The following is a 72,089-nucleotide window of genomic DNA, read 5'->3' as shown; positions in this document are numbered from 1 at the left end:
GTAACCCTCGTGCACTGCTGGTGGGAATGCAGACTGGTGCAGCCACTGTGGAGAACAGTATGGAGTTTCCTCAAAAAACTAAAAATGGAACTCCAATTTGACCCAGTGATCCCACTTCTAGGAATATATCACAAGAAACCAGAAACACCAATCAGAAAGGATAGATGCACCCCTATGTTCATAGCAGCACAATTCACCATAGCTAAGATTTGGAAACAGCCTAAGTGCCCATCAGCAGATGAGTGGATTAAAAAACTGTGGTACATCTACACAATGGATTACTACGCTGCAGTAAAAAAAGAAGGAATTCTTACCATTTGCAACAGCATGGATGGAACTGGAGAGCATTATGCTAAGCGAAATAAGCCAGTCAGAGAAAGATAAATATAACATGATTTCACTCATTTGTGGAATATAATGAACAACATAAACTGATGAACGAAAATATATCCAGAGACAGAGAAGCATCAATCAGACCTTCAAACCTCAGAGGGAAGGTAGAGGAGGGTGGGGGGTAAGGAGGAGAGATCAACCAAAGGACTTGTATGCATGCATATAAGCATAACCAATGGACACAGACAATAGGGGGGTGAGGGCATGAGTGGGGGTGGGGGGGTCAATGGGGAGATAAGGACACATATTTAATACCTTAATCAATAAAGAAAAAAAAGAAGTACAAATTGATAATAACAAAATAGTCATGGGGATGTAAAGCATAATATATGGAATATAGTCAATAATATTGTAATAACTATGTGTGGTTCCAAGTGAGTCCTTAAAATAGCAGGGGGATCACTTTGTAAAGTACATGATTCTTTAACCACTATGCTGTACAACTAAGACTAATCTATATATATAAAAGCCTAATATGCAAAGTATCCCCTCGGGAGTTTGACCAACTGGAGTTCGATCGCTCACTATGACATGTGCTAACCACCAGGGGCGGCACGGAACAAAGGAAGGGCCCGGCCGGCAGCTGGCAGCTGGGGAAGGGAGGCCCTGGCCGGCAGTTGGCAGCCACTAGGGACCCTACCTGTGCAAGAATTTCGTGCACTGGGCCTCTAGTATAAAATAATATTGAATGTAAACTGTAATTGAAAATAATTTTTAAAATATATTTTATTGATTTTTTTACAGAGAGGAAAGGAGAGGGATAGAGAGTTAGAAACATCGATGAGAGAGAAATATCGATCTGCTGCCTCCTGCACACTCCCTACTGGGTATGTGCCAGCAACCAAGGTACATGCCCTTGACCGGAATCGAACCTAGGACCCTTGAGTCTGCAGGCCGACGCTCTATCCACTGAGCCAAACCGGCCAGGGTGAAAAATTTTTTAAATTATATATGGAACTGCCTTTGACCCCATGATGCCACTTCTAGGAATATATCTTAAGAAACCTGAAACACCAATCAGAAAGAATATATTTACCCCTATGTTCGTAGCAGCACAATTTACAATAGCTACGGTAAGATCTGGAAACAACCCAAGTGCCCATCAGTAGATGAGTGGATAAAAAAGCTGTGGTACATTTACATGGAAATCTATGCAGTAGTAAAAAAGAAGCATCTCTTACCCTTTGAGATAGTATGGAGGGACCTGGAGAATATTAGGGTAAATGAAATAAGCCTGTCAGAGAAAGATAAGTATCACGTGGTCTCACTCATATGTGGAATCTAATGAACAAAATAAACCGATGAACTAAATAGATCCAGAGACAAGAAGCATGGAACAGACTGTCGAATATCAGAGGGATGGTTGGGTGGGTGCATAGGGGAGAAGAGATCAACCAAAGAACTTGTATGCCTATTTGCATAACCCATGAACACAGACAACAGTGTGGTGAAGGCCTGGGCAGGGGCGGGGTGGGCTAGAAGCGGTCAGTGGGGGAAGGGGGGCATGTATAATTCTTTCAATAATAAAGATTTAAAATAATAATAATTTTTTAAAAGAGATTATGCCAATATTCACCTCCCCAAAAAGAAATTCCCTAGTGTACTGGATATAGCACTATTTCAAAGAATGTCATTTTCAAAGTCAGTACAACAGCTCTGAATTATAGTTAATTTTTTCCTTTGCCTCCCAAGAAACAACTTCATTAGCTGACAGCAAAAAATATAGCATCTAAGGCATAACTGAATGTATATATCAAAGAAATGGTTACTGACCTCATGCAGTACAATGTTCCTTCCCCAGAAATGTTAGGCTACACCAATCAGTCAGATTTCACAGATGAACTGTAAGTGATCCAATAATGTATATAATAATATAAGATATGAATATTTACTATGATATGACCTGCACAGAGAGTAATTATTATGATGATGTATTTTATCAAAATACTCTGAAGGGAGCAAAGTGAAAGACAATCCATTAACTCAAGCTTAATTTATGCAAAATGTCATATCAAATGAGCCTAAATAACAGGCTACTTTTACAATTGCAAATTCTAAAAGAAGGGGACTAGGGGAAATTGAAAGGAAAAACATAAGCCTGGGTAAAAATGCTAGTAAGTTGAAGAGTTAATAACAGTTGACAGTTATTAAGTGTTTGCCCTGTTTCAGGCACTTTTTGAAGCACTATATTTATAACATCTTTTCATCATTGAAATAGTCTTATGTGGTTGATACTCTTGGCAGCTTTATTGTATAGATAGGGAAATTAAAGCACTGAGAGAGATTAAGTAACTTGTTCAAGGTCATGCAATAAGTGGTAAAGTCAAACACTGACAGTCTGGCTTCAGAAGACAAGTAGTTAACTGCTGAGCAGTAGTTGGGAACAAGAGAGCTTAGAAGAAGGGATACCAGTTAGGAGACCTGAGTCATGGTGAAAGGAAATGAGATCTTGAAATGATAGATGTTGTAGAAATGGAAATGATTTATCGAAGATGTTGCAGAAAAATTTGGTAGTGATATGAACTAATCTAGTAAAAAAGGAACTGTGGCTGGTTTATGAGAAAAGATGAGTTCAGTTTTAGATGCATAAACTGGGATATCTTGAAGACATATCGTATATAAATAAATGCCCAGAAGGAAAATAAAAAATAGCTCTAAATCTTTTTAAAAATGGCTATTGACACAATTTTGGAAATATATTTGTATATAAAATTGATCTGTGGACTGAATCTTTGAAATGATCCTTAATCAGTAGATAGAAAAAGATGTCAGAAGGGAAATTTTATTAGTGTTTATCAGAGTCATAAGAGGAGAATCACAAGAGCTCAGTGTTCTAGAAACCAAGAAAAAGAAAATTTTCCAACATAATAATATGTTCAAAAGTGTATAATGCTGCAAAAAATTGAGCAGAATGAGAATGGAGATGTCATTGTATTGTCATTATCGTTTGAAAAAGCAGTTTCATTAAAGTGGTCAGGATAGAAGACATCACAATTTCATTGAGAACAGATAAATATTAGTGGAGACACAATACTTTCAAGACATTGAGTCAGGAAATAAATGTGAATGATAAAGAATAGTGTTAGGGGGGAAATTGGGTCAAATAAGGACTTCTTTAAACCACTGATTCTTTAAACACAAGTATATAAAGAGAAAAAGAAACCAGTGAAGAGAGATACTCAAAATAAAAGATGTAAGAAATAATTTATTTCCTCTCCTAAGAAGAGTTGAGGGTAGGACTAAGATCACAAGAATATACAGGCAGGAGATGATGACATCAAGACCAATACTTTCCAAATGCCAGTTCATGAACTGATTTTCTTTCTTTCTTTCTCTTTCTTTTCTTTTTTCTTTTCTTTTCTTTTCTTTTCTTTTCTTTTCTTTTCTTTTCTTTTCTTTTCTTTTCTTTTCTTTTCTTTTCTTTTCTCTTTCTTTCTTTCTTTCTTTCTTTCTTTCTTTCTTTCTTTCTTTCTTTCTTTCTTTATTTCTTCTTTTCTCCTTCCTTCCTTCCTTCCTTCCTTCCTTCCTTCCTTCCTTCCTTCCTTCCTTCCTTCCTTCCTTCCTTCCTTCCTTCCTTTCTTTCTTTCTTTCTTTCTTTCTTTCTTTCTTTCTTTCTTTCTTTCTTTCTTTCTTTCTTTCTTTCTTTCTTTCTTTCTTTCTTTCTTGATTTCAAAGAGGAAGGGAGAGGGAGAGAGAGATAGAAACATCAATGAGAGAGAAAATCGCTGATAGGCTACCTCCTGCACACCCCACACCAGGTGTTAAGCCTGCAACTGGGGCATGTGCCCTTGACCATTCTCAAACCCGGGACCCTTCAGTCTGCAGGCCGACGCTCTAGCCACTGAGCCAAACCAGCTAGGGCCATGAACTGATTTTAAAAAGACAGCATCAGAATCATCCCAGGAGCATATTAAAAGGTTGATTCAGTCAGTGGAAGACAAATATCATATTACTTCACTTATATGTGAAATAAAAAAAAAAAGACGACACAAAATTTAAACAGACTCATACATACAGAGAACAGACTAATGTTTGCCAGAGGGGAGGTGGGTTGGGGGGTAGGGAAGAAAAGGTGAAGGGATTAATAAGTACAAATTGTTAGATACAAAATAGTTATGGGGATGTAAAGTACAGGACAAGGAACAGAGTTAATAATATTGCAACAATTATGTATGGTGCCAGGTGGGTACTGCAAATGCGGGGTGGGGGAGGGCACTTTGTGAAGTGTATGATTTGTGTAACTACTATGATGTACACCTAAAAGTAATAAAAAATAATACTAAATATAAACTGTAATAAAAAATTATTTCTTGGGCTTAGCCCTCACAGGTTCTAATTCAGTCTGTCTTAGTTATGGCCTAAAAACCTGTATACTTGTTACATAGTTATAGAGCAATGAACTTCACCTTTATCAGATGAATGCCTCCTTGTCTTAACATATATTTTGTAATGCCCTCTTTGTATAAACCATCAATACTATAATTGGTCTACACACAAAATTTTAAAATATCATTGTAATGTCTTTACTAAAACATAAAATAGGCCTTAGCCGGTTTGGCTCAGTGGTAGAACAACAGCCTGCGGACTGAAGGGCCCAGGTTTGATTCTGGTCAGGGGCACATGCCACGGTTGTAGGCTTGATCCCCAGTAGAGGGCATGCAGGAGGCAGTTAATCAATGATTCTCTCTCATCATTAATGTTTCAATCTCTTTCTCCCTCTCCCTTCCTCTCTAAAATCAATAAAAATATATTTAAAAAATAAAAAAAATTAATGAGATGGAGTTATTTATTTAAAAAAACACATAAGAAATAAATGATCAGAAAAGAGCTTTATAATATGACTAGAGGCCCAGTGCATGAAATTCATGCACGGGGTTGGGGGTCCCTCAGCACGGCCTGTACCCTCTCCAATCTGGGATCCCTGTGGGATTGGGCCTAAATTGGCAGTCATATATCCCTCTTACAATCCGGGACTGTTGGCTCCTAATCGCTTGCCTCCCTGCCGGCCTGATTGCCCCTAACTGCCTCTGCCTGCTGGCCTGATTGCCCCCTAACTGCTCTCCCCTGCTGTCCTGATCACCCCCTAACTGCTCTCCCCTGCCAGCCTGATTGCCCACCTCCTAACTGCTCTACCCTTCCAGCCTGATTGATGCCTAACTGCTCCCCTGCCAGCCTGTTTGCCCCTAACTGCCTTCCCATGCAGGCCTGGTCACCCCTAACTGCCCTCCCTTGCTGGCTTGATCACCTCCAACTGCCCTCCCTTGCAGTCCTGGTCCCTCCCAACTACCCTCCCCTGCTGGCCATCTTGTGGCAGCCATCTTGTGTCCACATGGGGGCAGCCATCTTTGACCACCTGGGGGCAGCCACCTTGTGTGTTGGAGTGATAGTCAATTTGCATATTATTCTTTTATTAGATAGGATTAAATAGAACAGAGGCCTGGTGCACAGATGGGGGCCAGCTGGTTTGCCCTGCCCGGATCAGGGTGGGGTTCCCTTGGGGTGTGGGGTAGCCAGGATGAGGGGCCTGTGGTGGCTTGCAGGCCAGCCACGCCCCCCGGCGACCCAAGCAGAGGCCCTGGTATCTGGGATTTATTTATCTTCTATACTTGAAACTTTGTAGCCTTGAGTGGAACCAAGCTTCCTGCTCCCTCCATGGCCGCAGCCATTTTTGTTGGGAATTATTTATCTTCTATAATTGAAACTTTTTAGGCTTGAGTGGAGGCCAAGGCAGGCCAGGGCTGCAGAACCTTGGCTTCCTCCATTGCCGGGGGCAACTCAAGCCTCCTGCTCTCTCCAGCTCCGTGGCCATAGCCATTTTTGTTGGGATTTATTTATCTTCTATAGTTGAAACTTTGTAGCCTTGAGTGGAGGCCTGGGCCCACCAGGGGAGGCGGAAAGCTTGGCTTCCTCCTTTGCCGGGGAAACCCAAGCTTCCTGCTCTCTCCGTGGCCGCAGCTATCTTGGTTGGGTTAATTTGCATACTTGCTCCTGATTGGCTGGTGGGCATGGCTTGTGGGTGTGGCAGAGATACAGTCAATTTGCATATTACTCTTTTATTAGATAGGATAATACATAAATATGTCACATAGTTCAATATATAACTATTTGGGCATGGATACACTGAAAACATAATAAAAAGGTCAGGTGCTTGTACCTATTTAAAATGAAGAAGCTTGGATTTAAGAAAATATTGAATTGAATATTTTCACTTCTTTTTATTTATATTTGGCTATAGAAATATATCCTATGGGGACATAAGAAAGTAGGAACACTTTCCTTTTGCGACAGCATGGATGGACCTGGAGGTTATTATGCTAAGTGAAAAAGCTACTAAGAGAAAGACAAATACCATATAATCTCACTTATATATGTAATCTAATGAAAAATAAACTGACAAAATAGAACCAGTGGCATGGATACAAGGAACAGACTTCTTTTTAAGTGCACATGGAACATTTTCTAGGATAGACCATATGTTAGAGCACAAAACAAGTCTCAATAAATTTAAGAAGATTGAACCTGGTTGGTGTGACACATTAGTTAAGTGTCAACCTATGAACCAGGAGGTCACAGTTCAATTCCGGTAAGGGCACATGCCGGGTTGTGGGCTAGATCCCTGGTGGGGAGTGTGTAGGAGGCAGACAATCAATGATTCTCTCTCATCATTGATGTTTCTATCTCTCTCTCTGCCCCTCTCTTCCTCTCTGAAATCAATAAAATATATTTTTAAAACATTTAAGAAGACTGAAATAATATCAAGCATCTTTTCTGACCACATGGTATGAAACTGTAAATCAATTACAAGAAAAAAAACTAAAAATAAAAAAAACCACAAACACATACAGACTAAATAACACATTACTAAACAATGAATAGGTCAATGAGGAGATCAAGGCATAATTCAAAATATATCTTGAGACCAATGAAAATGAATACCAACAACCCAAAACCTATGGGACACAATGAAACCAGTCCTAAGGGGGAAATTAATAGCATTACAGGCCTACCTCAAGAAACAAATTTTTAAAACCTCAAATAAACAATCTACTTTTACATCTAAAAGAACTAGAAAAAGAACAACAAAGCCAAAAGTGAGTAGGAAAAAAAATCAGAGTGGAAATAAGTGAAATAGAGTCTAAAAAAACCCAAAACAAAACAATACACAGGATCAATGAAACCAAGAACTGGTTCTTTGAAAAGACAAGCAAGATTGATAAAACTTTAACAAGGCTCATAAAGAAAAAAAAGAGAGGACTCAAATAAATAAAATTGGAAATAAAAGAGAAGTAATAACCAACAACACAGAAATTTAAAAAAAGTTATAAGAAAATATTACGACAACTACATGCCAACAATTTGGACAATGAGGAGGAAATGGATAAATTATTAGAAACATACTAACATCCAAAACTGAAACAAGAAGAAACAAATATCTAAATAGACCAATTACAACTAATAAAATTAAAGCAGTAAAAAACAAAAACACAAACAAACAACAACAACAAAAACCTTCCCAACAAATAATTCCTGGACTGGATGCTGCACAGGTGAATTGTATCAAACATTCAAAAAAGAAATAACACCTATACTTCTCAAACTACTCCAAAAATCAATAGAAGGCAAGACTCCCAAGGTCTTTTTGTGCTAATTCCAAAACCAGATAAAACACTACAATAAAGAAAACAACATGAAAGATAAAAATCATATGATCATATCAATAAATGCAGACAAGCATTTGACAAAACCCAGCACCCATTTTTTATTTAAAAAATAAACTATCAGCAAAGTGAGAATAGAGGGAGCATGTCTCAATAAAATAAGTGCCTTATATGACAAACACACAGCTAACATCATACTCAATAGGGGGAAAAACAAAACTGTTTCCTTAAGATAAGGAGCAAGACAGGGATGTCCACTTTCACCACTCTTATTCAACATAATACTGGAAGTCCTAGACACAGCAATCAGACAAGAAGAAGAACTAAAAGTGATCCAAATTAGAAAGCAAGAACTAAAACAGCCATTTTTTGCATATGGCATGATACTGTATCTGGAAAACCCTAACAAATTCACTAAAAAACTACTAGAACTGATAGTATACAAAAATGAATATTCAGAAACCTGTTATAGTTTTATCTATAATAATAAAAGTGTAATATGCTAATTAGACCAGACAGCCGAACAACCGTCCAGGTGAAGCCATGGCTGCAAGGGCCAAGCCCCGTGCATGAATTTCATGCATCTGGACTCTAGTACAAAAATAATGAATTATTAGAAAAGAAAACTACGAAAAATATTTCATTTATAATTGTATCAAACAATAAAATATCTAGGCCGGCTGGTGTGGCTCAGTAGTTGGACATCGATCAAAACATGAACCAGGAGGTCACAGTATGATTCCCTGTCAGGGCATGTACTTGTGTTGCTGGCTGGATCCTCCATAGGAGGTGTGCAGGAGGCAGCTGATCAATGATTCTCTATCATCATTTCTGTTTCTATCTCTCTCCCCTTCTCCCTTCCTCTCTGAAATCCACAAAAACATATTTAAAAATAAAATAAAATATCTAGGAATAAATTCAACCAAGTATGTAAAAGACCTGTATTCAGAAAATGATAAGACACTGAAGACAGAAATTGAAGAAGATATAAATAAATGAAAGCATATACCATGCTCATAAGTAGACCAAGAATTAACATTATTATAATGTCCATATTACTCAAAGCAATATATAGATTCAATTAAATTCCCATAAAAATACCAAAGGTGTTATTTCACTGAACTAGGACAAATAATCCAAAAATTTATATGAAACCACAAAAGACCCTGAATAGCCACAGCAATCTTGAGAAAAAAGAACAAAGTTGGAGGAATCACACTACCTGTTATCAAATTATACTATAAGGCTATAGCAATCAAAAGAGTATGGGTGTCTTGCTGTTAGAATTACAAATAAAAGTTAATTTACTAAAGTAAAAATTTTCTAGATGTAATTTACTTACAGGATATTTTTCCTTACATAATATTCTTCTACTATCCCCCCTTTTTTGATTTAAATATTAGGAGGCTTTTGGAAATTTTATAATGTAGTCTTGATAGCTTTTAAATTTTAATTTTTTGCACTAAAATATGACTGCTTTAGGTTCATTACATGTTATGCAATTTTACCATGAGATGAACTACCAATAAAAATTTTAGTTAACACTTTAGGAACAGCTTTTTGTCCAGTACTATTAATTTTTCTAGAGTATTCGCTTATTTCAATTAGCCAATTTAAATTAACTTTTGTAATGCTAACAGCAAGACACCCATGTAAAACATACATGGTGTCAAAACAAGCCAAAGGAGCCGAAACCGGTTTGGCTCAGTGGATAGAGCGTTGGCCTGCGGACTCAGGGGTCCCAGGTTCGATTCCGGTCAAGGGCATGTACCTTGGTTGCGGGCACGTCCCCGGTTGGGGGTGTGCAGGAGGCAGCTGATCGATGTTTCTAACTCTCTGTCCCTCTCTCTTCCTCTCTGTAAAAAACCAATAAAATATATTTTTTTAAAAAAGCCAAAGGAAAATCGTTTGGGCAAAAATGAAAAAATGATTGCAAGTCAAATTTATAGAAAAGATTCCTTTATTAACTTTTGGTCGAGAATATGTTTGTATATTTTCAGAAAACAACTCTGAGACCATGTGGATTCCTGCAACAGAGAGGAATTGACAGGACTACTCCAGCCATGAAGACAGAAAAGAAGCAGTCCAGAGATGGAAGATGCTGACGTTGCCTTGCCATACTAGTAGTCAGCAGCTGTGCATCGCTGCAGGTTGCCCAGGACCAAACCAGAGAGGGTCGGACCTGCATTACCACCATTTGTCCACCATCCAGAACTGAAATATCATTGCTGCATGTACACATAAGGAACTGTTTGACATTGAAATTGGCACTCAAAAGAACTGATGGCCAAGAAAAAACTCAGTACAGACTGATTCATTTGCCTCTCAGCATAACCATTATTGCTTGTCTCATTTTCGGTTCTTATAAGTGTATTTCTAGTAGCACATGATCTCACTCATCTAGGGGAAATGATGAACAACATAGACTGATGAACAAGAACAGACCCGGAGACAAGGAAGCATAGATCAGACTGTCGGACCTCAGAGGGAAGGTAGGGGATGGTGGGGATAAGGGGGAGAGATCAACCAAAGGACTTGTGTGCACGCATATGAGCCTAACCAGTGGTCACAGACAACAGGGGGGTGGGGGCATGCTTGGGGGAGGCGTTTGGGATGGGAATGGGGGGGATGAGGACAACTATGTGATACCTTAATCAATAAAGAAATTAAATGAGAAAAAAGAGTATGGTACTCGCATAAAAACAGACACATAGATCAATGGAATAGAATATAGAAAATAAACTCACACTTATAAGGTCAATAAAAATTTGACATAGGTAGAAAGAACATACAATCGGGTAAAGACAGTTTATTCAATAGATGGTACTGGGGAAATTGGATAGATACATGCCAAAAAAATGAAACTAGCCTACCATCTTATACCATATCTATATTAGTAAAAGTGTAATATGCTAATTGACCGGACATCCTTCTGGGCAATATTCCAGATGAAGTCGGGGCTGCAAGGGAATCCTGGGTCCCGGGTGCCAGAGGGAAGCTGGTGCCAGCAGCCGGGGGAAGGAAGGCCTACTCTTGCATAAATTTCATGCATCGGGCCTCTGTATATATAAAAGCCAAGCGATCAGAACTAAGGAATGAATGGAATGACCAGAATGACCAGTCGCTATGATGCTAGCTCCAGCGGACAACTGGCCTGATTGGGGCCCCAATTGGCCCCCCAACCTCCCTCAGCCTCTTCCCCTGGCTGGCCCCACCCCACATCAGCCCCCATTGGGGCGGGCCGGCCAGACCCCACCTGTGCACGAATTCGTGCACCAGGCCTCTAGTATAAGAATAAAATCAAAATGGATTAAAGATTTAACTGTAAGAATCAAAGCTATAAAACTCCTAGAAGAAAACATATGCACTAAAATTTCAGACATTTCTCTCAGCAATATTTTTCTAATATATGTCCTCAAGCAAGGGAAAAGAAAAAATTTAAAAATGGGACTACATCAAACTAAATAGTTCTTGAACAGCAAAGGAAATTGTCAACAAAACAAAGACACCCCACTGAGTAGAACATATTTTTTTACCAGTAATATATCTGATAGGCGGATAATATCCAAAATTTATAAAGAACTCATGCAAAGCAATACTAATAAAACAAAAATTTAATTTAAAAATGGGCAGAGGACCTGAATAGACACTTCTCCAAAGAAGACATACAGATGGCCAATACACATATAAAAAGATGCTCCATGTCACTAATCATCTCAGAAATGCAAATTAAAACCATAATAAGATATCACCTCACACTTGTCAGATGGCTATCATCAATAAATCAACAAACAACAAGTGTTGGCAAAGACATAGAGAAAAGGGAACCCTTGTACACTATTGGTGGGAATGCAAATAATACAGCAACTATGGAAAACAGTATGGAGTGTCCTCAAAAAATTAAAAATGGAACTGCCTTATGACCCAGCTATTCCACTTCTGGGTATTTATCCAAAGAAACCCAAAATACTGATTTGAATATATGCGTCCCATGTTCATTACAGCATTATTTACAATAACCCATATATGGAAGCAAGCCAAGTGCCCATCAATAGACTAGTGTATAAAATTGATTTTGAACATAAGAATGGAATATTATTAATCCATAAAGAAGAATGAAACCTTACCATTCGTGTCACCATGGTTGGACCTGGAGGGTATTATGCTTAGTGAAATAAGTCAATCATGAAAAGACAAATACCATATGATTTCACTTATATGTACAGAACAATATAAACAAATAAATAAAACAGAAACATACTCATAGGTACAGAGATCGGGTTGGTGATTTCCAGATGGAGGAGGGTTGGAAGCCTGGGTGAAAGAGGTGAATGGATTAAGAAGTACAAACTGGCCAAAACCTGTTTGGCTCAGAGGATAGAGCGTCAGTCTGCAGACTGAAAGGTCCCAGGTTCGATTCCGGTCAAGGGCATGTACATTGGTTGCGGGCACATCCCTGGTAGGGGGTGTGCAGGAGGCAGCTGGTTGATGTTTCTCTCTCATCGATATTTCTAGCTCTCTATCCCTCTTCCTTCCTCTCTGTAAAAATCAATAAAATATATTTAAAAAAAAAGAAGTACAAACTGGTAGTTACAGAATATTCACAGGGATGTAAAGTACATCATAGGGAATCCTGTCCAATAAAATGGTAATATGCAAATTAACCATCACTCCGCTACATAAGCCACGCCCACCAGCCAAGCCACGCCCACCAGCCAATCAGGGCGAGTATGCAAATTAACCCCAATCCAAGATGGCTACAGCCACAGAGAGCAAGGTTTCCCAGGTAACAGAGGAAGCCAGCTTTCCATAGCCGTTGCAGGCCTAAGCCTCCACTCAAGCTACAAAGTTTCAATTATAGAAGGTAAACAAATTCAAACAAATGGCAGCAGAATGGAGCTTGAGAGAGCAGGCCAGGGTTGCCGGCGGCAACAGGGAAGCAAAGCTTTCCGCACACCCTGGCTGGGCTCACCCGCTTAAGGCTACAAAGTTTCAATTGTAGAAGGTGAATTAACTGCCACAGAAATGGCTGCCGCCCCAGAAATGGCTGCCGCCCCAGGCTACAAAGTTTCAATTGTAGAAGGAAAATAAATTCCAGATACCAGGACCTCCCCTTGGGTTGCCAGGAGGTGTGGCCGGCCTGCAAACCACCACAGGCCCCTCGCTCAGGCCGCCCCACACCCCAAAGGAAACCCCACCCTTATCTGTGACACCCTTCAGGGCAAACCAGCTGGCCCCCACCCCTGTACCAGGCCTCTATCCTATCTAATAAAAAGGTAATATACAGATTGATCATCACTGCAACACACAATATAGCTGCCCCCATGTGGTCAAAGATCCTGCCCCCATGTGGACACAAGATGGCCACCACAAGATGGCCAGCAGGAGAGGGCAGTTGGGAGGCACCCGGCCTGCAAGGGAGGGCAGTTGTGAGGGACCAGGCCTGCAAGGGAGGGCAGTTGAGAGAGACCAGGCTTGCAAGGGAGGGCAGTTGGAGGTGATCAACCCTGCAGGAGAGGGCAGTTAGGGGTGACCAGGCTGGCAGAGGAGGGAAGTTGGGGGCAAACAGGCTGGCAGGGGAGCAGTTAAGCATCAACCAGGCTGGCAGCGGAGTGGTTAGGGGGTGATCAGGCTGGCAGGCAGAAGCGGTTAGGGGCAATCAGGAAGGCAGGCAGGCAAGCAGTTGGGAGCCAGCAGTCCTGGATTGTGAGAGGGATGTCCGACTGCCCGTTTAGGCCCGATCCCAGGATCGGGCCTAAACGGGCAGTTGGACATCCCTCCAGGAGTCCCAGATTGGAGAGGGTACAGGCTGGGCTGAGGGATAACCCCCCGCCGTGCACGAATTTCGTGCACCGGGCTTCTAGTATATATATATATATATATATATATATATATATATATATATATATCCTATCTAATAATAGAGTAACATGTAAATTACCATCACTCTGCTACGCCCACAATTGGGCGGCGGGAGGCTAGGGGGCAGGACTCGGGGTGGCCTATCTGGCCATTGAGAGGCCAGATCCGCTGCCACTGAGGGGGGATACCCTGCTGTTGAGAGGCACAGGGGGCGGGACTCCCGCCCCCTGCGCCTCTCAACGGCCAGATCCACGGCCGCTGAGGGGGCCTGCTGTGGACACCCAGCTGCGCCTCTCAATGGCAGGGTAGCCAGGTGTCCATGGCAGCCCCCCTCAGTGGCCGTTGAGAGGCGCAGGGGGCGGGAGTCCCGCCCCCTGCACCTCTCAACAGCAGGGTAGCCCCCCTCAGCGGCCGCGGACCATCAAAAGTGGGGGAGCTGGGTGCCTGTCTGCTCCGGCACCAGGCCTTTCAGAAGCCTCTGCCAAGCCGGGGCAGACAGGCACCCAGCTCCACCACAAAAAGCGAAAGCGTGTAGGGGACCCTACACATGCATGATTCAATCATGCACTGGGCCTCTAGTGTGTATATATATATATATATATATATATATATATATATATATGCCTAAGCGACCTTCACAACCGAAACAACTGAACGGATGACCAAACAGGCTGCGTGGGGTGACCAGGTCAGCAGGGGGGTTAGTGAGGGCCGACCAAACGACTGAGCAGCAGGCTGCGTGGGGTGACCAGACCACCAGGGGGGGCAGTTAAGGGTGACCAGGCCGGCATGAGGGGAAGTGAGGGGCAACCAGGACAGCAGAGGGGGGGCAGTGAGGGGCAACCAGGCTGGCAGGGTGGGCAGTTGGGGCGACCAGGCTGGCAGGGGAGGAGAGTTGGGGTGACCAGGCCATCAGTGGGAGCAGTAAGGGGTGATCAGGCAGGCAGGCAGGTGAGCAGTTAGGAGCCAGCAGTCCCGGATTATGATAGGGATGTCCGACTGCCGATTTAGGCCCAATCCCACAGGGGTCCTGGATTGGAGAGGGTGCAGGCTGGGCTGAGGGGACCTCCCCGTGCATGAATTTCATGCTTCGGGCCTTTAGTCCTAATATATAAAAACCCTGGGTGTAACGACCAGTACCGACCGGAGGATGACCAACCGGAAGTCAGTGCTGGCCCTGTCCCTAAGCAAGTGGTAAGGGGCAATCAGGCAGGCAGGCAGAGGTGTCGGGGTGATCAGGTAGGCAGGCAAGTGGTTAGGGGAGATCAGGTAGGAAGACAGCCCCTCTCAGGGCTAGCCCTACCCCCAAGCAAGTGGTTAGGGGCAATCAGGCAGGCAGGCAGAGGGGTTAGGGGTGATTAGGTAAGTAGACCAGCAGTTAGGGTTGATCAGGTAGGCAGGCAAGCAGTTAGGGGAGATCAGGTAGGCAGGCCAGTGGTTAAGGATGATCAGGTAGGCAGACAGCCCCTCGCTGGGCTGATCCCGCCCCCAAGCAAGTGGTTAGGGGCAATAAGGCAGGCAGGAAGAGTGGTTAGGGGTGATCAGGTAGGCAGACCAGCAGTTAGGGGTGATTAGATAGGCAGACCAGCAGTTAGGGGTGATCAGGTAGGTAGACAAGCAGTTAGGGGTGATCAGGTAGGCAGATGGCCCCTCGCAGGGCTGGCCCCACCCCCCAGCAAAGAAAGAGGGAGGCCCAGGCCAGCCAAGCCACTGCACCCCAGCCTGTCACCTGCACAGGGAGGCCACCGGTGGCAGGGAGGGGGGACAGCGCTGCACAGATGGCAAGCAGTGGCAGAGGCAGGGGTGGGGCCAGCAGCCTGCAGCCCAGGGAAGGAAAGCCCCAATAGGCCCTGACCTCAGACCAGGCCTAAGGACCCTACCCGAGGGGTCCCAGATTGTGAGAGGGTGCAGGCCTAGCTGAGGGACCATCCCCCCCTGAGTGCAGAAATTTTCGTATACCGGGCCTCTAGTCTATATATCCTATCTAATAAAAGAGTAATATGCAAATTGACTGTCACTCCAACACACAAGATGGCTGCCCCCATGTGGTCAAAGGCCAGCACGGGAGGGCAGATAGTGGGGACCGGGCCAGCAGAGGAGGGCAGTTGGGGGCTACCAGGCCAGCCAGCAGAGGAGGGCAGTTGGGGGCTACCAGGCCAGCCAGCAGGGGAGGGCAGTTGAGGGGGGGACCAGGACTGCAAGGGAGGACAGTTGGGGGGGACCCAGGCCTACAGGGGAGGGCAGTTGGGGGGAACCAGGCCTGCAGGGGAGGGCAGTTGTGGGGAACCAGGCCTGCAGGGGAGGGCTGTTGGGGGCAACCAGGCCTGCAGGGGAGGGCAGTTGGGGGGAACCAGGCCTGCAGGGGAGGACAGTTAGGGGTGACCAGGCCAGCAGGGGAGGGCAGTTAGGGGCAATTGGGCTGGTAGGGGAGTGGTTAGGGGGTCATCAGGCTGGCAGGCAGAAGTAGTTACGGGCAATCAGGCAGGCAGACAGGCGAGCAGTTGGGAGCCAGAAGTCCTGGATTGTGAGATGGATGTCTGACTGCCCTCAAGGTGTCCCAAATTGGAGAGGGTGCAGGCTTGGCTGAGGGACACACACCCCCGTGCACAAATTTCATGCACCAAGCCTAAACAACAATCGCAACCGAATGGACGACTAAACAGGCTGTGTGGGGTGACTAAGCCAGCAGGGGGGTTACTGAGGGCTGACCAAATGACTGAGCAGCAGGCTGCGTGGGGCAACCAGGCCCTCAAGGGGGTCAGTGAGGGGCAACCAAACAACCAAGCAGCAGGCTACATGGGGCCACCAGGTGGGCAGGGGGGTTAGTGAGGGATGACCAAAGAACTGAACAGCAGGCTGCGTGGGGCGACCAGACTGGCAGGGGGTGCAGTAAGGGGGCGACCAGGCCAGCAGGGGGGGCAGTTAGGGGTGATCAGGCAGACAGGCAGGTGAGCAGTTAGGAGCCAGTGGTCCCAGATTGTGAGAGGGATGTCCTACTGCCCAATCCTGGGGATCAGGCCTAAACCAGCAGTTGGACAGCCCCTGAGGGGTCCCGAATTGGAGAGCGTGCAGCCTGGGCTGAGGGGACTCCCCTATGCATGAATTTCCTGCACCGGACCTCTAGTATATATATAAAAGGCTAATATGCAAAGTGTCCCCGCTGGAGTTCAACCAGGAGACTGGGAGTTCTATTGTTCGCTATGATATGCGCTGACCACCAGGGGGCGGTGTGGGATGAAGGAAAGCCCCAGCCGGCAGCTGGCAGCCAGGGAAGGGAGGCCCCAGCTGGCAGCCAGAAGGCTCCAATTGTCCCTGATCACTAGCCAGGTGTAGGGACCCTACCTGGGCATGAATTTCGTGCACTGGGCCTCTAGTATAGTCAATAATATTGTAATTACTATGTATGGTGCCAGGTGGGTACTGAAAATATTATGGGGAACACTTTGTAAAATATGATTGTCTAATCATTATTCAGTAAACACCTGAAACCAATAAAATATAATACTAAAAGTAAACTGTAATTGTAAAATTGAAAAATAAATTAATTTAAAAATATTTTTAAAACCCATAACTTCCCTATGAAGATTACATGGAACACAAAGTTAACTATTTAGCATTAGCAGATAAAATTTGGCCATTCAAAAGAATAAAACTGTACATTGTCAATTTCTCTCATATAATTAGAACTTAACATCATTGAGATAGAGATCCATAACTCTGATATTGTAAATTATATGCAGCATAGTGATTGGAACATAGAAATTTACTATGCATTCATGATGTCAATGCATTAAAGCTTACATTTTTAGACCCTCTTGTTTTACCTCACCCTCTTTATATCCGAATTCAGTGTCTTACAGCAAGAATTAGCATCTCACAAAATGTACAAAAAAAATAAGTTTGGCCATTTCCTATCCAATCCTGGGCACATGAGGGATTATGGTCCATAATGGTTCACTATCTAGAGAAAGACTTTCAGAAATTGTCTTAAAATGTGAATGAAATCAAACCTGATCAAAAGTTGCTCCTATTTCCCCATTGCCAATGAGTCTACTTGTTCCTTTCAAGGACATCACTCAAAAGCCCCATTGATCATTTGGAATCCCGCCAGTTTTAGACCAAGAAAACCCCTTTCTTCAACTCAGACACATGGGATATCAAAGTACATACTCTAATCCTACAGGTCATATTCAAGAAATTCCAGCCCTAGCCAGTTTGGCTCAATGGATAGAGCATCAGCCTGCGGACTAAATGGTCCTGTGTTCGATTCCCGTCAAGAGCACATACCCAGGTTGTGGGTTTGATCCCTAGTAGGTGTGTGCAGGAGGCAGCCAATCAATGATTCTCATCATTGATGTGCCTCTCCCTTCCTCTCCGATAACAATAAAAATATACTAAAAAAAAGGAGGTTCCAAACCAGTCAGTCCTGTTTGAACTTTAGAGAGCTTGTTTGAGGATAGAAACAAACGGCTAAGCAAACTAATCTTACAAAGCAAATAGAAATATTTTGAAATTGCTGCTTCTAGTAGCTTCTATGGCTCCATAGAATAAAATGGTCTTAAGAATTAAACAAATAAAACAGAAAATAACAAAAGAACAAACACACAAACTCATAGACACAGACAGCAGTATGGTGGTTATCAGAGGGGAATGGGGGTCAGGACAGGATGAAAAGGGTCAAGGGGGTAAAATATATGTTGACAGGAGACTAGACCATTGGGTGGTGAGCACACAATGCAATATACAGATGATGTGTTATAGAATTGTACATCTGAAACATATAATGTCATTAACCAGTGTCACCCAAATAAATTTAATTTTAAAAATGTTTTAACGTTGTACCAGCAAATGTACTTCCTTTTCAAATTCATGAATTTAACTTGCAACACAAGGCTAGCCTTTATGCGGCCTTGTGCTGCATTTGTACTTTAACAAAAAGCAATCTTTAAGAAAAGTTTCCAGAAATGAGCATCACCAGTAATGAGCTTTTCCAAATGAGGGTTCTATATTTAAGAAATTGTGACCGGCAATGTTGCAAGCAAGCTGATTTAAAAAGACAATTATAGCCCTGGCCAAGTGACTCAGTTGGTTGGAGCATCATTCCATATACCAAATGGTTGTGGTTTCGATTCCAAGTCAGGGCACATACCTAGGTGGCGGATTCAATCCCTGGTTGGGGCACATACTGGAGGCAACTGATTGATGTTTCTCTCTCATCTCTCTCTCTCTCTCTCTCTCTCTCTCTCTCTCTCTCTCTCTCTCTCCACCCCTCTCTCTATACATATCCTCAGGTGAGGATTTAAATAAAAGATTATTATAGAACATGGCAAAGTACAATAAAGGTAAGTATTATTGTTTCAAGTGTTTATTTCAGATGTGTGTAAGTATGTGTGGGTGTACAAGCATTTATATTTGACAGGATGAAAACTGTAATATACTGGCATTCTTAGTAAAAACAAGTTTGGAAAACACTGCGGTAGATGGTTAGGTGAAGATCTGGGGTACAAGATGATCTTTCCCAACAGCACTGTAGCCAACGAACATATTGGTCTTTTTTGGCATATTTATTAGGAACAGACTGGAGTCAAAGAGAACATGGCTTGAGTTCCAACTGTACCATTCAGGTATGTAACTATAAGGAAGTTGCTTAAACTCTCTTAGCCTTTGCTTCCTTATCTATAAATTAAATATTTTTTGAATTAAATGAGATGCATGTAAAATGCTTAGCATAAAAGATTTATCAATAAATTAAAAATATAATATTTTTATAATTAAATGAGATGCATGTAATATGCTTAGCATACTCTTTGGCACATAGTAAGTAATAAACAGCAGCTGCTATTATTATTTTGATCATCATTAACATATAAGGTTTGCCTGGTAGACCAGCAAAATCTGAGACATAAATGTCATGTGTTTAAATATGCATCAAATGTCTTCTTCCTTTTCTAAAAAAAAATTATTTGAAATGTCCAAAGCCATCGTTTTTGCATTCTAAATATAACAAATTATTCTAAATATTAGCACTTTAAAACAACAAACATTTATCATCACATGCAGTTCCTGACAATCAGAAATGTGGGATTAGTTCAACTGGGTGGTTCTGGCTCAGGATCTTCCATAAGATGGCAGCTATGACCACAGATATACTCTTTAAAGCTGCTGAAATATCCACCAATTATACACTTACTAGAAGCCCGGTGCACGAAATTCGTGCACGGCGGGGGGTTGTCCCTCAGCCCAGCCTGTACCCTCTCCAATCTGGGACTCCTGGAGGGATGTCCGACTGCCCGTTTAGGCCCAATCCTGGTGGGATCGGGCCTAAACGGGCAGTCGGACATCCATCTCACAATCCAGGACTGCTGGCTCCCAACTGCTCGCCTGCCTGCCTTCCTGATTGCCCCTAACCGCTTCTGCCTGCCAGCCTGATCACCCCCTAACCACTCCGCTGCCAGCCTGGTTGATGCTTACTGCTCCCCTGCCAGCCTGTTTGCCCCCAACTTCCCTCCTCTGCCAGCCCGGTCACCCCTAACTGCCCTCTCCTGCAGGGTTGATCACCTCCAACTGCCTTCCTCTGCCGGCCTGGTCACCCCTAACTGCCCTCTCCTGCAGGGTTGATCACCTCCAACTGCCCTCCCTTGCAAGCCTGGTCCCTCTCAACTGCCCTCCCTTGCAGGCCGGGTGCCTCCCAACTGCCCTCCCCTGCTGGCCATCTTGTAGTGGCCATCTTGTGTCCACATGGGGGCAGGATCTTTGACCACATGGGGGCAGCTATATGGTGTGTTGCAGTGATGGTCAATCTGCATAGTACTCTTTTATTAGATAAGATAGAGGCCTGGTGCACGGGTGGGGGCCAGCTGGTTTGCCCTGAAGGGTGTCCCGGATCAGGGTGGGGTTCCCTTGGGGCGTGGGGCGGCCTGGGCCAGGGGCCTGTGGTGGTTTGCAGGCCGGCCAAGCCCCCTGGCAACCCAAGCAGAGGCCCTGGTATCTGGGATTTATTTTCCTTCTAAAATTGAAACTTTGTAGCCTGGAGCGGAGCCAAGCCTGGGGCTCCGGCAGCCATTTCTGTGGCAGTTAATTCACCTTCTACAATTGAAACTTTGTTGCCTTAAGCGGGTGAGCCCGGCCAGGGTGTGCAGAAAGCTTTGCTTCCCCTGTTGCCGCCGGCAACCTTGGCCTGCTCTCTCAAGCTCCATTCTGCCGCCATTTGTTTAAATTTGTTTACCTTCTATAATTGAAACTTTGTAGCTTGAGTGGAGGCTTAGGCCTGCAACGGCTATGGACAGCTTGGCTTGCTCTGTTACCTGGGAAACCTTGCTCTCTGTGGCTGTAGCCATCTTGGATTGGGGTTAATTTGCATACTCGCCCTGATTGGCTGGTGGGCATGGCTTGGCTGGTGGGCGTGGCTTATGTAGCGGAGTGATGGTTAATTTGCATATTACCATTTTATTAGAGAGGATATGACTGTAGGCAGGAGGCCTCAGTTTCTCACTTTGTGGATTCCTTCATAGCCCTGCTCATGACAAGGCTTCCCCAAGAGCACGTGATCTGAGATAGAGACAGACAGACAGCATGCCAAAAATGGAATCCATAGCCTTGTATAACTTAATATTTGAAGTAACATGAAATCACCTCTGCCATATGCTATTGGTCACAAAGTCTAACCGTGGTACAATATGAGAAGCGACTATAAAAGTGTGTAAATAGCCCTGGCCAGTTTGGCTCAGTGGATGGAGTGTCAGCCTGCAGACTGGGGTGTCCCAGGTTCGATTCCTGTCAAGGGTGCATGCCCAGGTTGCGGTCTTTAATCTCCAGTGAGGGGCACACAGGAGGCAGCCAATCAATGATTCTCATCATTGATGTTTCTCTCCCTTTCTCTCTGAAATCAATAAAATATATTAAAATAAAAAATAAAATAAAAGTGTGTAAATAACTAGAACCAGGGCTCATCACTAGAAGCCATTTTTGAGGCAGGCTATCACAATATGTATTGAATATTCATCCTCTTCAGATAATTTTTTCTAATAAATCTCCCTTTTATTATTTTTAAATATATCTTTATTGTTGAAAGTATTGTAGAATCCCCTTTTTTCCCTCATTGACCCACCCCTTTTAGCCCATTCCCACCCCCTCACACCTTCAACAAACTATTGTATGTGTCCATGGGTTAACAATATTCTAGCTAATAAAGAGGGCATATGCAAATTGACCATCACAAAGATGGTGGCACCATAGCCACAAGATGGTGGTGCCCAGTCCCCTCAGCCCCTCTGGAGTCCCCCTGTCCTTTCAGCTCAGCCGGGGGACAGAGGGGAGGGCAACAGGCACACAGTGGGGCCAGAGTCGCCCAGTCCTTTCATAGAAAATGGGTTGCCTCAAAAGTTGGTTAAGCTTCTTAGGACAAAAAGCATTCAAAATCTTTGAAAAGAGAATTCCAGTATTTATAAAAGTTTGGACTAGACAATTCAAGGTTATTTCTACTACAACCTTCTATTATTTTGTGATATTAACATTCTGAATTCACAAAGTACCAGCTGTATTATATGTAAGCAGAAATTATTTAAATGAATGGCCATTATTATTAAAACAACTCAGAAAACCACACTGTTTGTATGTCAAGGACATGCTGTGTGATTTTCCTAATGGCTGGAGTTAATGCCCCTAAACCAGCAGTCGGACATCCCCCAAAGGGTCCCAGATTGGAGAGGGTACAGGCCAGGCTGAGGGATACCTCCCACCCCACATGAATTCCATGCACCGGGCCTCTAGTATGCATATAAGTCCTTTGGTTAATCTCTTCCCCCACCCCGTTCCCTTTGAGATTCCTCAGTCTCTTCAGGTAAAGTTTTAATGAAAATATGATGTTTCCAAGCATAAGTACTTATTGTTCACCACCTGAGTTAGGATTAAAAGAATTTAAGGAGTCATTGATTTTGTTAATGATGCATGACACCAGCTTACTTAATAAGATATATTTAATAATTAGGAAAATTTTGGATAATCTTAGAGTGTTATCTTTCTTAAAAAAAATCAAATTTCAGTAAAGGAATTTTAAATATACCTCTATGTTTCCCACTACAATATTTTATTCTTTCTATAGAAAAAGTATTTCCTCTAGCTATTACATTCTAAAAATAAATGTTTAAATGTAGGATTTCTTTTCTGGGTATACAACCAGATAGTAATATAGGATGAAGACTTCAAAAATAAAAATCAATGAGGAATTTTTTATTAGCACAAACATTTCAAATATGATGAATGTAGGATGTGAAATGTCAATATTCTTAATGACACATTTTTTATGAAATACAATATATTAAAATAATTGCAAAAGACTTTTAATCATAATATAAAAATGAAGTGTCTTATTCAGATGTTAATGAGAATAAATAATCAACACGGAGCTAGATCAATATTCCTTCCTTATAAGACAAACCAAAAAAAACCACACTTATTTCCAAGGTGTCTTCTAATTTGAACAAATGCTTGTACTTATTTTTTTAATTTGACTTTTATTTTGATGTAAAGTTTATTTTGTGTTCAATATCTATACTAATAAAAGGGTAATATGCTAATTAGACTGGGAGACCTTCTGGACATCCTTCTGGACAAAGCCATGGTGGTGGGGCCGAGACAGAGGCAGTTAGAAGTGATCAGGCCAGCAGGGGAAGGCAGTTGGGGGTGAGCAGGATGGCAGGGGGAGCCAGTTGGGGGCAAGCTGGCTGGTGGGGGATGGCAGTTGAGGGTGAGTAGGCTGGTGGGGGGGCAGTTGGGAGCGAGCAGACCAGCAGGGGGGGCAGTTGGGGGCAAGGAGGCAGGCAGGGGGGGCAGTTGGGGGCAAGCTGGCCAACGGGGTATGGCAGTTGGGGGTGAGCAGGCTGGCAGAGGGGGGACAGTTGCGGTTGATCAGGCCGTCAGGCAGAGTGGTTAGGGGCGATCAGGCAGGCAGGCAGGCAGGTGAGCGGTTAGGAGCCAGCAGTCCCGAATTGCGAGATGGATATCCAACTAAACCAGCAGTTGGACATCCCCCGAGGAGTCCCAGATTGGAAAGGGTGCAGGCCGGGCTTAGGGACACACACACACACCCATGCCTGAATTTTGTGCACCAGGCCACTAGTATATATATATAATCCTCACCCGAGGATATGTTTTTATTGATTTTTACAGAGAGAGGAAGGAAGGGAGAGAGAGAGATTAGTTGCCTCCCATTCAAAACCCCGACCGGGGATCGAACCTGCAACCTAGGTGTGTGCCCTGACCAGGAATTGAAACCACAACATTTTGGTGTATGGAATGATGTTCCAACCAACTGAGTCACTCAGCCAGGGCCCAATGTATATTTCAAATTTGCTCTTGAGTTCACTCATATATATTTTTATTTGCAATGCTCTTTTTATTTAGACAAAAAATTATTTCATTTTTACATTACAATATTTTTTAAATGTTTAAATTTTTAAAAATATTTTTTCATTTATTTGTGCAATCTAAAGAATAAAATAAATGAACAAACAAAGGAGAAAGAGATTCATAGATACAGTGAAAAAAGTGAGGGTTGCCATCTGGGAGGGGGTAGGAAAGATGGTTAAAAAAAGGTTAAGGGAGTAAGGGTTTCACTCATATTTATAAAGTCATAGATTAGTTTAGGTTTTTGACAAAATCATGTAATTGACTTTTCCAATCTGATCCATTCTCCATCCCTCCCCCCATGCCTATGCTCTTAGTCTGTGATCTCTAGTTTCCATACTCATTCCATTAAAATGTTTTCTCTTCAGGCCAGTGTTGCTCAGTGGTTGAGCATTGATCTATGAACCAGAAAGTCATGGTTTTATTCTCAGTTAGGGCACATGCCTGGGTTGTGGGTTCAATCCCCAGTTTGGGCATGCGGGAGGTAGCCGATCAATGATTCTCTCTCATCATGGATGTTTCTATCTCTTTCTCCCTCTCCCTTCTTCTCAGAAATCAAGAAAATATATTAAAAATATTTTCTCACACTGAAGCATAAATGACTGAAAAGAATTTAAAAGTGCAATATACATATATAACCCAAGGGATAGAGTATTCATTAAGATAACACATGTAGACTACCTATTGTAATTTCTGACACAAAGTAGGTAATTAATTGTCAGTTTACCTTTTTTTGCAGCTTTGTCTTTCACTACATTTATAAGTCAAAGCTGCCTAAAATTGACTTAGACTTTTAAAGAATGCTAACTTCTTTCTGGCCAACCTGCTTAAGCGGATTATATATGCATTAACACATTTAACCATTATAACAACCATACAAACTGAGTCTTATTATCATCCTAATTTTACAGATGAGGAACCTGAAACTCAGAGCTTGTCACAGCCAATAACTTGTGAATCCAGAACCAGGATGAAGGCTTTTTGATTCCTGGATCCATTTTCTACTCTATCTTTTATCCTACTAGTCACAGTAAACTTGTCCTGTACCTCTTAAGAGCTTTGCTTATTCTTTGGCTTTTATCCTTCCCCATCAACCCAGATGTACAAATTCAACACACCACCCAAAAGGCAGTATAACTGAAAATATACATAACAAAGAGTGAATATTGTATAAGTATGACAGAGTCTGCTAGTTGTACAGCAAAATCAGTTATCTTATTTTCCAGAGGAATGGAAACAAAAATAGGTAGACATTACATTTCCAAACTTTTGTAGAAGTTAACTGGGGCCATATGGCTAATTTTGATCAATAAGATGTAAAATAATGTGATATGTGTAACTTCTGTGTGATTTCAACAGCAACAACAATCTTAAACCTTCATTTTCCCGTAAATTCAAACCTGAAATGCCAGAGACTAAATTCTGACCATATGATATGAACAATTCTTTTGAGTAAAGATGGTCAAACTTTTTCTGTAAAGGGCCAAACAGTAACTATTATAGGTTTTGTGGGCCATATGGAGTATTGCAACTATTCAACTCTGCCATTGTAGCACTAAAGCAGTAATAAACAACACATAGACAATGAGCATGGCTGTATTCCAATAAAAATATATTTACCAAAAACAGGTGGTAGGCAGGCCAGATTTGACCTACTGGCTCTGATTGAGAATCCTTGCTCTAAGGATGGTAGAGCAATAAGATAAAAGGAATCTCACAGTCATTGAATGTTGACCAATCAGTCTAGACCACTAGAATTTGTTATGCCAGCTTTATCTTTAGCCCAACGAATATCATGAATGATAGGGGTTGATGACATCGAGCTTGAATCTGCAATGAAAACATTTAAGTAAAATTATCCAATGTGTCAATATCTTATTAATAGTTTAATAAATAAATACACACACACACACACACAAAAAAAAAAAAAAAAAAAAAAAACACCCAAAAATAAATAAATAATTGGCACTCGCTTTCCAAACCAGCTACCACAAGTTGGGGAATCCAAAATGGTTGTAAACATTTGGAAAGCAGCTGCTGGATGTGATTAGCTTCACCATAGTTTCTGGAAACCAAAATTATCAGAAAATTGGGGATCATCTGTATTTACACATTTAAGAGAAAACCAAGCCTTTGGTTCCACAGTTGAATTTCAGTTATCAAGCAGTGGGGGAGTAGAAGAGTATTTAGGGGAGACAACAGGGCTCTCCACCCTCAACACCTAAGTCATATGACAAACACTATGGCTTATTTTGCCTGCATGTGTGGCTGTCCCTGTTAATTAAAGTGTGCTAAAAGACCACATCAATCAATTGTACATATTATGAGCATCAATTATACATGGGAGGGACACTTGATTTTATCTAAATTGTAAATCTTAAATTTTGCCCTCACCCCATATTTGGTATTCACTCAACTGATGAATTGACAGATTCCCATGTAACCTCTGAATTCCTTATCAGAACTGATAAATGTTAGGGTTTTGGCCAGTGATGTAGGCTGTGAAGGAATTCACAACTAAAAGAAGAGATAGATGTAGAGAGTAATTTCATTTTTACTTTCCCCAAAGGGAAAGGGCCAGTGTATTGCTAATCAATATAAGGGCAAGAAATAAACATAGGTTGGCTCTTTTAAAGCTTTGGCTGTTGTTGCTAGGTGACAAGGAAGGGAGGAGGATTTGGGGGTGGAAATTGAACAGACATCAGGGGGTTGTCTTTGCTAGTTTTTCAGGAAACAATTTGGGCAGGGGCAGATATCTTAGGGAGGTGTCTTATTAGTATTTTTCTTTTTTAAAAAATATATTTTATTGATTTTTTACAGAGAGGAAGAGAGAGGGATAGAGAGTTAGAAACATCGATGTGAGAGAAACATCGATCAGCTGCCTCTTGCACACCCCCTACTGGGGATGTGCCCGCAACCAAGGTACATGCCCTTGACCGGAATCGAACCTGGGACCCTTGAGTCCGCAGGCCGACGCTCTATCCACTGAGCCAAACCGGTTTCTTATTAGTATTTTTCTAAAGCCTATAAAACATTCTTAGAGTGAAAGTTATGAAGAGTTCAAAAGATGCTTGCTTGCTTAAAGGAGAGGGGAGAAGGGAACTTTCTACTAATAATCCCTGGGTTGTAAAAACAGCAGGGAGGAGGGGTATGTATGCAAGAATGTAGTCTTGAAAGTAGCTTATCTCATCTTACAGTTTGAACAGAGGGGCTGTTTGAATCAGAGTTGCTAATAATCTTGGGGTTTAATTACCAGGTGCTTCTCATAAACTGTGGAAGGCTACAGCAAAGAAAAATAAAGGTCTTTTTCCCATACCAACAATAAATATGTGCATGAAACAGCCTTCCCCTCATCATTTGGGATCTCACTTTGCAAAACTAATGTCTACATAGTGTCAGGTATACCTTCCACCCTGATAGCATCCAGTTCATCATGTACAGTCATTGCTAAATCTAATCATGGGTCCAAATCACTGAGGAAGCCTATTTAAAATGCCTATTTTCAGGTATTGCTTTCAAAGTTTCTACAATAATTAATCTAGTATGGAGCCTGGAGAGTATATTTTTAAGAACCAGATGATTATAATGTATCCAATGATACATTTATCCCCATACTCAATTTGAGAAGCACTGATCTAAAAAATTGCAATAAATATATAGTGTGACACAGTCTGATCCTTGCATAGGATATTGGTCACAACTTTTCAAACAGATATTAATCCATTGATAAATGGCCTTGGGAGACAACTATTAAATCAAAAAAAGTGGGGAAATGTCTGAAACTTTTCTTAACAAAGCTCTTTTTCTTTCTATTTACCCATCACTGTTAGATGGACAATTAGCTTCCCATTTACTCAAGCTTATATATGTTGCCTGCTTTCTCCCCTGACCTGTCCATAGAAAAGATGTGCTCAAGTTTTACTGCTCTGGTACTTTCAGCTCCTAGAAAGAAGGGACCATGTGTCTTTTATTCCTTTATTCTCAATGGCAAATGCAATGTTTATACTCTCAGGCAATAGGAATAATTATAATATTTGCAATTTATATATCTGATAAGGGTTAGTAGCCAGAATACATAAACTAGTATAACTCAATCCTATTTAATAAAGAGGGTATATGCTAATTGACCATCACTCCGTTGCAAAGATGGCTGCACCCACAGCTGAGACCAAGTTCCCATAAGGAGCCTTAACAAGCAATAAGCAGGGAACTGAGGCTACACCCTCTCCCGCCCCCATGGGGCTTGACAGGAGACCCCAGGCCACGTCCCCCAACCCGCAGGGCTTGACAGGGTACCTCAGGCCACGCCTCCCACCCGGCGGGGCTTGATGGAGGACCTCAAGGTGCACTTCCCGTCCTGGTGCTGGGCTAGGGGAGCTCAGGCTGCTCCCCTCACCCCAGCACCAGGCCAGGAGACCTCAGGCTGCGCCCCCCCACCAGGTGGGGCTTGACAGGGGACTTCAGGTCGCATCCCCCATCCTGGCACCGGGCCAGGGGACTTGAGGCTGCGCCCCTCTGCCTGGCGGGGATTGACAGGGGACCTCAAGGTGCACCCCCAGTGCTGGGTTGGGGGAACTCAGGCCATGTCCCCTGCCCAGCGGGGCTTGTTGGGGGACATGATGCTGCACCCCCCTGCCGGTGGGGCTTGATGGGTGACCTGAGGCTGTGCCCCCCTACCTGGTGAGGCTTGACAGGGGACCTCAGGCCATGCCCCCCACCCAGTTGGGCTTGACAGGGGGTTTCAGGCCATGTCCCCACCTGACAGGGCTTGAGGGGGGACCTCAAGCCACACCCCCCACCCTGGTCTGGGCTGGGGGACCTCAGTCCATGCCCCCCAACCTGAGGCTACATCCCCTTCCTGGCAGGGCTTGACTAGGGTGGGACTGGCCAGGTCTGGATCTAGCCCAATGTGGGAGGGAGCCGGGTAGGTCTGGGTCTCACGCGATTTTGAGGTGCATGTGTGTGGGTGGGGGCTTGACTCTGGGTCCTGTGGTGCGCCCCAAACTCTGACAGGAGGAAGGTTTTCAAATACATTTTACTAATTTTCTTTCATCTCTGACACGTTTATTATAGAGAAAGGGCAAATAGCCATATGAAATTATTTCCTCTAATTAATTCCCTTTTAATGTGCACGAATTTTGTGCACCAGGCCACTAGTAATAAAATAATACAGAAAACAAATTTAAAATGGGCAAAGGGATTAATAGACATTTCTCCAAAGAAGATATACAAATGGCCAATAACCAAATGGAATGATATAATCAGTAGTCACTAGGAAAATGCAAATCAGGACCATAATGACATACTACTTCAAACCCAAGAGGAAGGCTGTGCTGGAGGCTAAGTATAGTAGTTAGCATAATAAATGTGAGAAGTTCATCTAAAGGCTGATGGACAGCTTCAGCAGGGCTGAAGACCTGCTGCCAAACAGCTGAGGGCAATCCCCCTAACCTGATGGTCCTTTATTGTTTACCAAACCTTACCTTTGATATGTATATCTGCTTTGCTAAAGGGCAAAATGTGTTAGTAACAAGCCTTCGGTCCAGAGATTCGGGGAGCTTAGTCACTAGAGCTAAGTTTCCATCTGGCTCCCCCAAAATGCCTTCCAAATTTATATTTCTTGTCTAGTCTCTATTCATTTATGCATAGCCCTTCTCCAGATCCTTGCTGCGAAAAGACTGTAGCAAGGCTGTAATAAAAAAATATAGACAATAATAAGTGTTGACAAGGATGTAGAGAGATTTGAACCCTTACATACACTACTGATGGGAAGATAAAATAAACCTACTGCTTTAAAAACTGCCTGACAGTTCCTCAAAAGATAAATATAATTACCATATGAACCAACAGTTCCACTACTAAGTATATACCCAACAAAAACAAACACGTATGCCCACAGAAACACTTGTACATGAGTTTCCAGACCAGTATTATTCATAGCAGCCCCAATCAGGAAACAGCCCAGATGTATTTCAATGGGTGAATATTTAACCAAACTTTGATACATTCATACTATGGAATACTACTCAGCAGCTAAAAAATAAAGACCCATACACACAACAACTTGGACAAATAGCTGTGAGTGAGAGAAGACAGATTTAAAGATTATATACTGTATGATTCCATATATTTGACATTCTTGAAGAGGCAAAAAATTATATTGATGGGAAACAAATCAGTGTTTGCCATGGGGTATAAATGGGGTGAGAATATGGCTATAGATAGTATAGGGGATTTTGAGATGATAAACAATTCTGTATCCTGATTATAGTGGTGGTTGCACAAATATATTCATATCTTAAAATTCATAAGACTGTATATCAAAAGGAAAAAAAATTGACATCACTTCATAATAATTTTGAAATTTAAACAAAACAAAACAAAAAAACAACCCAGCCAGCTTGTCTCAGCTTGACCTACAAACCTGGAGGTCACAGTTCTATTTCAGTCAGGGCACATGCCCAGGTTGGGGGCTTGATCCCCAGTAGGGGGAGTGCAGGAGGCAGCTAATAAATGATTCTCTCGCATCATTTATGTTTCTATTTCTCTCTCTCCCTTCCTCTCTGAAATCAATTTAAAAATATATGAAATAAATAAATCCAAATAAAATCAACTAAATTTGAAAATAGTATTTAGCAGCTATGAAAAATTATATCATAGATATTTATTGAAAGACATTAAAGTTATTCAAAAGATTTAAATTGTTAAACCAATTATCCAATAGCAATTTTAATGTTATTCCATTTTTGTGAAAAAATGAGGTTAATGTATGATATATAAACAAAAAGGCTGAGCCCTATCTGGTTTGACTCAGTGGATAGAGCATTGGCCTGCAAACTGAAAGGTCCTAGGTTCGATTCCGGTCAAGGGCACATGCCTGGGTTGTGGGCTCGATCCCCGGGGCGGGGGGGGGGGGGTTTGCAGGAGGCAGCCAATCAATGATTGTCTCTCATCATTGATGTTTCTCTCTCCCTCTTCCTTCCTCTCTGAATTCAATAAAAATATATTTTAAAAAAAGGTTGGAAGCAAATAAATCAAGACTTTAATCCGTTTTGTCTTCAGTGAATCTGGGTATTTCAAACATTTTTCTATTTGTATTTTCTAATTTTTAAATGATGAAATGTATTAAGTTTTTAAGTTAAAATAAAATTTTAGTATAAATTGTAAATCAAGGAATCTAACCATTCTCTATCAAATGCAACATTACCTTCTCACTCTGCTCCCTAATTTAACCAACATCCATGGAAAATTTACCTCATCTAGTAATCCCACATTTAGGTAAATGTCCAAAGGAAATGAAAAATTTCTATCTGGATGAGGTATCTGCACTCCCATGTTTATTGGAGCATTATTCACAATAGCCAAGACATGAAAACAAACTGTTGACAGATGAATGCAAAGAAAATATGGTATATACTGTATATACACAGTAGAATATCATTCAGCCAATAGAATATTATTCTTTTTAGAATGAAATCCTACTTCTGGTTATGTATCTAAAGAAACACAAAGCACTAATTCGAAAGAATATATGTACCCCTATGTTCATTGTAGCATTATTTACAATAGCTACTATATGGAAGCAACCCAAGTGCCCATCAATAGACAAGTGCATATTAAAGTTGTGGTACATATATAGGGTGTCCCAAAAAATGTATACATACGCTTTGAATATTTATAAAGGCAGTGTTTATTAAAATACATTTTATTTTCAAAATTGAGCTATCAGCTATTAAAGTGTTTGTATACAGTATTTTTTTGGACACCCTATATACAATGGAATATTAGTTGGCCATAAAATCTTACTATTTGTGATACATGGATGGACTTAGAGGGTATTATGCTAAACAAAATAAGTCAATAAGAAAACGACAAATATCATGGTTTCACTTATATGTAGAATCTAAAGAAAAAAATCCTATATAATAAAAGTGTAATATGCAAATTGTCCCCTCCTCCGGGAGTTCGACCACACGCTATGACATGTGCTAACCACCAGGGGGCAGCGTGGAACATGGTGGGCCTCAGGGATGCAGCACTGGCAGCGGGTGACAGTGGAGGTGCTGCCGGCCCTGATGGGCCCTGACAAGAGCGGGAATGCGGCGGGATGGTAAAGCAGGTGAGTGGGTGGTGCCAGGCCAAGGCAGGTGTGAGCGGGGGCCAATTGCCCTGCTGATTGCCCCACATACAGCTAGAGGCGAAGGCACGGGGGGGGGGGGAGGGGGGCAGGCAGGGCCACTACCCGGCTCCCAGGTGCTGAGGGAGCAGGGAGGGGGCCCAATCGCACCGCAGACAGTGACCAGTGTTTTGATTGATCGCTGGCCAGGCCTAGGGACCACTGGGCCTCTAGTAAATGAATAAATAGAAAAGACTCATAGATACAAAGAACAGACTGATGGTTGAAGAAGGGAGAGGAGTTGGGGACTGGCTAAAAAGGTGAAGGGATTGAGGAGTACATATTGGTAATTTCAAAATAGTCATGGGTATGTAAAGTACAGCATAGGGAATATAGTCAATTATATGTAATAACTATGTATAGGGACAGGTGGGTATTGGAAATATTGGGGGGAATACTTTGTAAAGTACAGAGTGGGACAAAACTAGGTTCACAGTTGTGAGTATGTGAAACACAGAGCTTATTCTTATACAATAGAACTTCAGTTCTCGAACTTAATTCATTCCAGAAGGCTGTTTGAGAAGTGATTTGTTCCAAAAGTGAATTTTCCCATTAGAAATAATGTAAAATGAATGAACCCTTTCCAGACCCCCAAATGATTCCCTGTGTTCACCTTTCTTGCATACAGTACATGTCTAATGTACTGTTTAATTCATAAACACTCTAAAAACAAAAAGGATACAAATTGTAAATAAAATTTTAACAAAAAGGAAATGAAATCTACATTAAAAAATAAAAATTTAGGTACATACTAGAACTTACCTTTAATGTTGAGAGCTACTGATGACTGATTATGGAGAGCAGGGATGAAAGGATGGAGGGATGTTACTGTTTGGAAGGGGAGTCCCTGCTTATAAAAATGTCAGGTAGCTGTGCTTCTGGGACTTTCTCTCTTGTCTCTTTCCTCCACCGGAATTAGCTTCAGGCTCACTGGACCTCGGTTTCACTAAGAACCTCTCCAAATGAGGTTTATTTTTGCCTGCATTTTAACACTTGCCTGAATGAAACACTGCATTGTCATTAAACAAGTTTATGGCAGCGTTTGCTACTTCTTTGTCATGGTGATATTTCTCAATAAATATTCACAGAACAATTTCCTGAGACCTTATCAACACCAGGTTTGGCTGTAAACTGACTCACACTCTTGCATTCTCTCCTTTGTTTGTCCCTGAGAGAGCATGCCTCCTTATGCAAGTATCAGCATGAAAGGGTTGTCTGATGGAGAACTGAAGTTTTGTTCCACAATTGAGACATTTTCCTTACTAAATTGTTTGAGATGGGAGATGTGGGAGAACCAAGATTTTACTATATTATTATTTATTCACTAGTGACCCAGTGCACGAAATTCGTGCACATTAAAAGGGGATTAATTAGAGGAAATAATTTAATATTGCTATTTGCCCTTTCTAACTAATAGAAGTATCAGAGATGAAAGAAAATTAGTAAAATGTATATGAAAACCTTCCTCCTGTCAGAGTCTGGGGCTCACCACAGGACCCAGAGTCAAGTCCCCGCCCACCCACATGCACCTCAAAATTGTGTGAGACCCAGACCCGGCTGCCCCCCCCCCCCCCGCATTGGGCTAGATCCAGACCTGGCCAATCCCACCCTTGTTAAGCCCTGCTGGGCAGGGGGTGTAGCATCAGGTCCCCTGGCCCGGCACAAGGATGGGGGGCATGGCCTGAGGTCCCCCAGCCCAGACGGGGCAGGAGGCGTGCCTTGAGGTCCTCTGTCAAGCCCTGACAGGTGGAGGACACAGCCTGAGATCTGTCAATCCCCGCTGGGTGGGGGGCATGGCCTGAGGTCCCCCATCAAGCCCCGCCTGGCAGGGGGTGTGGCCTGAGGTCCCCCGGCCTGGTGCTGGGGTGGGGGGCGCGGCCTGAGGTCCCCTGTTAAGCCCTGCCAGGTGGGGGGCACAGTCTGAGATCCCCTGTCAAGCCCTGCCGGGTAGGGGACACAGCCTGAGGTCACCTGTCAAGACCCATTGGGGTGGGGGAGGGCGTAGCCTCAGGTCTCTACTTATTGCTCATTAAGGCTCCTTATAGGAACTTGGCCTCAGCTGTGGGTGCAGCCATCTTTGCGATGGAGTGATGGTCAATTAGCATATTCCCTCTTTATTAGATAGGATTATTGTATTTTAGATACAAACAACTATATACCTGCTTTTGCCCCACCTTATATGATTGTCTAAGCCAGTGATGGGCAACCTTTTGAGCTTGGTGTGTCAAACTTCGCCAAAAAACTGAGCATAACTCGGGTAGTGTGTCACTTTGAGGAAAAAACATTATTTCGCGATATTTATAGTTTAAATAACATAAATGTATAATTGTTATATATAATTGTATTTAATAAACCAAAAACTAAATATTTAACTTACCTGCTTAGTGACTTCTTTGTTCATCTGTCAGTTGATTTCTTTTGTTGGTCTTGATATTATTTAGGTTGTGTGGGGTGCCGTGAACTAAGATAAGTGAGGGGGAGGGGGAATTCTTTAACTAACCTGCCTATTAGTGACTTTTCTGTTGCTGAATTTCATTGGCTAAATCTTCAATTGAAGGTTGGTATTTTGTACACTTCAGGCCCAAGCAAGCGCTACTAACTTCATCTGTCAATCTGTTTCTTTTGTTGGTTTTGATATTATTTAACACTGAGAATAAGGCCTCACAAAAGTATGTAGAGGAAAAAATTGTGAGTAAAGCCATTGCTATATTTTTCAGGGTGCTAAAAGTGTCTGGTAGTCGGTTCCAGGCACTCCAAATTTCCTGTTCGTAGTGGCACTCCTCTTGATTCCCCAAGCGGCACCATTCCAGATTCTCAAGCTTTGACCTCAAGTCAACAAACACCTGAGCCCAGATACTGTCTTGAAATTCTGCAAGTTGCATCTCCAAATCATCAATTTGCATCCATTGGAAACCATTTAATTCCAAACTACTGTAGACTACTACATCAGGATACTTAATTATTTTCATGGTCTGTTCTAGACTTCTAAATTGACTAAATCTATCACTAAACTGGTCAAGTAACAAGTCTAAAACATGTTGGTACTTCATATGCAAGAGTTCCATTTCATTTTGTACAGCTGCACTGGCCTTCTCAAAATACTTTGTTACTCGAGGAAAATACTTATAAGTTTTAGTTTCTACATCTACAAATTTAAACTTTACTTTCAAAAGCTTTTATATATCCAAACCTAACATCAATACTTTTGCCAAAACCTTGTAACTTTAAGTTCAGTTCATTAATATGAGCAGAGAGATCTGTAAAAAACATCAGGGTGTTGACCCACTTATCATCATTAAGCTGAGGAAAGTTTCCCAGATCCTTATCGTCAAGAAATACCTTAATTTCTTCAAAGCACTCCACAAAGCGCTCAAGAACTTTGCCTCGGCTCAGCCATCTTACATTATTGTACATCAGCAGTCCACTGTAGGTGGAATCAACCTCCAGTAAAAATGCCGAAAATTCTCGCTTGTGAAGGGGGCGAGCAGCTATTAAATTAACTATTTTTGTAACAACTGACATTAAGTCGTTTAAGTCGGTGAATCCTGCCTTGGCACATAAATCCTCCTGATGGAAAATACAATGAAAAGGCACAATCAGATGTCCAATAGCTTCTGTAAACAATTTGACAAATCCGACTTTTTTCCCCACCATATTTAGTGCCCCATCTGTTGTCACTGACACAACTTTAGAGATATCAATGCTTAGGTCACGAAATGTTTGTATAACAACCTTACATATTTCGCTTCCTGATTTACTTGTTGACACTGATACTAACTTTATCAACTCTTCTCTCATTGTGAGACCATCAGAATATTGACCAATAATGGCCAACTGAGCATGTGATGTGACATCAGTAGTTTCATCAAGAGAGATTGAAAAATATTTACACTTCCTTATGTCTCTCTTTAATTGATGTTGTACGTTTGTGTTCAGTCTCATTATTCGGTCTTTTATGATATTTCTACTGAGTGGTAACTCAGATATTCTCTTAATAATTGCATCTTTATTCTGCATATTGTGAAATAGAACTGGTGCACATCTTAGGAGAGTTTCTTTGATAAATTCTCCCTCACTGAGCGCTTTTCCATGCTGAGCTATAGAGTGAGCAATGCTCAAACTTGCAGATGTTAAATTTGTAGAGCCTTTCATAAATTTAAGGATGGAATTAGATTGGCTCTTATAAAGGTGTAGCTGCCTGGAAATGTATTCCTTCCTTTCATCCTCACTTTTTTTCAAGAGCTGGGAATGATTAGTTTCAAAATGTCTATTTATATTCCACGTTCTGCTTACTACCGTTTCAGTACATAGAACGCAAAATGATCTAACATTTTTTTCTATAAAGTCATACATCTCGCTCCATGTCTCTTGAAAGGGTCAGCCACTGCTACTACCACTTCCTTTACTTAACCTTAGTTTTTATTTTTTGGGTTCTCCATCAGGGGGGCAGTGACAGAAGATAGAATTATAGATGGCTTGTTAGGCCTGCAGGCAATTAGGGGTTAACTAGCCTAACTAACCACAAAATGGTGCATATAACTGTCTTTTAGGAAAGGGCAGGGTTAATAAGCAGAAATAGGGGTTAATAGGATGCACAACAGTAATAGTGGTGAAATGGAGTCTGCACTATGGAGCAAGATGGTGTTCCTTATGTGAATTAAAATGGCTTCCGCTATTTCTAATGGTGGGAAACAGCACCCATAGCATGCCACAAACCCTCGCCTCTCCCAGCCTCCCCCTCACCTTTCTCAGTAATGATGGATTAGAAATCCATGACACCCCAGAACAGTAGATAATGGTTGCTGTGGTTAACTGTTATTTGGTTACTGGTAATGGCAGGGCCCCCAGAGATGTGTCCCCCGCTGCGTTCCGCTGCTCCCTGCTCTGCCTGCGGAAGTGAGGGCAAAGATCCTGGCTTAACCGGAAGTCCCCGAACTAGATGCTCTGTCCCAGACTTCTGTTGTTTTGGCCTACAGACCTCCGGCACAGAGTGTCTAATAGGGGAGGATGAAACATTTGCGACTAGAGTCTCTCTCTCTCTCCCTCTCCCTTCCTCTCAGAAATCAATAGACTCTAACTCCAAGACTCTAGTCGCAAATGTTTCATCCTTGGCATGCGGCCACCTCAGCGGCCGCGTGTCATCAGAAATGGCTACGCGTGTCAGTGCTGACATGTGTGTTATAGGTTCGCCATCACTGGTCTAAGCACTATGATATACACCTGAAACTAATAAAAAATAATATTGAATGTAAACTGTAATTGAAAAAATAAAATATTTTTTTAAAAAAGGAGATTCTGTCATTTGTGATATGAATGAACCTTGAGGGCATTATGCTACGTGAAATAAGTCAGACATAGGAGACATGATCTTCCTTACCTTTGGAATCTTTAAAAGCCAATACCATAGCAACAGAGAGTAAATTAGTTGTTGCCAGGGACTGTGGATATGGGAAATGGGGAGTTGGTGGTCAAAGGGTATAAATTAATGAAATAAGCTAACTGAGTAAAGACATACATCCCTGGATGCAGATGACACTACTCTAAGTTGCAGCTAAAAAGTCCAGAAAGGGGATGTATTAGTATCTCTACCCTTTTTCTACTGACAGGGGCAAGTATAAATTGGTCAGAAAAACAAATTTTACTTTAATATTTCCTAAAACAGAGAGATATTCAGAGTCCTTCTCTGAAAGGTAAGTGGAAGGGCAGCTTTTAGAGCAGAAAAATAGAAACAGAATCTTTATAAGAGAATAAAATTGTTATAGAGTAGCAAAAGATTATTATGAAAGTTCTTCAACAGGATTCTTAGTCTGATCAGTGTAGCTCAGTGGTTGAGTGTCGACCTATGAACCAGGAGGTCCCAGTTGATTCTCGGACAGGGCACACGCCAAGGTTGCAAGCTCAGTCCCCAGTAGGGGACATGTGGAAGGTGGCCGATCCAGATCCATGAATCTCTCTCATCTTGATATTTCTCTCTCTCTCTCCCTCTCCCTTCCTCTCGGAAATCAATAAAATTATATATTTTAAAAAAGCAAACAAAACCGCAGTGAGGAGGGGGAGTGAGCGTCTGGGGGACTCGGGGAAAGGAGAAGGCGAGCTCCCAAACCGGTTTCATCTGGTTCTCCCACTGCCCCCATCAGGGTGGGAGCAGCTTGGGAGGCAGGAGACACTGCAGAGGCCAGGCAGCCCAGATTCACCAAGCCACTAGACATGCCTGGGCCCTCAGGCACCCAGCACACGCCCAGCCCGCCACCAAGATGCCCAAGAGGAAGGTCAGCTCTGTGGAGGCGGCAGCCAAGGAGGAGCTAAAGAGGAGGTTGGCCAGGTTGTCAGCCAAACAATGCTCCTGCAAAAGTGGAAACAAAGCCTAAAAAGGCAGCAGGAAAGGAAAGTCTGCAGACAAAAAAGTGCAAATGAAAGGGGAAAGGGGAGCAAAGGGAAAGCAGGCCAAAGTGGCTGACCAGGAACCTAAAGAAGGTCTACCTTCGAAAAATGGAGAAACTAGAATCGAGGAGAGTCCAACCTCAGATGAAGCAGGAGAAAAAGAAGCCAAGTCTGATTAATGTCATATACCATGTCTTATCAGTGGTTCCTGTCTCCCTTCTTGTACAATCCAGAGGAATATTTTTATCAACTATTTTGAAAATGCAAGTATTTTAGTAGCTCTAGAAATATTTTTAAGAAGGAGGGAATTCCACCTCATCCCATTGTTTTAAGTGTAAATGCTTTTTTTTAAGAGGTGAAATCATTTGCTGGTTGTTTATTTTTTGGTACAAGCAGAAAATAGTGGGATATTGAATATGGGAGACTTTGATTGTCTTGGGTGTCAGCTTAACATTCCATAGATGGGGGTAGTTTTTATATCCTATAATACAAAGCATACTAAATGGCAATTTGGAGTCAGTCATGCATTTGCTGTGTCTTGAACATTTTAAATTACTTCTATTCACATGTTTTTGATAGAATTGTTTCCTAAAGAAAACCACTCCTTGATCTTGGCTCTCCCTGTCAGAATTTTGTGCATCTGTAACATTTTTGGTGTGGTAGTCCAGTTTTTCTAGTATCTTTGTCAATGTGCTGTGAAAGATTGAAAATTTGATTATGTAGTATATATGATATTAAATTGTGAATTACTGGGACTTGGATGTAACAGCGTATCAACATTTGAAGATATTGGTACTTGATACTCTATTAACCCTTTGCACTCGCTTGCTTTTTTCTTGATTCCTTTATTCTACTCGGGATTTAATTTTTTAAATACCCCAGATTTTACAAAGCGCGGCAGTAGAATAAAAAACTGGAGTTTCTTTTCATACAAACTTATTTATTTGGATTTTTTTATATTTCAAATTATTGATACATTCAAAGAGTAATTTTAATCTCTATAATTTTTAATGGTGTGATATTTTTTGAAACATTCACCCACATGAAGACCTGGTTTACATTCACATGTTTCGCAAATATAAATTGTCTCTCTTCTTCCTCCATTGATTTTTCTGTTAGAGCAAACAACACAATCTTTGTGTTTTTTGTTAGGGTGAGGTGTGATTATATGGAGCTTTCCATCTAAACGTTGCTCTAAGTTAGTGGATAATAATCTACCCCTGGAAGTTAGTGTACCATCTCTGAATTCTCCAACAAGATCATGTACTAGTTTCCTAATAAATTTCACATGCGTTATCGGTTTTTCATTTTCTCTTTTTTTGGCATTCTTTGTACAATATATAGGAATTTACAACACTGACCTCAAGCCCCCAGAAAAACAATTTACACCACCATTTTAGAGTCTTCCTCATAAAACAGTATGTGCCTGTATAGTGATCAGCTATATCAACACCCCCCATAAACTTTGTATAGTTGGTCACGACCTTGGGTTTCAGAACTATTTCCTTACCACCACCACACACTCTCCTTTCCACAGACTCAGTCCCTGAAGTGTCCCATGTACTGAGCATTGTGACTATCCTCTTGCCTTTCCATACAAGAAGCATTACATTTTCATCCCTGAAAGCCACTATCTCTCCTTTCATTAGCTTTGGATGTTTGATAACAGGTGGATTATCTTTCCTATTGGGCATTATTGTCCCTGTCAAGTGTGTTTTTTCCTTGAACAATTCCTTTGCAAGAGTGACACTAGTGTAATACCTGTCAGTGAAGAAATGATAACCTTGAGAACCAGGTACTGAGTTCTTCAATTTTTCATGAAGCTCTAAAACTATTCTGCTAGTAAAAGGGAGATCAGGTCTCACCAACGTTTCAGATGTTATTCCTCCATAATAAGGGACAAATGAATGTACGTAACCACATTTTGAATCTGAGAGGACATATAAACAAATACCCCATTTTGTTGGCTTTTTAGGATTATATGTGATGAAGTGTATCTTTCCCTTGAAACCAACAACAGCCTCATCAACAGCAATCTCTCTTCCAGGACAGAATCTCTCCCTAAATTTAATTTCAAGGTATGACAAGAAGCAGTTTACCTTCTTGGTTCTTGTTCTCAAATCTTTACTTGACTTTTGGTCGTTTTTCAAGTGTAACATCCAAAATATTTGCAAGAACCTTTCTCTTTTGAAAACAGATCGAAAAAATGGTATATGAGACTCAAAATCCATGGACCAATAACTCTGCAAGTTGGGGTGATTCAATACACCCATATTTAGTATTACACCAAGAAAATCCTTCATTTCCTCTATCGTCACATCTTTCCAATTATTCCAAGTGGATCACTGGGATAGTTCTTTCTGGCTAATTTTATGCCTAGCATACTCATTTGTCTCATCCGTTATATTTTTTATCAACGTCTCAGTAAAAAACAACTGAAAAAAGTCTATTGGTGTGGCACATCCAGAAGGAACTTGAGGTCCAACATGTAACTGACCAGTGGAGAAAGAGATTCTGCTAGGCTCTTTGTCATTCACAGATGTAGATGTCCACTTTTCTTTTTCCTGTTTTACCCTAGAAACGTAACTTTCACTGGGTCTTATACCCGAATTCTCAATGATATCACCTATATCTCCATCACTCTCACTCGAATAAACAATTGTGCGTCTTCGTTTTGCCTTTATGAATTCAATGTCACTGTCACTGCCAGTACTTTCAGCCAGATCTTTGGGCAAAGCAAGGGACTTTTTCCTTTCTGTAGTTCCACTAGGACCAGCGATTTGTTCATCATCTCCACTCGCATCCTCGGAGAACTCACTTTCGTCACTATTACATTTTTCACTTTTTTCTTCGTTTTTGAAGTAAAATTCATCATCGCTGCTTTCTATGTCTTTGGAAAACTTATCCATCCTGAGGAGGGGAAATTCACTCAGAACGTGTGACTACTAGGGGGCAAACCAATCATCCAACTAAACCCTGTGTCATGACAACATCTGTGATATGCTAATAGAAACCTAAACAAACCTAGGAGATGAAAAGATAAGGAAGGTTCTTTACCAAGGGGAGATGATGCAAGCTCAAAAAGGCATGATGAAAGGATTCATGCCTTGGACCCTCCTACTCAAGATTGCTGCCTATGCAAAAGATAAGCTTAGGTGGTGGCATCAGTTGAGATGGCATTTACATTTTACTTGTCCTTTCATGCTAATGAAAACAAGAAAAGATACTGGAAAAATAGACAAAAATCCCCCTCCCCCCCGCGGTGAAACTACGTGTCGAGTGTGGCTCGACATACGAGCTGCTACCGATGCTAACCGTGTCGAGTCACACTCGATATCCGAGTGCAAAAGGTTAAGGAAAGTTAGCCTCTAAATTTTAAGGAAATTAAAATTTAGAGGAAAGTCACTGGAATAACTGTTTAGAAAAGAATCACAATTACATGACTTTACATTTTTGGTACGTATGTTAAGAATTGTGTACAAATTTAAATGTCTGTGTACTGATTCTCAAAACAACAAAATCTCAATTATGAAAGAAAAAAATACACCACAGGATTCTTCAATAAGATAATGATCAAATACCAATGTCCATAGAGGGGGGAAGTTATGGGACAAATCACTGGGAACCTTGATGCTACATTAAAGTTTCAGAATGAACTATCAAGATTATAGTTCTAATCAAGGTATTTTTTGCATGTTTATTTATCCATTCCATTAATAATTATTGAGTACCTACTGTATGCTAAGAACTAGTCTAAATATTTGGGATATTTCCATGAATAAAATAAACAAAAATACCTGTCCTTGTGGTGCTTGCGTATTCTAATATGTAAATTTGGGGTTATAACAGTCTGTTACATTTTGGTGATAGTATAAAGAGATACAATATTTTGAAAGTTAGATGCGAATCACAATGTCTAAAATCCATATATTTTGGCCTAGTAATTCTACTTCAGTGACTCTGTCCTATAGATAAACATGTATAAGAGTCTGAGGGTATGCAATAAGCAGATTTCTAAGATAACCTCCAAGATTCCCACTTGCTGGTGTGCATGCCTTCTGTAATTTTCTTTTTTTAAAATATATTTTTATTGAGAGGGAGAGTTAGAAAGGAGCATCAATGATATGAGAGAATCATTGATCAGCTGCCTCCTGCAAGCCCCACACTGGGGATTGAGCCCATAACCTGGACAAGTGCCCTGACCAGGAATCTATCTGAGACCTCCTGGTTCATAGGTGGTGTTCAACCACTGAGTCAAGCCAGCTGGGCTATAATTTTCTTGAGTGTGGGAAAGACCTGTGAATATAATGGTAATCACTCCTGTGATTATGTTATTAATCAGTTGACTTTGGAGTAAAGCAAAAGGAAGATTATCCAGAAAGGCCTGACTTAATTAGGTGAGCCCTATAAAGAGTATGAGCCCTTCCCAAATCAGACAAATTCAAAGGAGAGAAGGCCTATAGAGGCACCTTGAGACTAAAGCATCCATCTTATATAAAAACTGCTGTTTGAAATTTTAACCCTGCTATTTTGGCTTCGGTAAATGCTCACTTGCTTAAATAATAAGGAAAATAAGACTACTCCCATTCCAGAGAAGCCATAAACCTTCCCTAGATGAAGTTATCAGTGCTGGCGCCAGGCCAGGCCCTTGGTTGAGGTCTCAAAGCCCCAGGACATAGGGCCCTTTAAGAACTTGCAAAGGGGACCGGAAAACCCCATATTTGGGAGACGAAGAAGGTAAAAAGATATAAATAGGGAAACTTCCTCCATGTTGGGGCCCAGAATTTGAAATATAGTTTTCTCTCGGCCCGCGCGTAATAATAATAAAGTGTCCCTCCATCTCTCTAAGCGTTGCTTGGTTCTTCTCCTGTCTTCTGTAACAAGTCAAAGAAGTAAGAGTGGCCTCCAGGGACTGAGAAAGCAAGAACCTCAATCATAGGGCCAAAAGGAAGGTCACTCTGCTATCAACCTAAGGAAACTTGCAAGCAGATCCTTACCCAGTCAAGCCTACATGGAAACTGTGATGTAATAAAGTTGTCAAGCTTAAGGCTGCTAAGTTTGTTATAATTTATTATTCAGCAATAGAAAACTAATATAAAATATTTGTATGAGAATGTTGATGACAACATTATTTGTAACAGCAAAAGATAATAATCAAATGTCCAAAATAATAATGTATTAAATAATTCAGAGCACATTTAGACTATAAAATGCTATGATGCCATAAAAAACAAAGTTCTCAAGGTACTAATATGAAGTATATCCTAGATAGTATGATGTGTACAAAAGAGCCATTTTCAGAACAATTACATATGCCACAAACCATTTTTATAATAAAAAAGCAAAAATATTTTATAAAGAAAATATCCAAATATATGGACTTCAATGTGCATGAGAGAAGTCTGGAAGAATTACAGAAATCTTTTTTATAATAGTTACCCCTTGAACGTGGGAATGGCTAGGTCAGTGAATGACAAGGATTTTAACAGTTTATTCTTGACATTTATGTATTGTTTGAATTTTGTTTCAGGGAATATATATTATTTTCTGATAGAATTAATAAAAACTAATAATCCATGATAGGAGCAGTAAAAGCTTCCCCCCCCCCACACACACACACCAGATAAATCTTCAAATTTAATTGCTTTTAAGAAAAGCTCACTTTAAAAGTATTGTGTTTTTGAACATTTATTTATTATCTGTAGAGACTTACCATTTTGGTTCAAAAAAATCTACTTTTATATGTTACAAACCTGAAAAGTCTATGCTTGAGATTAAAAATATAGATGATCATTTGCAGTTTTAGGGAAATCACTAACTGTGGCACACTAATATCATTTGGTGGCAGCAAACCAAACCACAAGGGCTGTTTTGAAAAGTGGCATAAGGCATACCCTTATTTTACAGCTAAAACCAAAGAGATTGACTTGTAGCATGTGAAGTGCCTGAAACTCTCCACCAAAATAGCATGATAGCGCCCTAGCTGGTTTGGCTCAGTGGATAGAGCGTCAGTCTGCAGACTGAAGGGTTCTGGGTTCGATTCCAGTCAAGGACACATGCCGGGGTTGCAGGCTCGATCCCCAGTAGGGGGCATGCAGGAGGCGCAGGTCAATGATTCTCTCATCATTGAAGTTTCTCTCTCTCTCTCCCTCTCCCTTCTTCTCTGAAATCAATTTTAAAAAATAGCATGATAGCAACAGATAGTCAGGCCAACAATCAGAGTAATTCCTCTCCTGGGGAGGGAGAAAGCATGCTGTGCTGATGCTCACCACACCGTACATTAAGTCCAGGCCCTTATTGTCTATTATGGGTTTAGTGCAATAAAGGAAATTTCTTTAAATGGGCACAGTAAAAGCCAAGTAGAGAGACTACAGAGTGGCCAGTTTGAAAGGGGATGGGAAGTTTTTAAGTTATAGACAGTGATCAAGGCTAAAACTAAACCAAAGATAAAAGCTGAGCCATGATCAACATGGGGGCCACTGCTGGCCCATATAGTGCAAATTATTTTTATTATTAGTTTTAATTCTCACCCGAGGATATGTTTTTATTGATTTTTAGAGAGAGAGGAAGGGAGAGAGAGAAACATGGATATGAGAGAGAAAAACATCATTTGGTAGCCTCTCATATGGGCCCCAACAGCAGATGGAACTGCAACCATTTTGTGTACAGGATGATGCTCCAACCAACTGAACCACCCTACCAGGACCTCTGTGCAAATTATTAAAGGCTCCTGTTCTTCCTGGCAATGCCAGACTCCATTTCCTCCTTTTTCTGGTGCTTTAGTACAGTTAACAATCTGTACAACTAAGTAGGCAGCTGGTCTTCAGTCCTAGGTAAGCAGGGATGAGCTGGAGTGTGAGAGCTAGAACATAAATTTTAGGCTCTAATAGGATTACCTACTTGTTTATTGTTGTTTTATAATATGTTTTTATTTATTTCAGAGAGGGAGAGAGAGTTAGAAATATCAATGATGAGAGAGAATCATTGATTGGCTGCCTCCTGCACACCCCCTACTGGGGAGCAAGCCCACAACCTAAGCATGTGTTCTGACCAGGAATCAAACCATGTCGTCAACCACTGAGCACACCGGCCAGGAGGGTTACCTAGTTCTGATGTAACATTGTCCTGAACCAGCCTGAAACATGGTGGACGTCAGATATGGGCAGTTATTCTTTACAAGTGCACCTGAGACCTGTATTCACCAGGTTAACACATAAAATTAACTATCACAGACCCTATTAGAATCTGTAAGATAATAACCATAAGCAGATAGCTCTATTATATTTTTATAGATGTGATTATTAAAGTGAACCAAATGAACTTATATTGAAACTAAGAATACACAGATATTTGAAATTCATAAAAATAAAAAGCAGAACCTATCATAACAGCCAAAACTAATCAGTTTGCTCAAGTTTGATCACGTTTTATCATAAAATATTATTAACACTGCTATGTTTCTAAAATAAAAGTTTCTAGCCCTAGCTGGTTTGGCTTAGTGGATAGAGCATTGGCCTGTGGACTGAAGGGTCTGGGGTTCGATTCTGGTCAAGGGCACATGCCGGGGTTGTGGGCTCGATCCCCAGTAAGGGGTGTGCAGGAGGCAGCCAATCAATGATTCTCTCTTATCATTGATGTTTCTCTCTCTCTCTCTCCCTCTCCCTTCTTCTCTGAAATAAATAAAAATATATTTTTAAAAAAGTTTCTATTGCATTAATGTTGATGCTGTGTGTCTGCTCATCAATGATGAGAAGATGAGGAATTAAAGTTTATTCATTAACTAAACACCCTAATGACACATCCTTCAAGGCCTCCACTGTCACATTTGCTTTCTCAAATGTGCACATAGTCCATGTCATTCTGAATAATTTGTTATCAAACCACATTGATTAATTAACCTTTTAATCAAGCACCTTCTATGTGTCCAGAAGCATGGTAGAAGTTGTGGGGAATCATAGGAAGTACAGAAAGAGAATCATTATTATATTTTAAAATATATATTTTATTGATTTTTTACAGAGATGAAAGGAGAGAGTTGGAAACATCGATGAGAGAGAAACATAGATCAACCGCCTCCTGCACAACCCCCCGGGGATGTGCCTGCAACCGAGGTACATGCCCTTGACCGGAATCGAACCTGGGACCCTTCAGTCCGCAGGCCAATGCTCTATCCACTGAGCCAAACAGGTTTCAGCTGAGAATCATTATTGAGGTACTTGAAAGCGAGCTAGGGAGATAAGACTTAAACTCATAAACTATGTAAAGAATCTGAAAGTATATATTAAAATGCCAAAGTCTATGCTATCAAAACTAAAAAATGAGTCTTAGCCAGTTTGGCTCAGTGGATAGAGTGTTGGCCTGTGAACCAAAGGATTCCAGGTTTGATTCCGGTCAAGGGCAAGTACCTTGGTTGCAGGCTCCTTTCCCACCCTGGTCAGGGTGCATGCAGGAGGCAATCAATTGATGTTTCTCTCACATCAATGTTTCTCTCTTCCCCTCTCTCTCCCACTCTCCCTAAAAATCAATGGAAAAATATCCTTGGGTGATGATTAACCAAAAAAAAATAATAATAATTTTAAAATAATAAAAAACAAATAAATAAAACTAAACAATGAGGTCCTATTTGCATGATAAATACAGTCAATGCAAAAAAAAATAAATAAATTAAGTAAAGAAGGGAGAATTCATCAGAAAAAGCTTCACCACAGAGGAGACAGGACTTGAATTGAGCCTTAAAGAATAGGTTGGATAAACAACTTTTTTGTGCTAATAAGCCTTTTTGGTAGCACAAAATTACATAGAAAAGTATATTTTTTCTCATGTAAACTAAGCATCAATGCAGGACTTCCAGGGAACACTAATGTGTTTTCAGCCCTCAGATGCTTTGTTAGGAAGTGGAGAGAGGGGAAAAGGTCTCAGTTATTGGCACAGAAGGCTTGTTTATGCTTTGTTGAGACAATATAGTTTCCACTTTGCTTGGTCATCCAGACTTCAGATCAGTTCTGCTTCATTGTAGCTGAATATTTTAAGTAATTAGAGCATTCAGATTCTCCATTTCCTTGTGACCAAGACTTCTGCCATTTCTAAAGTTACATAACTCTTTAAATAAGCGCCTTTGGAATGGTTTGAAAATTCAACATGCATTCTCTATCTGTAATAAAAAATCTTACTGTTGTTTTTTTTTTAAAGGAAAGTAAGACAATTAGACAAGGCTGATCAGGATATTCCATTCTTTAATTACTTTAGCAATGACTAACCATCCCAGTTCTCATATCTTATGACTTTGCAGTAGGAGGCATGCTCCCTAATTGCCATAGGACATTTATTCTTTATTACTTAATAGTCAAATATCTAAAGAGGTAATGTATGTACTAAAGACATAATTCATTTATTAAAATGGCAATAAAGGACAATGATCAATTTCTGACTTCTTATGGTGTTGACTTCTTCATTCATGGGTTTCCATTTTCAGTGTTCTTAGCTCTAATTGTAAATGCCATGCAAATATATACAACTAGTGACCCGGTACACAAAATTCGTGCACATTAAAAGGGGATTAATTAGAGGAAATAATTTAATATTGCTATTTGCCCTTTCTCTATAATAGAAGTGTCAGAGATGAAAGAAAATTAGCAAAATATATATGAAAACCTTCCTCCTGTCAGAGTCTGGGGCACACCACGGGACCCAGAGTCAAGTCCCAGCCCACCCACATGCACCTCAAAATCATGTGAGACCCAGACCCGCCCCTGCATTGGGCTAGATCCAGACTTGGCCAGTCCCACCCTTGTCAAGACCTGCCGAGCAGGGGTCATAGCCTCAGGTGCCAGGTTGGGGGGCGGAGTGTGGACTGAGGTCCCCCAGACCGGGGCAGGGGGCATGCCTTGAGGTCCTCCATCAAGCCCCGCCAGGTGGGGGCCACGGCCTGAGATCCCCTGTCAAGCCCCGCTGGGTGGGGGGCATGGCCTGAGGACCCTGTCAAGCCCTTCCAGGCGGGGGGGGGGGCACAGTCTCAGGTCCCCTGGCCCAGCACCAGGAGGGGGGTGCAGCCTCAGGTCCCCCGTCAAGCCCCGCTGGGCAGGGGGCATGGCCTGAGGTTCCCTGTCAAGCCCTGCAAGGCATGGGGTGCGGTCTGAGGTCCCCTGGCCTGGTACCAGGGTGGGGGGTGTGGCCTGAGGTGCCCTAGCCTGGCGCTGGGGCAGGGGGAGCAGCCTGAGGTCCCCTAGCCCAGCACCAGGACAGGAAGTGCACCTTGAGGTCCCCTGTCAAGCCCCGCCAGGTGGGGGGCATGGCCTCAGGTCTCCTGGCCCGGTGCTGGGGCTGGGGGCATGGCCTGAGGTTCCCTGTCAAGCCCTGCCAGGCGTGGGGTGTGGTCTGAGGTCTCCTGGCCTGGTACCAGGGTGGGGTCATGGCCTGAGGTGCCCTAGCCTGGCGCTGGGGCAGGGGGAGCAGCCTGAGCTGTCAAGTCCCCTGTCAAGCCCCACTGGGTGGGGGGCATGGCCTCAGGTCCCCTGACCTGGCACTGGGGCAGGGGGTGCAGCCTGAGGTCCCTCAGCCTGACTCCAGGGTGGGGAACATGGCCTGAGGTCCCCTGTCAAGCCCCATGGGGGCAGGGGAGGGTGTAGCCTCAGGTCCCTGCTGATTGCTTGTTAAGGCTCCTGATGGGAACTTGGCCTCAGCTGTGGGTGCAGCCATCTTTGTGGCGGAGTGATGATCAATTAGCATATTCCCTATTTATTAGATAGGATAGGTAGTATCTTTCTAGGGCTCAATATATACTCATAGAATCAGAACATCATCTCTGAAAAACATTTTGGAGATCATCCTTAATTGACAAAAAATAAAAATAAATAAAAAATAGCCAGGAGGAGAGAACTAGCAATTGACAGTCAGAAATTCATGTTTCTTGATATGAGTTAAACTAAAGTTGTTGGATTTTTTAAAATATATATTTATTGATTTCAGAGAGAAAGGGAGAGGGAGGAGATAGAAACATCAATGATGAGAGAGAATCATTGATCGGTTGCCTACTGCACACCCCCTACTGGGGATCGAGCCCACAACCTGGGCATGTGCCCTGACTGGGATTTGAACTGTGATCTCCTGGTTCACATGTCAATGCTCAACCACTGAGCCACATAAGTCAGTTTAGAGTTGTTGTTTATTTAAGAGGGAGGTTAAATTGAGAAGAGTAGAAGTGCTGGCAATCTAGAAAGCACCACCATAGTTCTCCTAGGCATCATCAGTGGCTATAAGCTTTTAAAAACTCTGAAAACCTTGATGTCAACTTAAGCTATATCATCTTCCCTTGTTAAGACACCATGGTATAGTTCTTGAGATAGATCCACAGCCAAGCCCTCTGATAGAGGCCATAGGAGGTAATTACGTACTTGCCAGCTTCTCTAGGTTATTTCAAAATATGATGTGCTTCCTCCCCATTGTAGACCCCAGTTCAGGCTTGCATTTACACACTGCTGATACTCCAAAACTGTATTTTCCAGTCCATGTGGTCACTGATTAGTTGTTGAGATACATCACATAAATATCAAGGAAGAAATCTCAGCAAAAACTTTGTTATTAAAAAAAGATCAACATGTATGATAAGCCCAGAAAAACATTAAGTGTTCACTAAAAGCTGTATTGAAAAAGACCCAGTAATGGATGGCCAAAACTCATTCTCTTTCTCAAGATTCAGTATCCATCAAAGTGCTCTGTACATAACAGGTGCTCAATAAATATTTTTAGAATAAATAAAGACTCTGATGAGACATGTATAAAGGGATTTTGGATTGTAATGTGCACTAAATTTGAAGTTATAATGACTCAGGTGAGAAAGAGTTTATGGGGATTGGGAGATGAAGGTAAAATGGTAAGAGAAGCACATAGATTAAAAAAAAAAAGACCAATTATCAGATAAATAAAGAGAATTGAGGACTTTTCTTGGATGGCATTTAAGATCAACTAATAAACTGGATTTATGATGCTATGAAGCATAACAACAATTACTAGTAATTGATTGAAATAGGACATGGTACATAATTACAGTTTATAGTAATCTAAACTTTCAAGTAAAGCATGACTCCTAAGGGTTATATTTTAAAATAATCATAACTGTAAATATATGATGCATCATCAATGGATTTTGCAATTTTAGCACATACAAAGTATAAACTTGTTTGGCCTTCATACTCACCCATGATTTAATAAGCAATTTAACCAGAGCAATAAAACTTCATTATCTAACTCCTACTCCTCCTGTTCCAGGGGATTCTTCTGATATGACCAGAGATTCATAGGAAGCATAGGAAATTTTCAATAATCCATTCATATGAGGGATATCTACCTGATTCTTGGATACAACTTTACTAAGGGTCAGAAATAACAGTGGCAGCAGGACAAGTGGGGCCTTTGACTTCCCGATATAACATCTCAACATCACAGAGAACAAATTAAGTCAAAAGTATATGAAAGCTTTGATAATCCTATATAATAAAACCCTAATATGCAAATCGATCGAACAGCGGAATGACCAGCGGAATGACCAGTCACTATGATGTGCACTGACCACCAGGGGGAAGATGCTCAATGCAGAAGCTGCTCCCTAATGGTCAGTGCACTCCCACAGGAGGAGCACTGCTCAGCCAGAAGCTGGGCTCATGGCAGGCAAGCACAGCGACAGTGGCGGGAGCCTCTCCTGCTTCCGCGGCAGCACTAAGGAGCAGCGAGCCAAATGGTAAGAAGCAGCAAGCAGGTGGGCAGTAAGGAGTGAGAGGTACCGGACTGTGATGGGGTGCAGGCTGGGCTGAGGGACACACCCCCGAAGTGCACAAATTTAGTGCACCGGGCTTCTAGTTGTAAAATAAGAGGCATGTTACTGTTTTGTGACTGTCACAAAATTTTTCATTAAGATAGAAAATACAAGCAAATAATGAGAGAACTATCTCATGGGAAGACTGACCCTTATTATATCTACACTAGAGGCCTGATGCATGAAATTCATGCATGGGGGGGGTCACCTCAGCCCATCCTGCACCCTCTCCAATCCTGCAGGATCGGGCCTAAACCAGCAGTTGGACATCACTCTCACAATCTGGGACCACTGGCTCCTAACCACTCACCTGCCTGCCTGTCTGATCGCCCCTAACTGCCTCTGCCTGCTGGCCTGATGCCCCTAACTGCTCTCCCCTGCTGGCCTGATAACCCCCTAACTGTTCTCCCCTGCCAGCCTGATTGCCCCCTAACTGTTCTCCCCTGCCTTCCTGATCACCCCTAACCACTCTGCCTTGACCCTGCCACCGTGGCTTTGTCCGAAAGGATGTCCAGTCTAATTAGCATATTACCCTTTTATTAGTTTAAATTATCTTTTCTTTTCCATACATTTTCCAACAGGGTCAGGAATTGCCTTAGTTGAAATAGACTGTATATTTCTGTTCAGCAAGGTTTGGGAAGGATTTTTAGAGGGCAGATAAAGTCTGACCTTTTCCCTTAGTTAATATGGTTTCTTTATCCTCTCAATACATAGGATTTTGTACTAATGCTGGAAGAGATGACCAAAGTATCTTAAATCAAGCCCTTTCCAAATCCCTATGATCTCTCATTCATTTACTCAATAAAGTGCTATTGAACACCTATTGTTTGAAAGTCACTGTGATAGATTTTGACAATTACTACAAATACCTGTATATTACTTTACAGCTATTAGCAACATGATCAATAATGAAGGAGCAGTGACTACCCTGAGAAAGTTATATTCATGGCTCTGTCAGGAAGGGCAAGAGTACCTGAATGTGCAAACACATTTCAAGTCTGTCTGCTTATATCTGCTCAGATCCAATTGACCACATTAGTTACAAGAATTCACCTAGCCAAACTCAACAACATCGGAGAAAGGAAATACACTCCTTCAGTGTAAGAGGAGTAGGTAGTAAATATTTTCTGAACAATCATCTTATCTTCTGCATAGAGTATCGTAGTTGAGTTTGAGCATGGAAGCTTCTTTAGCTAGGATGGTTGGGGACAAACTCTCCAAGGAGGCAATATTTGAATTGGTTCCCCAATGTTCAGAAGGTGAGTAGCCATGGAACCATTTGGAGGAAGAGCACTTTAAACAGAAGAAACAAAAAATTTAAATACTCTGAAAAAGAAAAGATCTCATATGTGTTCAAAAACAAAAAAGTCATTAGAGTGGCTGGAAGGTAGTGAGTAGAGGGAAGGGTAGAGAGAGATGAATTAGAGCAGTACACAAATCATGTAAATTTTGTAAGGTATCTATAAGGGGTTTGGAGCCATTGGAGATTCATTTGCTTTTTTAATTTAAAAAACTTCAAAAAATATATACAGTAGTAAAAATGATATAATAAGCCCCATATAACCATCATCCAATTTCATTAATTATAAATATTTTGTCATATTTTATTCTTCCCTTAAGTGTTAAAAGCAAATCTCAGACTTCATGTTATTTCACCTCTATATACATTTAATATGCATCTCTGAAAAGTGTATTTCTTACATAATCACAATGTACTATCACACCTAACACAGGTAACAATAAATCTTTGGTGGTATCATAATTAATCCATTATCAAGCTTATACAATTATGTCACAGATGTCTTTTCACCATCAGTTTATTCAAAGCACAATCCAAACAAGTTCTGCACATGATATTTGTTGTTATTCCTTTTTTTTTTTACCCTGAAGCAATAACCCACTCCTTTCTTTCTGCCACTGATTAGTAAATGAATATGTCTATTTTTCTGGAGAATGTCCTAATATAATGTATTCACTTCCTAGTGTATCATTTAACGTTTATCTAACTCCCATATTTCTTTAAATGGAAGCTATTTTTAATTAGATTGAGTTCAACTTTTAGATTAAAAAATATATACATAGGTTGTACTGTGTGTGTCATCTAGAGGGGGCACTCAATTTATGGGGATCATTTTTAGTGACTTATTAGTGCATTCATGTGGTTACAGCCTGATCCCACCATTGTGCAGTTCCCCATTCCTTCACTCAATGCTTTCACTGATTAAAGATCATTACCCAAATTGATTATTTCATTAAATGTCACACAAATAGTGATTTTTTAATCCTTTAATCTTTCCCTATTTATTGGATAGAATTCCTGGCTGGAAAAGGAGAAATTTCACTCATGAACTACAAGCTATTTTAATGCCCTAAAATACAGTCAGTAGAAGATTTTAAACAGGACAGTGATATGGTCTGATTTACTCTTTAGATGCGTTGTGGGTTTGGGGAGAGCAGATACAAAGAAAACTAGTCATAGAGGTGGTTCAAGAAATAGTATTGTGCCGAAAGCTGTTTGGCTCAGTGGATAGAGCATCGGCCTGCGGACTCAAGGGTCCCAGGTTCGATTCTGGTCAAGGGCATGTACCTTGGTTGCGGGCACATCCCCAGTAGGGGGTGTGCAAGAGGCAGTTGATTGATGTTTCTCTCTCATCGATGTTTCTAACTCTCTATCCCTCTCTCTTCCTCTCTGTAAAAAATCAATAAAATATATTTTTAAAAAAAGAAATAGTATTGTCCTGGAGTAATATTTTAGTATTGGAAATAGTGAGAAGTGGTCATAATTAGGATATGTTTTGGAAGTAAATCCAAGAGGACTTGAAGGATTAGATATGAACTGAGAAGGAAGGAAAAAATCGAGAATATCTCTTAGATTTTTGGCTTAAGCAAGAGGGTATTATCTACTAGAATGAGAAATGTTTGTGGAGAATGGATCTGAAAAAGGGTAAAGTGGAAAGAATTCAATAGTTGTGTTTGATCATGTTCAGTGTGCTATGTCCATTAGATACCTAAGTGGAGATGTTGAGTCAGCAATGATATCTAAAGTTCAGGTCCAAAGTTCAGCTCTAAAGTTCAGGGAAATAGATGTATCTTTTTAGAAATCTTTTATTGTAGTATCATATACATCCAGTAAAGTATATATATATTATGAGTACTTAACAAACTTTCAAGCATTCCTGTATAACCAAAGCCTGAGTGACATTGTTAAGTTATAAGGTATAAATTTATTGGGGGTTTTTAATTTGTTTCTTTGTTTTAAAATATATTTTTGTTGATTTCAGAGAGGAATGGAGAGGGAAAGATACACAAACATCAATGATGAGTGAGAATCATTGATCAGCTGCCTCCTGTACGCCCCCTACTGGGGATTGAGCCTGCAAACCAGGCATGTGCCCTGACCTAGAATTGAACTATGACCTCCTGGTTCATAGGTCAATGCTCAACCCCTGAGCCACACTGGCCAGGCTGAATTTGTTGTTTTATACGATATTATCAGTTTTCCAAAGGGATCTACATTAATAAAAGAGAAATATGCAAATTAATCATTACTCGGATATGCCCACCAGCCAATCAGGAGCGAGTATGCAAATTAACCCAGCAAAGATGGCAGCAGCCACAGAGCTGGAGCGAGCAGGTGGCTTGGGTTGCCCCCGGCAATGGAGGGAGCCAGGCTTCCCGCCCACCCTGGCTGGCCCTGGCCTCTGCTCAAGGCTACAAAGTTTCAATTATAGAAGATAAATAAATCCCAGATACCTGCTTCCAGCTGGCCCTGGCCTCCGCTCAAGGAGGTGCTGAAAAACAAAAAGAATAAAAGCCCCTTTCCCAGGCTGGCCACACCCCCATGGGGTGAAGGTCCCTGCTAGGGGGCTTGGCCAGCCTGCAAACAGCCATCAGCCCCTCACCCAGGCTGACCAGGCACCCCAGCAGGACCCCCTCACCTTGAAGGAGCTGTGGCCAGCCTGCAAAGAGCCATCAGCCCCTCACCCAGGCTGGCCACACCCCCATGGGTTGAGGGTCCCCGGTGAGGGGCTTGACCAGCCTGCAAACGGCCCTCAGCCCTTCACCCAGGCTGGCCACACACCCCCAGTGGGAACCTTCACCCCATGGGGGCATGGCTGGCCTGCAAACCATCACAGGCCCCTCACCCAGGCCGCCCCATGCCCCAAGGGAACCCCCACTCTGATCCGGGACACCCTTCAGGGCAAACCAGCCAGCCCCCACCCGTTCACCAGGCCTCTATCTATACTAATAAAAGGGTAATATACTAATTAGACTGGGAGACTTTCCAGGAGACCTTCCGGACATTCTGGACAAAGCCATGGTGGCGGGGCCGAGGTAGAGGCAGTTAGAGGCCAAGAGGGGAGGGCAGTTGTGGGTGATCAGGCCAGTGCGGGGGCCGTTGGGAGTGATCAGGCTGGTGGGGGGGCAGTTAGGGGTGAGCAGATCAGCAGGGGGGCCAGTTGGGGGCAAGCAGGCCATCAGCGGTGGTCAGTTGGGAGTGATCAGGACAGTGAAGGAAGGGGCAGTTTGGAGTGAGCAGGCCAGCAGGCGGGCAGTTGGGGGCAAGCAGGCCAGTGGGGAGGGAGGTGGGGGCGAGAAGGCCAGCACCTTGGTGTATATAACAAAAATATATTTGTTACCTTGGTGTAATCTTTGCTTACACCAAGGTAACAAATATATTTCTCCATGTTTTCTTCTAAAAACTTTTATTGATTTATCTGTCACGTATAATACATCTGGAATTGATTTCTGTATATAATGCGAGGTACTAGTAAGAGTCAAGATAAAATTTTCCCCTCTTGGATACATTATCTGGGGCAATTGGGGGCGAGCAGGCCAGCAGGGGAGGCAGTTGGGGGCGAGCACACTGGCATGGGGGCCATTTGGGGGCGCTCAGGTCGGCAGCGGGGGGCACTGGGGGGCGAGCAGGCCAGCAGGCAGAGTGGTTAAGGGCAATCAGGCAGGCAGGTGAGCGGTTAGGAGCCAACAGTCCTGGATTGGAAGAGGGATGTCCGACTTCCGGTTTAGGCCTGATCCCTGTAAACCAGCTGTAGGACATCCTTCGAGGGGTCCCAAATTGGAGAGAGGGTGCAGGCCAGGATGAGGGACATCCCCCCCCCATGCATGAATTTCATGTACCAGGCCTCTAGTTAAACTAATAATTACCCTTGCTAGAATAATCTGAATATATCAGTGATCTATATCCTCACTTACCATTTTGTTTTTTTGTTTGTTATTATTTTGTTTGTTTGTTTTAGCCATTCTGGTTGGTACATGTTATTGTGTTATGGTTTTAATTTGCATTCTGTAGTGACTAATGAAGTTCAGCAACTTTTCTTATTTTTATTGGCCATTGGAAAGACTTTATAAGATACCTGTTTAAATCTTTTGCCTATTTTTCTATTTTGTTACCATTTTACTGACTGTGAGTATTCTTTATTTTGCTATCTTTAAAATTTTTTTCAATTGCAGTTGACATACAATATTATATTAGTTTCAGATGTACATCATAGTGATTAGACACATTGACCTTGATCAGTCTAGCACCCATCTGACACCATACATAGTTATTACAATATTATTTATTATAGTTCCTATGCTGTACTTTACTTCTCCATGACTATTTCAATAACTGGCAACATATACTTCTTAATTTATATTTTTTCAACACTAGTTATTTGTTAGTTACCTATCTTACAAATACCATGTCCCACTTAGTGACTTATCTCTTAATTCTCTTAATGGAATTTTATGATTAAAACAAGTTCTACATTTAAATATAGTACAATCTATCATTTTTTATTTTATGATTATCTCTTTTAAGAAATCTTTGCTTACACCAAGGTAACAAACATATTTCTCCATGTTTTCTTCTAAAAACTTTTATTGATTTATGTGTCACGTATAATACATCTGGAATTGATTTCTGTATATAATGCGAGGTACTAGTAAGAATCAAGATAAAATTTTCCCCTCTTGGATATATTATTGAGCCAGCACCATTTATTGAAGAAAGCATCCTTTCCCTAATGCACCATGGTGTCACTTTGTCATGAATCAGGTGACTGTATGTATATAGGAATATAAATAGTTTTTATTCCATTAAGTTCCATTAATCAATTTGTCTATTTTTGCACCTGTTTTAATCATTATAGCTTTAGAATAGGTCTCAATACTTGGTAGTATAATTTTCTAGCTTTGTTTTCTTTTTTTATAATTGCCATGACTATTCCTTGGAGATAAAACTTTGAGTGCCATTGGTCTTTATATGGTATTTTGAGTTTTGTTGTTACTGAAATAATGCAGAAGGAGAGGGTGTAGATAGAGAAGATCAGAAGGCCCAGGATATAACTTAAGTATTTCAACAGTTAGAAATCATAAAAGAGAAGATAATACAGCAAATCAGGCCCAGAAGCTACACCTAATGAAGTAGGAAGAAACCAGGTAAGTATAATATTATATGAGCCAAGAGAAAAAATGCTTCAAAAGGAGGAAATATTCAATCATAGCAAAATACACTTGAAAAGTTAAAATAATGTTAGAGAATCGGCCATTGGCTTTGGCAATATGCAGGTTATTGGTGTACAAAAGAGTTGTTTTGGTGCATTTCTGAAGATAATAATCCTACTAGAATGACCTGAAGTGAGAATAAAAAGTAGAAATTATATTAAAATAACATAATATAAACCTAACATAGAAGAATGGTACCAGTGTCAAAACATAACAAATATGAAACAGAAGATAAAGCTTAGAAAAAAACACAAACAAGTGTATATATTTTGATTTAAAGTAAACAAATAATAATGGCATTTCAAATCTGGGGTGGAAAAAGGGACAGAATATCAATATATGGAGCTAGGTTATTTAGAAAATAGACATCTTAAGTCATACACCAATTATGTTAAAGCAAAATTTCTCAATGTGTGGCCTGAGGAACACTCGAAATTACTGAGACCCTTACAGAGGGTCTACAAGATTAAAAACAATAATCATAAAAAAATACGACGGCACCCTGATTGTTGTGGCTCAGTAGTTAGAGTGTTGGTCTATGCACCAAAGGGTCACAGGTTCGATTCCCAGTCAAGAGAACATACCTGGGTCAAGGGAACATACCTGATTTGCGGATTCCATTCAGCTGGTTGGTTGTGGCGCATGTGGGAGGCAACCAACTGGACAATCAGTGTGTCTCTCTCACATAGATGTCTCTCTCTCTCTCTCTCTCTCTCTCTCTCTCTCTCTCTCTCTCCCTCTCTCTCTCTCTCTTCCCCACCTCCTGCCCCCTTCCCTCTCTCCCTTCCACTTTCCCTAAAAATCAATGGAAAAAATATCTTCAGGTGAGGATAAAAATAAAATACTAAAGCATTACTTGCCATTTTTATTCTTATTCACTCATGTACATAGTAAGAGATTTCCAGAAACTACCTAACGTGTCTTCTTTACACATTTGGAAAGGTTTGTAAAAGGGTAAAATAACAATAGTCTTACCACTGAATTTATTTTTGTTTTGGAAAAGATAGTTACATTTCATTAAAAGTATATATCAATATATAATAGAGTTCATATTAAGTGAATATAAATATTTTTAAAATTTCTCAGTTTTAACTTCTAATATGACAAACATTGATAAGTATAACTTAAATAAACAACAACTTTTAGGGTTCCTAAATAATTTTTAACAGTAAAAGAAATCTTGTTGTCAAATGTTTTGAGAACCACTGAGTTCAAGATTGAAATACAAAGCAAAAAAAAAAAATTGAAAATATAAAAGTACTATGAGAAAACATATACTGATGAGATAGGAAAGAGCTTTTTAAATAACAGCAGTACAGAACAACAATAAATATTGATCATGTATGACAGGGGTACTCGAACTTTTTAAACAGGGGGCCAGTTCACTGTTCCTCAGACTGTTGGAGGGCCAGACTACAGTTTTAAAAAAAACTATGGCCCTGACTGGTTTGGCTCAGTGGATAGAGCGTCAGCCTGCGGACTGAAAGGTCCCGGGTTCGATTCCAGTCAAGGGCATGTACCTTGGTTGCAGGCACATCCCCTGTGGGAGGTGTGCAGGAGGCAGCTGATTGATGTTTCTCTCCCATCGATATTTCTAACTCTCTATCCCTCTCCCTTCCTCTCTGTGAAAAATTAATAAAATATATTTTTTAAAAAATTAAAAAAAAACTATGAACAAATTCCTATGCACACTGCACATATCTTATTTTTAAGTAAAAAAACAAAACAGCAAAAACACCTGCATGTGGCCCGTAGGCTGTAGTTAGAGGACGCCTAATGTATGATGTGATAAATGTTTTACATATTTTCTCATCAAATCTCATAATAACCTCATGACACAGTAATAATCATTATTTCCATTTACAGATGGCAATAAAACACAGATTAGCTCATTTGCCCATTGTCAGAGTTATTAAATAAACAAGTGGGTTATGAACACACATCTAGACTCCTAACTACTATTCTATATTGCCTCTACCTGATTTACCATTGCTCCATCCAATATATTGTTCACATATACACTATCTAAATTTAAATCTACAAACTGTGCATTTGAAGAACATCCATTGTCCTTTCTTAAGTAATAAAAGCCATTCAGGCTATCTCTACAGACTGTCTTCTGCAAGGGAGACAAAGGGGATTTCTGTTCTGCAACTTTGCCCCTAATTTTCCCTCCTATCAATTCCTAAATACAGCATCCAACAAATGGATCAGGGTGAAGAGGAAGGAAAAAATGTTCACATGAATAGCACTATATCTCCAAACTTGCCAGATCTCAGAGAAATAAATCCCTTCCACCTGTAGATCTTTGTTGTTCTTACATTTGTTATTTAAAAGAGGAAGACAGGCCCTAGTCAGTTTGGCTCAATGGATAGAGCATTGGCCTGTGAACTAAAGGGTCCGGGGTTTGACTCCAGTCAAGGGCACATGCCTGGGTTGTGGGTTTGATCTCCAGTAGGGGGCATGCAGGAGGCAGCAATCAATGATTCTCTCCCATCACTGATGTTTCTATCTCTCTCTCCCTCTTCCTTCCTCTTTGAAGTCAATAAAAAAATATTTTTTAAAAAGCTGAAATGAATGGAAAGACAATCTGTATTCAATGAGAAAAAAAACAATTACCAGTCCATCACTTAGGACATAAAACACTGGAGGCTTGAATAATATTGTAGGCAGGAGCAAAACTAAGGAAATTGACTTAGTTATCCTAGCAAAGCATTCACAATGTCAATAGTCGGCTTAATTCAACTGACACCGTTTTGATCAGAGGGCAAATTCAAATAGTTAATTTAGCTTAGCTATTGACCCTCAATGATAAATTACTACAGCAGTTTCTTTCCTGAAACAATGCTAGACAATATCAAACAATATACTCAGAGAACCACACTTTAGAAAAAAAAAAAAAAACCTATGGTACTCTACCTTGCCAAAATAATGAAAAATCCATCAAACATGTTGAAACTGAATTCTAATCATTCAATTAAGAATTCTGTATTTCTTGAGAGAAACCAAGATGTCAGCATAGGTAAACACCTAAACTGCTGAGTCGCACAACAATTTCAAAACTACAACTAAAAGACAAAACGGACATCATCCAGAACCACAGGAAGGCTGGCTGAGTGTAAATTCTACAACTAGAAGGAAAGTGAAAAGCCCATTGAGACTCAGAGGAGCTGCAGGAGGCAAAGGTACTGAAACATGCGCGGAGAGGACTGGCAACTGAGTGCGCGGCTGGCTTTATAAAGCGGGAGGGAGACAAAAGCTCCCGACTGCTCTGAACTCCAGTTCCGGGTGAGACTCTGGGGACCCAGACTCATTCGGGGTGAAACTGGACTGTCAGGAAAGAGAAAAGCATACTGAGACTCAGAGGAACTGCGGAAGGCAGAGGTACCAAGGCGCGCGCGTGGAGAGGTCTGGCAACTGAGTGCGCGGCAGGCTTTCTCAAGCGGGAGGGAGACAAAAGCTCCCTACTGCACTGAACTACAGTTCTGGGCGAGACTCTGGAGACCCAGACTCATTTAGGGAGAAACTGGACTGTCTGGCAGCAGGCGGAACTCGAGGGTGGCTTTCTCTCAGAGGTGCTTGCAGCGATTACCATGGGACACTGAGACACAAGGGCCTATTAGGGCAGGGCTGATTGGAAACCAATGCTGTCTTCTCCGCCCTGAGACTCTGCCCCATCCAAGCTGAGCACAGAGGTTTTTGCAAGTCTTGTCTCATAAGGGTGTCCTCAGCACAGAAGTTCTCCCAGCTTAGACACAGCTGATCTTCAGCCAATTGGCCTGGAGGTCAATTCCTCCCAGTGATACCAACAACAATCAAGGCTTAACTACAAAAAGACTGTGCCCACAGCCCACAAAGGGGTGCACCAAGAGTGTCTACCTCAGGTAACTGGGGAGGCTGAGCCACTGGGCCCTATTGGACACCTAGCACACAAAGCCACTCTATCAACTCAGGGAAGCAGCCAAAATGTGGACACAAAGAAACAGATCACAAATGAAAGAAATGGAGGAAAGCAAATGACTGGATATAGAGTTCAAAACCATGGTTATAAGGTTTTTCAAGAATTTTCTAGAAAAGGCCGATAAATTTAGCGAGATCATCAGGATATGAAAAAGGACCAACTAGAAATTAAGCATACATTGACTGACTGAAATAAAAAATATTATACAGAGATCTAACAGCAGACTAGAGGATCGTAAGAATCAAGTCAAAGATTTGAAATACAAAGAAGCAAAAAACACTCAACTGGAAAAGCAAAAAGAAAAAAGAATCCAAAAATATGAAGATAGTGTAAGGAGCCTCTGGGACAACTTCAAGCATACCAACATCAGAATTATGGGAGTGCCAGAAGAAGAGAGAGAGCAAGATATTGAAAACCTAATTGAAGAAATAATGACAGAAAACTTCCCCCACCTGGTGAAAGAAATAGACTTACAAGTCCAGGAAATGCAGAGAACCCCAAACAAAAGGAATCCAAAGAGGACCACACCAAGACACATCATAATTAAAATGCTAAGAGCAAAATACAAAGAGAGAATATTAAAAGCAGCAAGAGAAAAATAGTTAGTTACCTAAAAGGGAGCACCCATACGACTGTCAGCTGATTTCTCAACAGAAACTATGCAGGACAGAAGGGATTGGCAAGAAATATTCAAAGTGATGAATAGCAAGAACCTACAACCAAGATTACTTTACCCAGCAAAGCTATCATTCAGAATTGAAGGTCAGATAAAGAGCTTCACAGATAAGAAAAAGCTAAAGGAGTTCATCACCACCAAACCAGTATTATATGAAATGCTGAAAGGTATTCTTTAAGAAGAGGAAGAAGAAGAAAAAGGTAAAGATAAAAATTATGAACAACAAATACATATCTATCAACAAGTGAATCTAAAAATCAAGTGAATAAAAAAAATCTGATGAACAGAATAAACTGGTGAGTATAATAGAATCAGGGGCATAGAAAGGGAGTGGACTGACAATTCTCAGGGGGAAATGGGTGTGGGGGGTGCAGGAAGAGACTGGACAAAAATTGTAGACCTATGGATGAGGACAGTGTAGGGAGTAAGGGCAGAGGGTGGGGTGGGAACCGGGTGGAGGGGAGCTATGGGGGAAAAAAGAGGAACAATTATAATAATCTGAACAATAAATTTTTATTAAATTAAAAAAATAAAGTGCCTCTCAGAAGGAATATTTTTCCATAAAATAGAAAAGAATTCTGTATTTCTTACTGATGCATGAAAGCTTTATTAGATCATATTATCTAGGCCATCTACTTTAAAGAGTAATATATGAAACAGAAACAGGGGCAGGGGCCATTGAAAGAAAAAGAAAAATGGGTGAATGTACAAAGGAGGAAATGGAAGTCTTCTTTAACAACCATGAAAATTCTCTGGTTCTCAAATGAAGACCTTACTCCAAAGGGAATTTCTAAAGGGATGAAATCACTCATTTCAGAGTTTCACCCAAGAAAAATCTTCCCTTTGATTTACAGCCCAGGAGCTTCTGTAATCCCAAACTCTGCCCAGTGGCCTGACACTCTGGCACTCAGCTACCATTAAGAGATCATTTGAGCCTGGCCAGTGTAGCTCAGCTGTTGAGCATCAACCCAGGAACCAAGAGGCTGCTGGTTGGATTCCCTTTCAGGGCACATGTCCGGACTGCAGGCTCGATCCCCTGTGGGGGCCATGCAGAAGGCAGTTGATTGATGATGTTTCTATCTCATTGATGTTTCTATCTCTCTATCCCTCTCCCTTCCTCTCTCTCTAAAAAAATCCATAAAAACACGTGGTTTTTTTTAAAAAAAAAGAGGTAATTTGATTTTTTTCTATACACCTAGCTCCCTTTCCAACTACCTATTACCTTTTCTCTTACTCCCACCTCCATTCACCTCATCTAAAAATAAAACAAAACAAAAAGAACATTGGAAGAAGCCCAGATTTTTGCTGGAATTGTAATATATCAAAATGGTATGCTAAATTTCTTAATCTTTCCAATTTACATGCTGAATTATACATTTTAGGATTTTTTAACTCTCTGATAAATTGTTAAGTATTTGTTTAAAAATAATGAGGTTTGGTATTACTCCAAGCACTGTTTACTAAGGCAAGGTTTCAATATTATAGGTCAAGTGTATTAAATCCCTATCTGTGGGGACTTCCCAAAATAAACTTACCAGAACATTCGTTTTTTAAAATATGTTTTTATTGGTTTTAGAGAGAGAGGGAAGGAGAAGGAGAGAGACATCAATGTGAGAGAGATAAGGTAAGCACCCTGACTGGGGATTGAACCTGCAAACTGGGTATGTGCCCTGACTGGGAATTGAACTAGTGACCTTTCTGTGCATGGGATTATGCTCAACCAACTGAGCCACACAAGCCAGGGCCAGAACATTCTTGATTACGCATCTCTAGTGCTTCATAATTTACCTTAGAAAAAACATCCAATGTCATGACCTTTCAGCAGAAATGCAGATTCAGTCTAATTTCCTTAATCTGCATTATCTTTTACCTCTCTGGTATACCCAGCACACCAGAAATCATGGTGGAACTCTCTCACAAAAAGCATACAAACCTAGTACATTTGACCCTATGACACTGCACTGGTTTTGCTGTCTGTTGGGATTGGATTGAGGCAAACTGCTAAATAAAAACAACTTGTCTTTAAGGCTTCCCATCTACCTTCATTTTCCCCTATTTTGTTTCTTAATAACCATTTTGAGCCACCCCACAGGGACTCCCTGCCTTCATATCGCATGTTAAGTGCTCTAATAGACACCTTGTCACCACCAGTGCAAAATTTCACTTAGATTTTTCTCCCTCCCCTAAGTACTCCGCTACTAAAATGATCCCTCCTCTCTGATCAAAGAATGGCATATTCTCAAGACAGCTTCTTAGTATTATAAGTAAACCAATTTGGTTGAAATTAGTAATCTAAAGGTGGAAACAAATAACCAGATACCCAATCTCCTTTCCCAGCCTCACCTGGATTATTTGTATTTGTCAATTCATATAAATTTTAATCTAGTATAATTTCAGACTATGTAACCAAGTGAAGAAATTTCAGCAAGTTAGGAGGTCAAATATACTAAAATGGATGGAGTGGAAATAAAATGCTCTATCCAGAAGTAGGTAAGAGAAAGGAACGCTGGAGCTCATGGAAGATGATGGGTAATGTCGATTTTCTTTTTGTTTTTGTTTGTTTAGTTATTGTAACCTGGAGAATGAGCAAACTAGAACTTCTTTCTTGGCTGAAAGGAAGCAGCCAATAAAGGAGGGGTGGGAGGATGGGTAGAGAAGTAAAGCAGAGAGATTTTAAAATTGATAGACCAAGATCCTAGAGGAGGAATAGAATGACCGGGTGGTGGAGAAGAGATAGACTCAAGGGCATAGATTAACCTTGGAAAAGAATCATAACCTTGGAAATTGGTAGAACAATACTGTATATAAATTTTTAGAAAGAGGGAAGAAAGAAGTGTCGAGGTCCTTTGTCTTCTATGGCTTGCAGGGAGTTAAAATAATTTGCATATATTGATGTTGTGGGGTTGAGAGGAAAGGAGAGTCTGAAAAAGCGATAGGGTCTGAAGCAGCAACTGTGGAGACTGGAAAAGAAATGTCACTAGCAACCTAGCTAGTTTGGCTCAGTGGATAGAGTGTTGGCCTGTGGATTGAAGGGTCCAGGGTTCAATTATGGTCAAGGGCACATGCCCAGGTTGAGGGCTTGATCCCCAGGAGGCAGCCAATCAATGATTCTCTCTCATCATTGATGTTTCCATCGCTTTCTCCCTCTCCCTTTCTCACTGAAATCAATAAAAATATACATTGAGTGGCCAGATTATTATGATCTCTGAAAGCATAATAATCTGGCCACTCAGTGTATATCTTATATAATAAAAGGCTAATATGCAAATTGTCCCCTTGACCAGGAGTTCGACCAGCAGGCAGGCCGGCCAACCACCCATGTCCCCTCCCCCTGGCCAGACTGGCCAGATCCCACCCATGCACGAATTCATGCACCAGGCCTCTAATATATATATACTGAGTGGCCAGATTATTATGCATTCAGAGATCATAATAATCTCGCCATTCAGTGTATTTAAACGAAGAAGAAGAAGAAGAAGAAGAAGAAGAAGAAGAAGAAGAAGAAGAAGAAGAAGAAGAAGAAAGGTCTCTAGGGGTAATAAAAATTGCTAACCAACACTAACAACTGAATCATGGTGAGAAGTGGTAAAATCTCCTATAAGTAGACTACACCAAGCCTTAATTATTTTAAATTTTTTCACTTGTAAAGCTAATGGCAAGACACCTATGGAGTTACACTGGTGTCAGAATAAGCCAAAGGAAAATGGTCTGGTTAAATGAAAAGATCCTGAGTCTGGTTTATGGAAAGGTTCCGACCCTTTATTAATTAACCTTTGGTCGAGAATACACTTGTGTATTTCCAGAAAAGTCCTCCAAGCCTGTGTGGATTCCTGCAAGGAACATTAAACTTCAACATGGATCCGAGAGAGGAACTGACCAGATTAATGAGGACCTTGCACCTGGAGCCTCACCCTGTACCTGTGGCTGCAGACAATCAACTACTCCAGCCACAGATAGCAGTAGCCCCAAGCAACATGCTGAAGATAAGGAATGGGAGGAGAACAAGACAGAGGAGAAACAGTCCAGAGATAACCTGCGGGATGGTAAAGAAGCCTTGCCATGCTCGCAGTCATCAGTTGTGCGAAGGTGCAGGTTGCCCTGGACAAAGCCAGAGAAGGTCGGACCTGCATTGTCATTGCCCACCGTTTGTCCACCATCCAGAACTCGAATATCATTGCTGTCATGTCACAGGGAACAGTGATTGAGAAGGGGATCCATAAAGAAATGATGGCCCAGAAAGGAACCTACTACAAACTAGTTCCTTAGATGCCTGGCAGCAATTTAAAAATGACATGAAAGAACTCAATCCTTTTCATTGGATCTCCCTACATTTGCCTTTTAGCATAACCAGTATTGTCTGTCTTATTCTTGTTCTTATGTTTAATTCTAGATGAGGAATGAAGTCTTAAAAGGACTTGAGCCCTGCAGATGGCATACACCTTTCTAGATTTATTAAGAAAACAAAAAGGGAGAAATGCTGGAGGCTAAAACCAACAGTAGTTAGCATATTAATGCAAAAAGACCCATTGGAAGGCCAAAGGACTTTGATATTCAGCAGGGCTGAAAATCAGCATAATATTGCCCTGCTGTGAGCTCAATGGCTGAAGGCATAACCTGATAGTCCTTTTACTATCAGTCCCTAACCTGATAGTCCTTTTACTGTTTACCAAACTTTACCTTTGATATGCCTGTATGCATTGCTAAAAGGAAAATGTGTATTCAAGTGAATAAAAGCAGAGGGGACCCAGTTTCGGTGTGCTCTTCATGAAAGAGATACCCCTTGCCCCAAATGCCTTCTAAATTCATATTTCTTTTTTTAAAATATATTTTATTGATTTTTTACATAGAGGAAGGGAGAGGGATAGAGAGTTAGAAACATCGATGGGAAAGAAACATCGATCAGCTGCCTCCTGCACACCCCCTACTGCAGATGTGCCCACAACCAAGGTACATTCCCTTGACCGGAATCGAACCTGGGACCCCTCAGTCCGCAGGCCAACGATCTATCCACTGAGCCAACCCAGCCAGAGCTAAATTCATATTTCTTGTATAGTATTTTCATTTGTGCATGGCCCCTTATTCAGATCCGTGCAGGTTGTGGCAGTGAGAAAAACATATTTAAGGGTGCCAAATTGTTACATAATATAATCATCATGAGCTACTTAACCAAGACTGAACAATTTAAGAGGAGAGGCAAGATAAATGGATGACCTGACTCATCTAAGTATGAGAACATGTAGGATAGCTGAGGGAAATGATAGGAAAACACATGAATTGGGTGAGGGTGGGAATGTGCACATTAGGTAAAGAAGGATGTGAAATCACAAATGACTGATATTCTGGCCAAATATGGACTGGCAAGGCTTGGAGTTCTCAGTGAAGCTAAGGGTATGTTTAGAGGCAGAGGTAGAAAAACTGAAAAAAGAACTTATGGTTTAAAATTGAAGAGTTTGAAGCCGAGCAGTTAAATTGTATAGATTTTGGAATCAGTCAGATCATGGTTCAAATCTTTAGTATCTTCATCTGCATGTCTGTGTTACTTCAGGTAAATTAATTTGACCTCTATAGCCTCAGTTTCTTCATCTGTAAAATAGTGATAATAGTAGTGTTTACTTCAAGAGTTGTCAGAAAAAAAATACATTACTTATATAAAGTGCTTAAACGCAGTGCCTGCTACATAGTATTATTTTTAAAGTATTATAATTGTTAAATTTTTATAAACTATTGCTATAGAAGGCAAAGCCTGAGGTGTGACCTTTAAATTGGGTTGCTGGACTGGAGTAGACGTGGTTAACTGCAAGACTGAGTGAGGTGTTGAGTGATTCATGTGTATGTTTATTTAAATTATTTAATCTAGCCAAAAAGCATAAAACAACTTGAGAATCAACTATTAACTCCAAAACAATTAAATGAGTATTATATTAATACTAGGGGCCCGGTGCACAAATTTCGTTCCCTGGGGAGAGGTCCCTCAGTCCAGCCTGCCCCCTCTAACATACTGGGAGCCCTCAAGGGATGTCCTACAGATGGCTTAAGCCCGCACCCCATTGGGAGCGGACCTAAGCCGCAGTCTGGCCTCCCTTTGCTTGAGGCAACTGGGCTGATCTGGGGAAGGCACCAGCCCCATCACCCCGCTGCTGCCAAGGTGTTTTCATCAACACAAACTCCAGTCCCTTCACCATGAAAAAATGACAACTTTCTTTAAGCATTTTCAAGATGTGTCTTTCATAGGATATGACATTTCTTTATTTTTCTTTTTATCCTCACCTGAGGATATCTTTCCATTGATATTTTCCCCTTCACTCCGATCCCAAGCTCAGCCCCTTCCCAAGCCAAAAGCCTCCTCCCCAGGTTTAGGCTTGGGAAGGGGTCCCCCCCCCCCAGCACCTCCCCAAGCCTAAAGCCTCTTTATTTTTCTTTTTATCCTCACCTGAGGATATCTTTCCATTGATATTTTCCCCTTCCTTTTGATCCCAAGCTCAGCACCTCCCCAAACTTAAAACCTCCACCCCAGGTTTAGGCTTGGGAAGGGGACCCCTCCCCCCCCCAGAACCTCCAATCACAGGCTCATCACCTCCCCAAGCTTAAAGCCTCCACCCCAGGCTTTAGGCTTGGAAAGAAGTTTCCCACCTGCACCTCCAATCACAGGCTCGGCCCCTTCCCAAGCCTAAAGCCTCCGCCCCAGGTTTAGGCTTGGGAAGGGGACCCCCACCCCTCCGATTGCAGGCTTGGCCCCTTCCTAAACCTAAAGCCTCCACCTGATGGCTGGCTGGGAGTGACCTGGGTACCGAGGAGGTTCCCCGGACCCAGGCATGTATGCAAATTAACCACCATCTTGGTTGGGTTAATTTGCATACTCACTCTGATTGGCTGTGGGCATAACAAAGGTATGGTCAATTTATATCTTTCTCTATTATTAGGTAAGATAGTCAGACTTTTTAACCCTTTGCACTCGCTTGCTTTTTTCTCGATTCCTTTATTCTAATGCTAACCATGTCGAGTCACACTCGACATCCCAGTGCAAAAGGTTAACCTATTATATTGCATAAAAACAGCAGAAACTAAATGAGAGAAAGAAAACAATAGACAGTTCTCCAAAGAGGACATACAAATGGCTGAGACATGTGATCATGGTCACTAATCATCAGAGAAATGCAAATTAAAACTACAATGAGGTATCACCTCACACCAATGAGAATGGCAAACAAGTGCTAGCAAGGATGTGGAGGAAAGGGAAACCTAGTGCACTGTTGGTGGGAATGCAGACTGGTGTAGCCACTGTGGAAAACAGTATGGAGTTTCGTAAAAAAATTAAAATGGAACTGTCTTTTGACCCAGCAATCCCACTTCTAGGAATATATCTTAAGAATCCTGATACACCAATCAGAAAGAATATATGCACCTCTATGTTCATAGCAGCTTTATTTACAATAGCCAATATCTGGAAACAGACCAAATGCCCATCAGTAGATGAGTGGATAAAAAGTTGTGGTACATTTACATAATGGGATACTATGCACTTATTAAACTGAAGGAACTCTTACCTTTTGCAACAGCATGGATGGACCTGGAGAGCATTATGCTAAACAAAATAAGCCAGTCAGAGAAAGACAAATACCATATGATCTCATATGTGGAATGAACAAAATAAACTGATGAACAAAATAAAGCCAGAAGCATGGGTATGTGGAACAGATTGGCGCGTGCCAGAGGGGAGGCAGGGTAAGGGAGACTGGATAAATAAGATAAATGGATTAGCTAAAGAATATACATGTATACCCATGGACAGGGACAATAGTGTAGTGAAGACCAAGGGAGGAGGAAGCGGAGGTGGGTGGAAGTTGGCAAGGGGGAGAATGGGGAACATCTGCAGTAGTGTCGACATTAAATTTTTTTAAATAAAAAATAAAAAGAAGACATAACTAAATCCTATATTTTTTCCTTTTGAATTAAGTATAAATCCTTTTCAAATCTTCCTCTAACTGATTTACTCATGCATGTAAACACTATCATATCACGATTCTATTAATATGGGCTTACAATTATAATCATCTTGAATTTCACTATTTAGCTAGACTCACATATATACATTGTAGGAACAGTGTCTAGGCACTTCAAAGTCACACACTCTCAGTTAGTAGAAAAGTAGCTCTTATCTATCAGAGCAATAACAGCTTTACAGAAAAGAGTGATGTAGATGGGAGAAGACAGTTCTTACTGATAGAAATTCAGTTACTCTTACTATTTCCTTGATTTAATGAATAGTAGATGTTGTTTATAGATTGCTGATGTAGGTAGTCAAATAAAGGAACATCTGCTCTGTTTTATGCTTAAGACGGGTAGTCATGGCAACTAGGATGTGGAATCAATATAAAAGCCCAAGAGATGCACTGCAAACATGCATTTCCTCTTTTTTCACATCTACATACACAATGACGAACCGTCAACTGACAAAAATTCTGTCAAGCTGAGGAGGCTAAAAGGCTAATTCCAATGTAACTCTGATATTTGGGCGGGGGGGGGGGGCGCCTAGCAATCTGAATCCATGCCAGCAAGCCCAGTGTACATTCTTGATAACCTATAATTAAGTCACTACCTCTTTCCCAGAAACTGGTCTTGCAGAACCTATTACAGAGGCCATAAAACTGTGAACAGTGCACTGCCCCAGAGGGAGGGTTATTAACGCTGGTGCCAGGCCAGACCGTCAGATGTGGCCTAGAGATCCCCAGCACCTGGGGGCCTTCTTGCAAAGCCACAAAAAGGACTGGAAGCATAATTCATATTTGCGGGACAAAGACCCCAGGAAGATATAAAAGAGAAGCCCCCTTCATGTTACTTTACTCAGATTTGGAAAGTTATTCCCTGAGTCCGCTGGCATAAATAAACAGTGTCACTCCTTTTCTCTAAAAGCATTGCTTCGTTTTTCTTTGGTCTTCTGCAACAAAGCCAGTTATTTGTCATCATATAAAGACCAACAGACACAATTTTAAATGAGCTATTTTATTTTTCTCAATTCATAGCCTTCACTTATAACTGAATGCTCCACTATTATGCATTATTAGTGCACTAGCAGTGGATTTAAATAAGAACTAGGGAGAAGATGTTTGGGGGATTCTTTAATGAAATAAAAATAATAATCTCATTTAATATTTGCAGGCTATGGCCCATTGTCATAATAAGCATGTGTTTTCTAATTATTGGATCTCTATACCATTACACAGGCTGCTCAAAAAACGATTAAAAGTAAAAAATATCCTGGC

General features: G+C 41.3%; 1 pseudogene across 1 annotated transcript; it reads left to right on the top strand.

The window, feature by feature from the left end:
* Window positions 1-38,747: 38,747 nt before the first annotated feature.
* LOC307095177 (non-histone chromosomal protein HMG-14-like) lies at window positions 38,748-39,142 on the top strand (annotated as a pseudogene). The gene has a single exon. The product of its transcript is annotated as a non-histone chromosomal protein HMG-14-like (transcript).
* The last annotated feature ends 32,947 nt before the right edge of the window (window positions 39,143-72,089 follow it).

The sequence above is a fragment of the Cnephaeus nilssonii genome (assembly GCF_951640355.1).
Source record: "Cnephaeus nilssonii genome assembly, chromosome: X".
Lineage (NCBI taxonomy): Eukaryota > Metazoa > Chordata > Mammalia > Chiroptera > Vespertilionidae > Cnephaeus > Cnephaeus nilssonii.
This window is presented reverse-complemented; position numbering and strand designations above follow the sequence as displayed.